The sequence below is a fragment of the Dipodomys merriami genome, unplaced genomic scaffold (assembly GCF_024711535.1).
Source record: "Dipodomys merriami isolate MVZ:Mamm:240054 unplaced genomic scaffold, mDipMer1.0.p SCAF_1, whole genome shotgun sequence".
Taxonomy (NCBI): Eukaryota; Metazoa; Chordata; class Mammalia; order Rodentia; family Heteromyidae; genus Dipodomys; species Dipodomys merriami.
This window is the reverse complement of record NW_027202270.1, coordinates 49,111,775-49,183,863: the sequence shown is the minus strand read 5'-3', so window position 1 is coordinate 49,183,863 and position 72,089 is coordinate 49,111,775. Positions and strand designations below refer to the sequence as shown.

The 72,089-nt window shown below is 37.6% G+C and overlaps 1 protein-coding gene and 1 pseudogene across 2 annotated transcripts; one reads left to right on the top strand and one right to left on the bottom strand.

Annotated features, from left to right (window-relative positions):
- The first annotated feature begins 3,615 nt into the window (after positions 1-3,615).
- LOC138826525 (ferritin light chain pseudogene) lies at positions 3,616-4,369 on the top strand (annotated as a pseudogene).
- A 20,856-nt stretch (positions 4,370-25,225) lies between these two features.
- Galnt3 (polypeptide N-acetylgalactosaminyltransferase 3) lies at positions 25,226-62,912 on the bottom strand. 2 transcript variants are annotated; one of them, XM_070021722.1, is made up of 12 exons: positions 62,692-62,912; positions 57,847-57,935; positions 49,169-49,792; positions 45,004-45,176; positions 39,434-39,583; positions 38,471-38,705; positions 37,880-37,997; positions 35,740-35,940; positions 31,543-31,674; positions 31,229-31,330; positions 28,171-28,323; positions 25,226-26,963 (listed from the first exon to the last, which is right to left on the bottom strand). In XM_070021722.1, the coding sequence occupies exons 3-12, from the start codon at positions 49,681-49,683 to the stop codon at positions 26,841-26,843; spliced, it is 1,902 nt and encodes a 633-aa protein (XP_069877823.1). In that variant the 5' UTR covers positions 49,684-49,792; positions 57,847-57,935; positions 62,692-62,912; the 3' UTR covers positions 25,226-26,840. The 2 variants fall into 2 exon arrangements, with proteins under 2 accessions (XP_069877823.1, XP_069877813.1); XM_070021712.1 differs by lacking the exon at positions 57,847-57,935.
- Between the last annotated feature and the right edge of the window lie 9,177 nt (positions 62,913-72,089).

Here is a 72,089-nt window from a genome sequence, read left to right as displayed (position 1 = left end):
TTTTGATACAAAGTCTATGCCGAATCTTGTATTTAAGTACAGAATAATTATAGACAATACTCAGTAGCCCCTAACACAGATTAATCTTCATTCATAAAAAAAACCTTGAAGAGATTTTTTTGAGTTATAATGGGTATGGCTTTTTGAAATGTGAAGTTGTCTATTAGGGCCTAAAATACTTAAATTTCTTTATAAATATTTGATATAGTCCCAATTTTTTTAAATGAGTACCACTTAAAATACAATGTCCCAAAACAATAACTCTCTGTTTTTGTGAATATATGAAGAAGGCTCATTCAAACTTTTATTTAAATTGTCCCCTCTCCCCCCCACACAATAACTTCATTAAACTAAGGAAAACAAGAAAACATAAACAAAAATAACAGAGATTCTAGCCTAGGGTGGTGGCACACATTAAAGGATCTTGAGTTGGAGGCCAACTTGAGCTATGTAGCCAAGGCTCTGTTTCAAAAACACAAAACAAAATAGCAACAAAACACAACACAAAACAACAAAAGGGCCTGGTAATGTGGCTTCAGGTTAGAGTGCTTGCCTAGCATGTATGAGGCCCTGGGTTCCATTCCTTAGTATCACATAAACAGAAAAAGCTGGAAGTGGCACTGTGGCTCAAGTGGTAGGGTGTTAGCCTTCAGCAAAAGAAACTCAGGGGGAACAGTGCCCAGGCTCTGAGTTCAAGCCCCAGGACTGGCAATAAATAAATAAATAAATAAAAAATAATCCAAACACAAATGAAGGTCCAAGGGCTGACATCAATCAAGATGCATTGTATTCATAAACCGATTTGTTGAATGGTAACTCTTTGTAAAACTACTTAAAGGTGAGTTTTTAAAAAGTGGAGTTCCACAGTTTTTTTTGCTGTTTTTAATTATAGATGTTTCTAACTAATGTTTCATTATTATATAATCTCAGGTTTATGTAAAATTTGCAAAAGTGATTTTATGAACTGAACATTTGTGCCTCCCCCAAATTCTTAACTTGACATTCTAATGCCTGATGTGATGGTATTCAAAGAAGAGGCTTGGACTGGGTAAGGTCATGAGACTAGGGCCCTCTTGACTGGGATTAGTGCCCTTTTTTTAAAATAAGTTTTTTTATTGTGAAATACAGAGGGGTTACAATCACATGAGCAAGGTAATGAGTACATTTCTTATCAAGTATTGTTGCCTCCTCCTTTGTTTCCACCATCCCTTCCCTCCCATCTCTACAACTACATTCCCTCCCCCACAACCTAAATTGCAAAGTTAATTTTTCGACATATATCTTGTATGTCGCAATGGGTCAACCTGTATAAAGGAGGTCTCCAGGAACTCTCAAGACCTCTTTCTACCATAGGAAGATAATATAAGAAGACAGTCTATGTCTGTAACACAGAGGAAAGCCCTCCCCACCACCCACGCTAGGACCTTGATCTAAAAAAGTGCAGCTTTTACAACTGTGAGAAATAAATTTCTAGCATTCATAGCTTTCCAGTCTATGATATTTTCTATAATGAGCCTGATGATTAAAGAAAATTAACATATTTCCTTCATCCAGATCCCTCGTATTTTATCATTTTTGCCTTATCTCTCGAGCATGACTTCCCTGACTCATATGTGCATAGATTGCAGAAAATTATGCCCTTTCACCACTAAGTCCCTTGATAATGCATAATGAATGGGATCCACTCTGGTAGCTGAGTCTCCAAACTCTAAAATATGAAAGTTTGTTAGCATGTCCCTTTGAACTTTCAAATAAGCATTAGATAGAATGAATGAAGTGTTCTCTGGAATTTAGAGCAGTTTCCAACTCCCCTGGAATTAAAAGCAAGAAAAGGGCAGTGATTATTTCAGATCTTTTTCTTCATAATGCTATTCAATATTCAAAACTGCTCTAGTATAAAAAATACAGTTCTCCTCCTATCTTAACTGCTGACCTAATTTAGCTGAACACAACCTATGAAATATTTATTAACATCAGTTCATGGAAGCACTGTCTCAAATGGGTACACAAGGGCAATGCCCACTGGGCAAATTTCCAGTTCATCAAAGAGCACAGCTCTGAATTAAGAAGGTGGTGGATACTCTGACAGGAATGAGTGGAGTGTGAGCCTGACTATATAGGAAAATATTCTACACAATAGCTGGAAATATAACAAGATGGGTTGAAAAGGAGACTCAGAAACATGAACACAGGATTAGAAGAGCTACATTTCCTCTAACTATGTATGTATGTGAGTAAGAGTCTTTCATTATTCATTCACCTGGTATGTTTACAACTACAATTGTTGTTTGCTGTTGTCATTGTTGTTGACAACCAAAGGCACATCAAGTGTTGTAAAAGCTAGAGCTTATCTAATCTGGGATTTCTTTTTTTTCAGTAAGAAAATAAAACTATAGAATTTTGAACAGGAAATCAAGAACAATTATAAGTGGTATAATTACTTAAATCTACTAAAAGAAATTTTGAAAAGTTAAAGATGCCATATCATAAAAATAATGTAAGTTTTCATTGATTCACTGACATATATCTATAATAATTCTTCCTACATATTTTAGCTGAGTGCTTGCTTCATATGACAATCACTTTTCTATATGGAGAATAGAAAGATCGTTTCACCCTACTAGCATAATCAGCTGAAATTTGGATGAGTTATAAAAAACTGATTCTTTTATCACGATAGATTTTAAACAAATGACAGTATAGGTAGTGATTTCCTGTGATGAACAGCAGAACAGAATGATAGATTATGTCAAGGAGAAATTTGTCAAAAGTCCTTTCAAACCTGAAACCTTTGCTAGAGCACAAGAGGATATAAGGAAAGAGGATGGACAATGAAAATGAATGAGAACACTGAGAATTAGAAAGAAAAAGAAAATTAAAAACAGAATAAATTGAGATGCTAATGAAGTCATCCTTACTGACCATTGACTCACAAAGCCTCTGGTTAATTTTTCTCTTTTTCCCTGATTGCAAAATATGTTTGAATGCCAAAGGGTAGGCCCACTTCCATGGTCAGAGAAACAGACCTAAAAATAAGTAAGGAGCAGACAGGAAGCGATGATAAAGGACAGCCCTGTGCTGTCCAGTTTTAGCTTAAGTATGGAAAGAGGCATGCCAGTTGGAGGACGTTAGTTTATCGTTGCTACTGCATTTAAAAAGCAAAGATGGGAAAATAGAGATGCCATCATAACATCGACTGTTCTCAACCAAAATGTTTGGTTTCATATTTAAGTCTGTGCCCATTTAGAACAAAAACACATTCATTTGGGTTTGGTGGTTTGGGAATAGAGTGGAAGTGGAAGCCACAGTGGAGCATTTCTAGACAATCCTTTGCAGGCTGGAGATCTCCCTGCTGGCCACTCCCACTCCCTGATAGCCAAAATAGCAATGTGACCACGAATAATTCACAGCCTGAAATGCTTTATTTCCATCAGTTCAAATTCTCCTGCTTCTGAGCAGAAGCGCGCGCCAGTCCCGCGGATCTGTGTCTTGCTTCAACAGTGTTTGGACGGAACAGACCCGGGGACTCCTCCTTTCCACCACCAACTGCCTCTCTACTCACCACCTCTGACCTTATCTTCTCGCCCATCGCCTGCTTCCAGGACCAACCAACGCCGGTTTATTATTTTTTTTCTGTGGTTAGCTCTGTATTGACGACCAGCCATGACCTCCCAGATTCGTCAGAATTATTCCACCGAGGTGGAGGCTGTCGTCAACCGCCTGGTCAACTTGCACCTGCGGGCCTCCTACACCTACCTCTCTCTGGGCTACTATTTCGATCGCGACGATGTGGCTCTGGAGGGCGTGGGCCATTTCTTCCGCGAGTTGGCGGAGGAGAAGCGTGAGGGCGCCCAGCGCCTCCTGAAGATGCAGAACCAGCGCGGCGGCCGCGCGCTGTTCCAGGATGTGCAGAAACCTTCTCAGGATGAGTGGGGTAAAACCGTGGAAGCCATGGAAGCTGCCCTGACCCTGGAGAAGAACCTGAACCAAGCCATTTTGGACCTTCATGCCTTGGGTTCTGCTCGCACAGACCCCCATCTCTGTGACTTCCTAGAGAACCACTTCCTGGATGAAGAGGTGAAGCTCATCAAGAAGATGGGCGACCACTTAACCAACCTTCGCAGGCTGGGGGCGGCCCCTCAGGCCCAGCGGGGCGAGTATCTTTTCGAACGCCTCACCCTCAAACACGACTAGGAAATTCCAGAGTCCAGCAGCCTTTGAGGGGCCATCTCTGCCTCACCAGATATCAGGGTTTCCGCCCGAGCTTCTGCCTCTGGCCATTGGGAAACTTCCTAACTAACCATCCTGGAGCCCTTCCCAAGCCTTGGACCAAATGAAAATAAAGCTTTTTGCAGAAAAAAAAAAAAAACCCAAATTCTCCTGCTTCTATCAGATGATTCTAGCCATCACACCTCCTCTACAAACCCTTTCCTCACTCCAACAGTGGCCACTCCCTTTGTACTAGGTAGAAACACCATTCTGAGGGTTCCTTTATCATGTCATTAAATGCACTTGCCCTCTGGTAGGAACATGATGCAAATCCATTTGCTCAATGCCTGTTGCTTTGGTGGTTCACTTTAAGATCCACTGGGCCCTTCTAACTTAGTACAAATTCCACATCTAATTCACAAAGCATATAGATATCAGCAGAACCTCTTACACTAAGAAACCAACATTTGTCATTAGTGCTTTAGGTTAAAGATTCAATAAAGGAACTTTACAGAAAACAAGAATAAACCAATGGTAAGATAGTCATCCTTGTGGTGTACATACCTACTTGCTTTTGGCCTTCACCTTTGCCTTGGCATTCCATTTCAGTCACACACCAGTCTTCCCAAGTGTTCCAGGAAAGACTTTTTCTTCTTTTGGGAAACACTTTTTCTGTCTTGTTCAGCTAAAATTTTCCTTTAAACCATGAAGTATACACAATAGACTATATAAAATATAGCTTCACTTTTGAGAATAAAAAACATACCTTTTCTCTCACTTTAAGAAACAGTGGCAGGGCAATAACAAAACGCTGAAACAAGGACACAGGATGACTCATTGCAACGTTGATACCCACAAGACACTATGTTGGAAATGAACTTTACAGCTTCAGGGAGGGAGATGTGAGGGAGGTGAGGGAGGGAAGGGGAAAAACAAAGGAGGGGGTAACAATGTTGGCAAGAAATGTACTTATTACCTTAATCATGTAACTGTAACCCCTCTGTACAGCATCTTTACAATAAAATAACATTAAAAAATAAAACAGCAACAGCAAAAAAAGAAAAGAAAAGAAACAGTTGTCAAGAGCTGGTGGCTCACACATGTAGTCCTAGTTACTTGGGAGGCTGAGATCTGAGGATTGTGGTTGGAAGCCAACCTGGGCAGAAAAGTCTGTGAGATTCTTTTTTTTTTTGGGTCCGGTCGTGGGACCTGAACTCTGGGCCTGGGCGCTGTCCCTCAGCTCTTCAGCTCAAGGCTAGCGCTCTACCACTTGAGCCACAGCGCCACTTCTGGCTTTTTTCTTTTTGTTTATGTGGTGCTGAGGAATCGAACCCAGGGCCTCATGCATGCAAGGCAAGCGCTCTACCACTGAGCCACCTTCCCAGCCCCAGTCTGTGAGATTCTTATCTCCAATTAACCACCAGGAAACAAACAAACCAAAAACCAAAAAGCAGGAGTAGTTGTGTGCCCCAGAATGGTAGAGGGCTAGCCCTGATCAAAAGAAGAAAATGCTCAGGGACAGCACCCAGGCCCTGAGTTCAAGCCCCATGACTAACTGAAGAAAGAAGAAGAAGAAGAATTCAAGCCTCATGACTAACTGAAGAAAAAAGAAGGAGGAGGAGGAGGAGGAGGAGGAGGAGGAGGAGGAGGAGGAGGAGGAGGAGGAGGAGGAGGAGGAGGAGGAGGAAGAGGAGGAGGAGGAAGAGAAGAAGAAGAAGAAGAAGAAGAAGAAGAAGAAGAAGAAGAAGAAGAAGAAGAAGAAGAAGAAGAAGAAGAAGAAGAAGAAGAAGAAGAAGAAGAAGGAGAAAAAGAAGAAGGAGAAAAAGAAGAAGAAGGAGAAAAAGAAGAAGAAGAAGAAGAAGAAGAAGAAGAAGAAGAAGAAGAAGAAGAAGAAGAAGAAGAAGAAGGAGAAAAAGAAGAAGGAGAAAAAGAAGAAGGAGAAAAAGAAGGAGAAGAAGAGGCATACCATTACACTCTCCTTAAATGTCATTTCTCAATGTCATCATGTCCTTCCACATTTCAAGATAACTATGATTGCTATTTTCATGATCCCTGTTTTCAGTCTTTTGTATTAATCTAAACGTTTGCTTTTCTTTAGAGTTAGTCTAACTGATTTCTAACAATGCATAGTTAAAAATGTTATTATAAAGGTTATGTACAGAGGGGTTACAGTTATAGGTCAGGTAAAGAGTACATTTCTTTTTTGGACAATGTCACCCCTTCTTTTACTCTCTCCCACATAGTTTGGTTTTTAAGAATCAGAATAATCACAAATGAGCTGACAGAGGTTTTTCAGCCTAACGAGGCTGCATTTTCCATGGGAGTTTAAGTGCTGGTCTCTTATGCCTGTAACCCTACACTCAGGAGGCTGAGATCTGAGAATCACAGCTAGGCAAGAAAAGTCCGTGAGACACTTACCGCCAATAAACAGCCAAAAAGCTATAACTCAAGTGGTAAAGTGCTAGCCCTGAGCAAAAATGCTCAAAGACAGTGCCCCAACTCTGAATTCAAGCCCCAGGACTGGCCACAAACATACACACACAGATACACAGACACACAGACACGCACACACACACACACACACACACACATAGACACATACAAACACACACATAGAACACAGGATTTTCCCTGACACCCACATATCCAATATTATGACCACAGTGACCTCTTGCCTTCCTTTGTGCTCTGTGCTTACCTCCTTACAGCTTCTCATCCTACTACATCATATCTTCAGCTGTCCCTCTTTCTTTATTGAGTGTTCTTGTTTAAAGCTAGCACTCTACCATTTGAGCCACAGCTCTACTTCTGGCTTCTTGGTAGTTAATTGGAGATAAGGATACTGGGCAAGACTTTCCTGCTCAGGCTGGCTTTGAGCCATGATCCTCAGATTTCAGCCTTCTGAATTGTTAGGATTACAGGTATGAGACACCAGAGCCTGGTAATATATCTTATTCATTGTAATAAGTCATCTAATACCTTTGAAATTCACATATATATAATTTCATATATGTATATATATGGCTCAGTATATGAAATTAATCACAAATTACAAAGTAAAATATGTCTTCTTAATAATTTGAATTAATATTAGGAAAGGATAAGTTGTTCTTTTAGTGTGTATTATTTGTACAAAGTGGTTTTATGATGTCATTTCCATACATGCATACAATGTACAGTGATCAAAGTCATCATCTCTAATGATCATACTTATATCCTTTCTTTTTTTCTGTTTTTGGCAGTCCAGGGGCTTGAACTCAGGGCATGGGAATGGTCCCTGAGCTTCTCTTGCTCAAGGCTAGCACTTTACCACTTGAGCCACATCTCCACTTCTGGCTTTTTCTGTTTATGTGGTACTGAGGAATCAAACCCAGGGCTTCACACAAACTAATAAAGCATTTTACCACTAAGTCACATTCCCAGCCCTACTTATACCCTTTCTAAAACAATTTTAATGGGTTTCATTATTCAATTGTATGGAACATATGTATGGAACACTTTGATCAGATTCATTCATCCCTCACCCCACTTTTTGTTCACTGCCTTTTAATTATTTCCAACCTCAAACAGGCTCCTATGTTATTTTTGTCTCATTCTTTGTATTTTTTTATAAGTTCTGATAGAAATTAGTAGTGAATCCATCTGCTTCTGGGCTTTTCTTTCAGAGACTCTTTAGGACTATTTTAATCTCATTACTTGTTATAGATCTCTGTAAGTAGATATGGCCTCTTGGGTCAATTTCTGTAAGTCTTTTTTTTTTTCCATCAGTCATAGGGCTTGAACTTGGGAGCTTGGTGCTATCCCTGAGCTCTTTTGCTCAAGGCTAACACCCTACCAATTTGAGCCCCAGCACCACTACCTGTAAGTCTAGCCATTTTTTCCTCTAGATTTTCCAGTTTTCAAATTATTCCCCAATGATTTTCTGGATTTCATTACTGTTGTGATATCTGATTTTTCATCTCTAATTTTATTGATATTGGTCTTTTCCCTCTCTCTTGTGATTTGGCTTAAAGTTTTGTCAATCTTTTCATCTTTTCAAGGATTCAACTTCTTGTTACATTGTTTCTTTGTATTGTTGCTTAGTCTCTATTTTACTTTTTTTTTTGGGGGGGGGGGGTCTGGTCGTGGGGCCTGAACTCTGGGCCTGGGTGCTGTCCCTCAGCTCTTCAGCTCAAGGCTAGCGCTCTACCACTTGAGCCACAGTGCCACTTCCAGCTTTTTTCTTTTTTCTTATGTGGTGCTGAGGAATCGAACCCTGGGCCTCAGGCATGCAAGGCAAGCGCTCTACCACTAAGCCACCTTCCCAGACCCTATTTTACTATATTTTTTTCCTATGATTTTTATTATTATTTTTTCCATTCATTGCTTTTGGGTTCAGCCAGTTTTTGTTTTTCTAAGGACTTGAGGTACATAATTATGTTATTTATTTGAGATCTGTAGAAGAAGATATTCGATCTCTTTTTGATTATAGCAATTCTGTTCTGCTGCCCTCCATTTAGTTTTTATCATATGTACTTTATATATACTTTTTTTAAAAGAAAGTCCTTTATTTATTTAATTTATTTTTGCACATTGTGGGGTCTGAACTCTGGATCTGGGCGCTGTCCCTCACCTCTTCAGCTCAAGCTAGTGCTCTAACACCTGAGCCACAGCGCTACTTCTGGCTTTTTTCTTTTTGCTTATGTGGTGCTGAGGAATCGAACCCAGGGCCTCAGGCATGCAAGGCAAGCGCTCTACCACTGAGCCACCTTCCCAGCCCCTTTATATATACTTTTTAATTTGAATGTAGTATCTTATAATTATAAAATATATTGAAGAGATCCATTTCAAGAACATTTTTACATTTTCCAATTTTTATCCAATCAAAATTCTCATAAAACGTCTTTAGAATGTTATTATAAGCTTTTTTTGATCATAGGATAAATTTCTATGAATAGAATTGCTGTGCCAGTTTGACAAACTTTTAAGCCATTACTATATTACTACACAGTGGTAAGCAGCAATTTGGAAATGTGATATTAACTTCTAATCCTATCATCATCACTCACATGTTCTTACCAACACTGAGCATAGTGAAGAAACCTTGCCAATTATTTTTAGTGGAAGCATCTTCTATATTTCCTATAGCTCAGATTTTTGTATTTAATTACTACATTGATTAACACTTCATGCTTTAGACATCATTTTCTTCCTCTTTCATTAATTGCTTGTGAATGTACTTGGTTCACTTTCCTGACAGAGTGTTATTAATCTTATTTATTTTAAACAGTTACTTCTATAATTAGATATGTCAGCCTTTAGGTTCTCCTAGATTATCATAGGCAGAGTAATAACTTTCCACAAATGCCCATATACCACGGCTCAGGAAACCTCTGAATATACTGTGTTTCTGGGCAAAGAGCATTAAAGTTGCTAATCATGTGACCTTTGAAGTAGGAAGATATGGTGAACCAATTACAATTTTAAGGTTGTTAGAAGTGAAAGTTAGAGAAGAAAGGATCACATTTAGAGGGATAAAAAGATGCTACAACCCTAGCTTTGACAACAGAGGAAGGAGCCACAAAACAAGGAATGCTGGTGGGTTCTGGAAGCTGGGAAAAGCAAGAAACAGATTTTCTTTTGAACTTCCAGAAGAAACACAGCTCTGCCAGTACTTCGATTTTGCCCAGTTGAATCTATTTCAGATTTCTGGTGTCTGAAAATGTAAAATAATAAATCTGTATTGTTTTAAACTACTAAATGGATAAAAATTTGTTATAGCTGTAACAGAAGGCTGAAAAATGTGTTGCAATGTTTTTCTAATTTTATTTTATTTCCATCCATCCATCCATTCATTTAAAGATAGGCCAGCCAAGAATTTACTATGTAGTCCAGGCTGACCTTGAACTTGAAATCCTTCTATCTTAGCCTCTCAGGAGCTGGGATTACAGGTGTGGAGTACTCCATTCAGTTTAGAAGTGCTCATTAATGGGGCTGGGAAGGTGGCTCAGTGGTAGAGTGCTTGCCTTGCATGCATGAGGTTCAATTCCTCAGCACCACATAAGCAGAAAAAGCCAGAAGTGGCGCTTTGGCTCAAGTGGTAAAGAACTAGCCTTGAGCTGAAAAGCTGAGAGACAGCGCCCAGGCCCAGAGTTCAGGCCCCATGACCGACCCCGCCCCCCCCCACCCAAAAAAAGAAGTGCTCATTAAAACAATGAACAAATAAAAAAATCTAAGGAAGTTGCTTTCCCCTGGACATGAGGTTTCTTTTCCTTTGTCTCTTGGTGACTGCACTGAGGTTAGACAGCACAGGGGTGAGTCACATGGCTAAGGCTGAGAAGAAGATGCTGCTACCAGGGTAGGAAGGCTGGTGTCACAGTCAGAAAACTGGGTATATATAGAAAGGTTAAGGAAATAAGCAAATAAATTAAAATTCAGAAACCAGATTTCTCATCATCAGAGAAGGCATATACAAATGAATATAGGAAGCTAATGTATTTGATTTGAAAGAGAGAGAAAGAGAGAGACTGAGACCTAGAGAGATGTATATAATCATAACATGCATTGTTGCTATGGCTATAAAATCACAGCTGTCTGATAAGGCCTAAAAGTACTGAGCACTCTGGGTATCTAGATACTGATTTTTAAACATCTCTATGGGGTCCATGGCGCATTGGATGATTCCAAGAGAGGAACAAAGAAGATCTTAGGGATGCAGAAAGTATGACAGTGTCCAAAGAAAGAAAATAAAAGGCCTTTGAAAATAAAATTTCTGGGAGTTAGCTTATAAGAGGACCTTTTGGCTTATCAGAACATCAGAACAAGCAATAATAATAAGCAGATTATAACACATTGAGTGAAGTGGAACTCCACCACTTCAGTGAATAAATGAATGATGAAAACATTTTCTTGGCAACATCAAGCCAACAAATCAATATAGATGGAATGACACATGTCAGAAAAGAAGGTGAATCAGGCAAGGAGGCATTAGTGGATGTCAACTCCAGGTGGCCAGAATGTGATAAAGAATTATATATTCATGTAGACCTAGAGTAACTCCCCAGAAAACACTTTTACCTACAAAGTAGGAAATAGTGAACTTATGTTGCAAGTACTATATTAAAAAGGATTTTAGGGCTGTTTCAATGAAGCATCCACGACATTGTAAAAATGTTATTACATTGCACAATAGTAGTTTTAGTATAGGAGACACTTTTATGCAAAATACATTATGGGATATTTAGTAATCATGTCACTGAATCTTAAGATGATTCAGATAGAGGTTAAGACAAAAATCATAATGTTCTTTTTTTTTGGTCAATTGTAGGGCTTGAACTCCAGGCCTGGGCACTGTCTCTGAGCTCTTTTGCCCAAGACTACTGCCCTACCAATTTGAGCCACTTGTTTTGAGTAGTTAATTTGAGATAAAAGTCTCATGGGAACTTTTCTGCCATGGCTGGCTTCAGTGTCCTGAGTAGCCAGGATTACAGGCATGAGCTTCTGGCACCCAACAGTGATGCTTTTAAAAAAATTACTATTATTTTACACTGGAATCTTTGAATATTAATTGATAAGAGCATGAAATTATTGTACTTCATAGGAAAGTGATATTTTTCAGGTCTGTGTGTTACTAATCAAAAGCAACTTAAGCATAGAAGCATGAGAAAACAAATACAGTTTAAGAAATAAACACCAGAACAGTTTATTTCTTAGCATTAAAAAAATCTATTATCTCTAATGTAAATGGATTAAAATGGACTCAATTAAAGAATCTGTTACTTTAGCCGGGCGCTGGTGGCTCACGCCTGTAATCCTAGCTACTCAGGAGGCTGAGATCTGAGGATCGCGGTTCAAAGCCAGCCCGGGCAGGAGAGACCGTGAGACTCCTATCTCCAATAAACCACCAGAAAACCGGAAGTGGCGCTGTAGCTCAAGTGGTAGAGCGCTCGCCTTGAGCTGAAGAGCTGAGGGACAGCGCCCAGGCCCAGAGTTCAAGCCCCACGACCGACAAAAAAAAAAAAAAAAAAAAGAATCTGTTACTTTAAAAAAGCTTATAAATATACAATGAGAGCCTCATACACAGCACCCAAAGATCACAGAGTAACAGCACTATAACACTGATGCAATTTGAAACTTCCAGTGTGTTCCTTAAAGTTTTAAAATCATTCATTGTACTTCTGATTGTGACAGAAAACATATATTCTTTTACTCAAATTGGAAATCTTTCTTTCTCCCAGGAGACACTGGCAGAGGAAAATAATTCTCAAGGTTAAGAAGTGAAGAATTGTGGCCATCAATGTGATTATGTATTAAAGCAATATCAGTACTTTAGATGGTAGACAACAGTCTAATGCTTTGTGTCCAAATAAGGAGCATGTTGGATCTCTGAAAAATAGACCTTCTGTTACATGGAACCCGGTGTTTCTCCAAGGGCTTCGCAGCAACTGATTACACAAGTTTGGAAGTTGAGTCCAAAGTGCCGAGTTGAGATACTCTGAAGCCTTCTTAAGTATCAGCACAGCATAGGGCAGGCAAAAGAAGAGATGACCTTTTGAGGTACCTTCCACCTTCACCAGCTCCCCACAGGAAAACTGGTATAAACCAAATACAAGTATCACAGGAGGTTCATGGAAAGGGAATGCATGATAGAGACAATCATATGATACCATGGTGACTTGAAGAGTTGGACAGACAGGCTATATCAGAAAGAGCCCTGCCATGGTACGTGACGTAGGTCCTCTATCACACAGCCTACAAAGATGTTTGAAAATGTACTAGTGACCAGACTTTATTTTCTGCTGAAAGGAAGACATTAATTCTTCCCTCAAAATATTTTCAAGAACCAGATCTTAATTAAAGTTGTCACAGCGCTCAGTATACAGCGCTCAGTATAAAAATTAGTAAGCAAGAAAAGCAACACTGTCAACCATAGTCAATAGAGGTAGACTTGGGATGTATATATTAAAAATAGTGGATATGACTTGGAAAGAGAAGAGCTACAATAAATGTAGCAGCACAATTGAGAAGTCCAGCAGAAGAATGGAAACCTTAATAAGATCAAAATGAAAATCTATAAATAAAAAAAATACTCTGTGTGTGTGTGTGTGTGTGTGTGTGTGTGTGTGTGAGAGAGAGAGAGAGAGAGAGAGAGAGAGAGAGAGAGAGAGAGAGAGAGAGAGAGAGAGAGAGAGAGAGAGAGAGAGAGAGAGAGGAGAGAGAGAGAATCTGTGTCCTGTTCCTGAGCTTGAACTCAAGGCGTGGGTACTGTCTTGAGGTTTTGTGCTTCATGTTAGTGCTCTACCACTGAAGCCATAGCTTTTTGGTTGTTAATTGGAAATAGGAGTCTCATGGATTTTTCTACCCAGGCTGATTCACTTTTGGCATTTTGGTGGTTAATTGGAGCTAAGAGTCTCCTGGAGTTTCCTGCCTGGGCTGGCTCAGAGCCATTATCTTTAGATCTCAGCCCTCCTGAGTAGCTAGGATTATAAGCTTAAGCCACCAGTGCTCAGCAAAACAAAACAAAACAAAACTAATAAATAAATAATCCTACTTTTGAAATGAAGAGCTCATTTGACTAGCAATAGATTGAGAGGGGGGAAAGTTAGATACAAACATATACCCTAAAACAACCCAGAGGTGCTACAGAAGATTTGAACAATATTAGCAATTGACACAGTTTTATAGAACTCTTCATTGATTCTACTTGAAACACTGCACACAACTGCCCACATGCTAAGCCATGAAATGTCTCAACAAATTTCATAAGGTAAAAATAACAAAGACTATGGTTTCTGCCCACAACAGAATTAAACTAAAATTCAATAATAAAATATGGATTATCCTTAAACTATTTAGACAACAATCAACAAACTTACAATGAACTTATAGGATGAAAGGAAAATTGGAGAATTATTTGAACTGGGTGATAAAGAAACCATAATACATCATAATTTGTGGAAAGGAGCTAAAACATTATAGGGGATTGGTAGTTTTAAACCAGATGAAAGAGCTTTGAAAAAGAGAAAGAAAGAGAGAGAGAAATAGTGCAAGAGTAAGAGAGACAGAAAGAGAATAAACCCCCAAATAAAGAAAAATTTATAAAACTTAGAGGAGAATGTTATGAAATAGAAAATGGACAAATAATTGGTTCTTTGAAAACAATAGTAACATTGCTGAACATGTAGCACCCATAATCAAAAACATTGATACAAATTATGCAGTGAATACTCTCATAATATCCAGTGAACATATGTGAAAATGAAATCAGGTGACTTGAGGGGAAGGGTGGAATTAGAAGAAAAAGAAGAAGAATGATAGAGAGGAGTGACATTGATCAAAATGCATTTTACTTATGATTGGACATGGGACATGTTGAATTGAAATCCCTTTGCACATGTACTTAATAAACACAAATTATTAACATGAAGCATAAAAGAGGTACTATTTATATGAGGCATATCAGGTACTTCACTAACAACCTTCCCAACAATAAGGGGATATTTTAGACAAATTTATGCAAATAAATTTATATCTTACATCAGATAAACAAATTCCTTGAAAATACAATTTACTAAAATTGATGAAAGAAAACTCATAATGATGAGGTAAGGTATTGCAAACTGTAATATCAGCACCTGAGAGGCTAAAGCAGGGGGATCAAGCATTTGAAGCGAGACTGTTTGTAGAAAAGGGAAAATAAAGAAAAGGAAGTAAATAGAAAAAGAGAATGCAAAAGGAAAAGTTGGAATAAAAAGCCCTAAATTAACTTTCTCATAAAAAATTCCAGACACAGATGGCTTCATGAGCAAATCATAAATCATAATACCTTTCAGCAGATGAAGGCAGTTGAAACAACTTCCCAAATAGCTTTATAAAACCATCATAACCTTGATAGTAAAACCTGACAAAAATACTACAAGAAAAGTTCCATATTGATACTGCTTATGATATAACATAAAAACATCTAACAAGGTATTGGCTAATAAAATCAATAAAGCTATAAAATGTATATTATAATGGATATTTTAACCAGGGAACCATTGCAAGAACAGAAAAAAACATTATGCAGAAAAAAACACCAAAGCCAGGCACTGGTGGCTCACGCCTGTAATCCTAGCTACTCAGGAGGCTGAGATCTGAGGATCTCAAAGCCAGCCTGGGAAGGAAAGTCCATGAAACTCTTATTTTTAATAAACCACCAGAAAACTGGAAGAGGCACTATGGCTCAAATTGTAGAGCACTTGCCTTGAGCTGAAGAGCTAAGGGACAGCCCCCAGGCCCAGAGTTCAAGCCCCAGGAATGAAAAAAAAATGTATTTTTATCCACAGGAAGAATGATTTTACATAATAAATAAGTAAATATACATTTATATGTATTACAAATATATATATATGTATATATGTTCTTAAAGAATCCATTAACAATTCCCACAAGTAAGTTCCACGAGATCACAAAATACGAGGTCAATATGTGAAAATTAATTGCATTTTTCTATGTATTTACAGTAAACAATCCAAAAATTAAACTAAAAACACTAAGAATGCTGTCACTATTTGTAATAGCAACAAAAAGCATTACAATTTAGAAAAAATTTTAACAGGATAAGTGAAAATTATGAACTCTACAAATCATTGCTGAATGTTATTGGTTATCTAGCTAAATAGAAAAACACCCATTTACATAGACCAAGAGCTCTCCTGTTGAACTATTGTAATTAAGATAGCATGCAAATGGATAATAATTGAAAGTATGCTAGCAAATAGGTGCTCAAAGCTCATGCATGTGCATGTGCATGCATGTGTGTGTGAGCATGTGGAAACAGACACACACACACACAAACACACACAGAGTACAGTGACTTCAAACAGCGGTGTCAAGACAATTCCTTTGAGAAAGAAAGCACCCAAATGCTGTTGGAACAATGAAAGAGTTTTATGGAATGAAATAAGTAAACAGTTACATCCTGCATCACTGCATATTTAAAGCAATTTTAAGATAAGAGTATTGAATTTGAAAGCTAGGACAAGAAAGCTTCTAGAAGCAAACTAGAAAAATTATTTTCACAAAGTGGGGGAAGACAAGCACTTACAAGAGACATATAACATACCAGTCATTAAAAGCCAAAACCTGACAAATTACACAGTCAAAAATAAGAGCTTCTATTTATAAGATTATTTCTTTGTTGCTTTGTATGTCCCTCCCCCACAGTATAACCCCTGCTTTCACTGTATTTGATGTCGGTATAATTTGTGGAGGGGAAGGGGAAAAACAAGTCGTTTAAATAAGGATACAGGTGGACCAGTTACAGCAATGAGAAGTACAAGTTGTCATGTCAAAAATGAACTTTACAACTTTGGTGGGGGGGGAAGGATTGGGTGGGGGGGGTGAGGGGAGGCTGGGAAGGGATGTGAAGGATAAACAAAGGAGGAGGTTACAATGCTTGATAAGAAATGTACTCATTAACTTGCCCATGTAATTGTAAGCCCTCTGTACAGTATGTTCACAATAAAAAAAAAAAAAAAAGAGCTTCTGAGGCTGGGTGCAGTAGTTCACACCTGCAATCTAAACTTCTTTGGAAGCACAGGTAGAGCATAGGTTTGAGGCCAGCCCATCCTCCCCCCCCCCACCAAAGAAAAAAAGAAGGAAAACAAAACAACAACAAAAAACCCAGTTAGTGAAATCTTATCTAGAAGAACTAGGTGGGTTTGGCAGTACACACCTATAATCCCAGTTAGGAAGAAGGTGGAAAGAGGAGGAACACCACCTGAGATCAGTCCAGAATAAAAGCAAAACTGAAAGATAAACTAAAGCAAAATATCTGAGGATATGGTGCAAACAAGACCCTGAGACCAAAACCACAGTACATCCTTTGGCAAGGATGTGAAAACACTGAGTACTCCAAATTCTCATGCATTACAACAGGAATATCACTGCCACAAACGAGCAAACAAAATCTCACCAGGGCAGTGAACTGGCTCAAGCAATAGAGTACAAAACTCTGAATTTAAACATAGTACCACCAAAAGACTGGCAGAGAGAGAGAGAGAGAGAGAGAGAGAGAGAGAGAGAGAGAGAGAGAGAGAGAGAGAGGGTGGGGGGAGAGAGAGAGAAAGAGAGAGAGAGAGAGGGAGGGAGAGAGGGAGAGAGAGGGAGAGAGAGAGAGAGAGAGAGAGAGAGAGAGGGGGAGAGAGAGAGAGAGAGAGAGAGAGAGAGAGAGAGAGAGAGAGAGAGAGAGAAACCCAAACACTTTAGCACTATTTTTAAAAGCTAAACATATATGAAGTCAATGAGTTTATTCCTAGGGGTTAACGTTAAAACAATGAAAATGTATTCACAAAATGATTTGCATACAAATGTTCATAGAAAACACATTCAAAATCAAATTGGAACAACTTATACATCAGTGGAAATTTGATTTTAAAAATGTGATATTTCAGAGCATGTACACAGGAAATATTACCTAGCATCTTATAAGAAAGTCTACAAGTAGACAAAATCTCATTTATTAATCATGAACGCATAATGAACAACCTAAACCAGACACTAAAATATAAAATATATAATTCCACTTTTAGAAAAACAAGATTAACAAGCATGAATAGATGCTGACAGAAATCATGAAGTGCTTGAAAAATTCCTGAGTTAAAATTCAACTGGCGGGCAACAAAAGGATACCATCTGGTATGACAGAAATTTATCTATTTAGATCTGGTGGACAGTTATAAGGACAACTATAAGTCAAATTCATCAGTTAGGATCTATGCATTTTACTATATATGAATTATACCATAATAAAAAATAGGTGCCAGCAGCTCATGTCTGTAATCCTAATTACTTGGGAGATTGAGAAGGGGAGGATTACAAATTGAGGCCAGCCCAGGAAGAAAACTTTGTAAGATCTCTTCTTAGCCCATAGTCAGCTCAGTGGCTATCATCATAGCTTTTTGCAAAGCTGAGATGGGGAGATTGGGACAGAAAAGTCCATGAGATTCTATTACAACAACAAAAAGTATGATGAATAGCTGTCATCTGAACTATAACAGGAAAATGAAAATAGGCAGCTCTTGATTCAGAGATACTCCCCAGCAGACAGTAAGAATAACCAGCACAGAATAAAAGGGGGCTGAGACATGGCTCAGCAATAGAGTCCCTGTCTAGCGATACTCTGAGTTCAAACCTCACTATAAATATAAATGAGTGAATGAACAGAAAAGAAGTTATTGCAGGGAGGAAGTAAGTTACGAATGTATCATTTCCTATGGTTCAGATGTAGCTTGTCCTCCAGAGATTCAGGAAATGGACTCATGACCTTATTCACGTAACTGTAATCCTTCTGTATAGAATTACAATAAAAAATACATACTAAAAACAAGACTAGTCCTCACTGTGGCAGAGTAGAGAGGTGATAGAACTTTTAGGAAGAGGTGCCTACTGGAAAACATTCAACAACTTAAGGAGTTAGAAAGGATTAATGCTGTTCTCAATAACCTGGTTCTCATGAAAGTAAATTATTACCTGCCCAATTCCTGAGTCCTTCCCAGGCTTCCTGTGTCATTGTAGGATCTCTTCTGCAATTTTGTGACCCAGCTATAAAGCCTCACTAGAGGAGGAACCCTTAGGGCCACTTGATCATGGGCTTTCAGCCACCAAAACTGTGAGCCAAACAAATCTCTTTTGTTTATAAAATACCTAGCCTCAGGTATTTTGTTACAGTGACAATAAACAGACTAATATAGTATCTAAATCTGAGGAATACAAAGTTTAAAAACATACAGACCTGGGACCTAATTGAGAAGCAAAAATAAGGTGAGGAAGTACCTACAATATGACTGTGTAAAAGGACAGGTATAGTCATTTAAATATTTACAAATTACACTCTATAAATTTTGGGGTTCATGATAAAATGATTTGTTAAAGATATCTCAACTTCCTGTCAATTTTACAGCCTGTGAAACACTCAACTTAAAATGTAGAAACTTCAAAGCCATGCACTTGCTTTCCTAGGCTCCACTGTCTCCTGGGTAGAGCACATGAGTAGGCTCAGTCAATCTGCTGGGAGAATGGTTATTCTCCTGGATATTCAACTGAAAGCTAGTGAGAAAAGAAGCAGGCAGTGGAAATTCATTATGGCAGCCATAGCAGCAGCAACTACAATGATCTGGTTACAGATGGCCCAGAGTGTTGGTGGTATGGCAAGGATTATGATCCAGTAGCCAATATCTACAGCTGGTGATGCCAATGTCAGGAGAATAAAGGCTGGCCATGCCAGTGTCAAGAGAAGGAGCAGGATTTGGTATTTGATGGCAGTCAAAACAGGATCCTGACCAGCGAAGTTTTACAGAATAATCTTAGCTTCAAAGCTTTGTACTTTGCTTTCCGTAATATTTTCCTTAATCCTTCCCCAAAGGGTCACAAAATATCCATGATCATTCAATATCCTGTCAACAAACTCCTTTCCACTTAAATCAACCAGAGTTAATTTCTGTTGCTGGAAGTAAGAACTGCAATGGGTGGAAAAATAAAATTACAAACGCATTCTAACACAGAGTCATAAAAACAATGCTTGCCCTAGTTAACAAGATGATAAAAAAAAGTTAGTCTCCTTTTATACAAAAGGTATCAAAAAGTATTTTATACTTAATGTTTTAAAGCATAAGACCCACTGGAAAACACTAGATTTCTCTCCTCATTCACACAGTGGTAGGCTGAAAACATCCAGCTTGTGGTGTATATGCAGCCCTCAAAATCATTTGGTATCTAACATATGCTTCTTATGTTCTACCTGTGGCCCATCTGCCTATGTTGAGAATTTTGTAGGGATCAAAAATGATGTTATGCAATGAGATGTACAAGTCGTTATGTCGAAAACGAACTTTATAACTTTGGTGGGGGGGTGGGGAGGAAGATTGGGTAGGGGCGAGGAGGAGGATAGGAAGGGATGGGAAGGGAAAACAAAGAAGGCTACAATGCTTGATAAGAAATGTACTCATTATCTTGCCCATGTAATTGTAACACCTCTGTACAGTATTTTCACAATAAAAACAAATGTTATGATAGCCAAATAGCCCTTGGCAGTATAAAGATTCTGGTCCCTTGTAGGGAATACCTTGTAGTCACAATAGGTTAGCTAGAAATAAATACTTTCATTACTAATATCAAATGAGCATGGTCTCCATGACTGATAGAGTAGTCAAGGAAATGCGGCATCTGTGGGCACTGCTCTGAAGTATGGAGATGAGGGAAACATCCCACTTGTCCTTATTGACTGAGGGTTCTCAGCCCTCAGATTTACAAGGTCTGCTTGATAGTAATGCAAGATTTCCTTCTCTATATGTCCTTTGGGTAATGAGTTGCATAAATTTATTTTGTGCTATGTGAACTTGTACTTTTTGGTTCTATTATTCTCACACTATAGAATTTTGTAAAGAAGCCTGGGGTCTCTGTCATATTGCACTTTGATGTAATAATGCATATATTGCAATAATTCTTTATCAAGATTTTGTTAAAGTTGATCATCTGTCAAGCTAAACCATTTTTATTTTTCTCAATTCCTCCCTCTCTTTCTGTCTTTCTCATTTCCCCTCTTCATTCTCTTTAATACTAGCATCCATACAAAAAATGTTCATATTCAGGGAACTAACCTATCATCCACAGTGTGAATGAGAAGAGAATTCTAATAGTTTCCAGTGGGTCTTAGGCTTTAAAGCATTAAGTATAAAATACTTTTTGATATCTTTTGTATTAAAGGAGACTAACTTCTTATACCATCTTGTTAACTAGGACAAGCATTGTTTCTGTGACTCTGTGGTAGAATGCATTTGCAATTTAATTTTTCCACCCATCACAGTTCTTATTTCCAGCAACAGAAATTAACTCTGGTTAAGTCTACCTGAATCATCATGTGACATGGGCTTCATTATCTTGCCTTCATTGAGATGTCTTTTGGGTGAGACAAAAGACACATAAAATTTGACAATCATTTCAGGTAGTAGTCAATGTAACAAAGGAATAAATCTGGTGATTTGGTTCCTCTATCAACAGCAGTCTCTTTTGAAGCTGTGTTACTGAGCTACATAAAAAATGGAAGGAGGAACGGATGCTTTTATTTAGGATTCGGAGTACAGGAGGGGAAGCAAGAAGCAAGGTAACATCTGACACAAATAAAGGTAGAAACTGCAGAGAAAATGTGGCCTGAGAGGAGACAAGGGGCAAGGCTGACAGGGCCATGTAGGTTACGAAGGCTACAGCGAGGCGTGTGAATGTTATTTGGAGAACAGCTGAAAGCCAGTACAAGATTAAAACAAGGAGCAATAAGATCTTGGTTTGAGAATTTAACTCATTACTATAGAAACAACAACCGGAGGAATTTGCTCAACAAGAGTGAAGAGATTATCTGAAGCTTGCATGGGCTACTATGATGAACTAGAGAGACACAGAAGTTTACCGCATCATAGATATGAGAGGAGAGCATTTCACAATTTTAAAGGCTTTCCAGTTGTTATGCTGCACTCAATGTGGATGGAAAGGGGTGGTGAAATGAATAGTAGATTCTACTCTGTGTTTCTTCTGTTCTGTTTCTAAATCCTATGAAATCACAGTGAACTTATAGGGTGAAAAAAATCCACAAATCCAAAGCAAGAAAGAACAGGGAGCTGGGTGCCAGTGTTTCATGCCTAGAGGCTAAGATCTGAGGATCATGGTTCAAAGCCAGACCAGGCAGAAAAGTCCATGGGGCTCTTATCTCCAATAAACCACTCAAAAAAGCCGAAAGTAGTGCTGTGGCTCAAGTGGAAGAGAGCTAGCCTTGAGAACAAAGAAGCTCAGGGAAAGAGCCCAGGCCCTGAGTTCAAGCCCCAGGACCAGAAAAAGAAATAGTAGAAACAAAAAGAAAGAAAAGGAGGTAACCTGTCATCATATTTCCCAAGGCCTCAATCAGAGCACCCTACAGAAAAGAACAGAGTCAACAAGTCCTTTCACACCACTGAGCTTTCCAGAAAGGACACGATGGATCATCAGATATTTGAGCAAAGCATTCATTATGAAATTTCGAGGGTAAAACCAATAGAAAAAAAAAGTCACAATGGAGAAAACAGAATTGAACATAGGTAGAAACTTTAAAACAATTAACAAGCCATTAATATTCTTGGAAAGATAAAAAAAAGTTACATTCATAAAATAATATAGTGGCTCACATTTAGAGAATGAGCCAAATGATAGAAAATAACAGGTCAAGGCTTAAAGTTTAAGTAGAGAATGCTCTGTTTTCTACTTCAAAATAGACAGTGGCAACAGTAAACTTCCCAAATGGATCCATATATCAGGGAGCTGATATAACAAGATTTCTTTAAAAAAATGCAAAAGAGATGCAATTAAGAAATATTTGAAATTGGCAACAAGGTCAACCACCCCCCCCAAAAAAAAAATCCCCAACCTGTTGTTTGCATGTACTGTATCTAGTTCTTTCTTAATTTATTTTTTTTCCATTGGTTTATCCCTGGAAATCACTTTGATTCTGGTACCCTGCGTCTTTTATATACATTTATCTGATTTGGGGAAGGAAAGGGGAATAACAAAATGCTGAAACAAGGATAAAGGATGACCCATTGCCACAATGATACTCACAAGACACTAGGTCAAAAATGAACTTTACAACTTGGGGGCAGGGAAGGAAGGGATAGTGGGAGAAAAACAAAAGAGTAGGTAACAATGTTGGACAAAATTGTACTACTCATTACCTTATTCATGTAACTGTAAACCCTCTGTAAAGCATCTTTACAATAAAATAAAAATTAAAAAAAAAAAAAAAGAATATTTGAAGCTGGACACCAGTGGCTCATGCCTGTAATCCTAGCTACTCAGGAGGCTGAGATCTAAGGATCATGGTCCAAAGCCAGCCCAGGCAGGAAAGTCCATGAGACGCTCCTCTCCAATTAGCCATTAGAAAACCAGAAGTGGCACTGTGGCTAAAAGTGGTAGAGTACTAGCCTTGAGTGAAGAAAGCTCAGGGACAGTGCCTAGGCCCTGACTGAGTTCAAGCCCCACGGCTGACAAAAATAAATAAATTATAAAATTTCTCAGAACTGAAACCCAGAGTAATATGAGACTTCTGAGAAAATTTCAAGGGTAAATAAAAATTCTTAAGTATTCTCAGAGGAAAATGTTAAGATTACAAGCCTGGGGTGTGTGGCTCAAATGATAGAATGCCAGATCAACACATTTGAAGTCCTGAGTTTAAATTCCAGTACCATAAAAATGCATTGACATTTTCAGTGGCTATTGCAATTTAAAAATAAAGATGATTTAAAATCTTTATTAAAAATGATTTCCAGCCTAGAAATCTATTCTCACCTAAACTCTTATATATAAGAATAGGATAAAGTTGTTTCAGATATAGCTCAAACAACGTACTCACCTGAGTCCTTCCACAGAAATGTACTGATATACTCCTCCAAAAAGAGAAAGTCAAAAAATTTGAAGACATAAAATCTAGGAAATAGGAAGAGCAAAAGCAGAGAGCAGAAGGCAGAAAAGAAAAGAGGAGACAAAAAAACGGAGAGACAAATGATGAGAGATGCAGAGAAACAGCAACACAGAGAAAAATAGCAAGGAGACAGAAACGGAGACAGAGAGATATAGAAACCAAGGTCAGGCAGGTACAGCCCCAGGACCTTCTTCCTCTAAGATCAGTCTCCTAAAGGTCTCTTTATCTTCCAATTTTGCCACAGGCCAGTGATTAAGCATTTTGGTGGACATTTCAGATCTAAACCATAAAAGGTTGTGTGTGCAGGAGATATCTCTTCACTATAGAAACTGGGTTGATGGTTGACAATATGAAGAAAGTAGTGAAAATGAAAATGCTCAAAAAAATCTCCATCAAATATTTTAAGTGAATATATGCACAGACATGCATACATATAAACACCTATACTTGTGTTCATATTTATTTTCACAGATACACTGTTAGGGCCAACTGGCCTTCTGAATATGCAAAGTTACTGAATATTCTGCAGCATGTTGCCTGAACAAGCCATGCTGAAGATTAAGATCTTAAATATTTTAAGATACTTTGTTTTGTAATCTTCAAAGTGAATTATGAACTTTGCAGGCAGAGTCGTTTTACATTGTTTTTGGTAATTTTACAGTTCTTATCCATCCATGACTTAGCATTGCTTTTAGGAATTTGCCTTTTTTCTTCTTTAACAGAAATAGTAGCTCTCTACCTTTTTGTTTTGTGTATCAATGGTCTGCATAGTGCTTACTTGTCTATGAAGAACCTTCTCTGGGACTTAAAGTTCACCATCACTGCATAGTAATTTTAATAATTTAGTTTGGCAATTTTAGGGTAGAGCTCATTTTTCCCTATGGCTCATTGTGTGGTTGTGTTTCAGTTTACAGTGTGCCTGTGCATTTGGGTAGAACCTAGTACGCTTGCAGGCAGAGTTCCGAAAACTTGGTCCTCTGGTATGAAGGCAGCATGCCAGGTCTTCTGGAGCTACTACATCATTTGCCCTGGCAACTTTCAATTGAGCAAGAGCACCACAATTTCACACTTGAGTACATGCAAATCACTCAGGTGGAAGACAGCCAGCTCACACAAATAGCTAACAGCATTGCGCCAAAACTCAGAGTTTAAAAAGGTACCACCCACCCCAAAAGGAACAATCCTTAATTAAATTATTGATACGACACTTGAGCAACAACCTAAGATTGCCAGTCAGGTAAGGAAGAATTTCCTGTGGATGCATTTAACTCAACAATAGTTAATCAATGGAATCTAAACAGATTTCACTTGGGTCATGATAAATATGATCTTATAAAGGGTACTAGAACTGGTTTTGTTTTATTAAACACACATTGCTTAAGTTCATTTAAGACATATATCTGATATATATACATATGCACATATATACATATACACATACATATATATACATATATGTCTCTATATACATATATATATCATGCTTTAAAAGAATCAGGTCCTCATAGATGTTTACGTCAATGTAACAAATTAAGAAACAAAAATTGCACATATAAGTGACTGCTTATATTTTTAATGATATATATTATTAGCTATAAAATAGAGAAATATTTTTACTTATTAATTGAAGTGTCATTGGCACTATAAAATATACATCTTTCTGGCATGCTCTATTTCAGCATTGTTGATCTATTTCATGAAACACAGCTCAAAGGCACTGACAAGTCTTATTGAGCTCAGCATAACTTAATACAAAGTCAGACACAAAATAAATGTTAGTTGAATGTAAACAAATGTTGGCAAAGTAATCAGTTGGGAATGCAGGATTCTTAATCAAATTTTAAAGTCGTATACAATTAGATGGAGGCAATAATCAAAACTGCGTTCTTTGTACAATTTAGAATTCAAGTTTAAAATAATGAAGTCCATTTTATTTTATTTCTGGAATAATTACACAAGGCATCTATATATAAAAGGACCAAAAAGAAAAAAATTGGTAAGCCTCCTAATAAAATATGATTTAAAAAAGTAATCTCTATCAGATACTTAAGGAAAGTTATCAGAAATTTGTTCAAGAATCTATGGCTCCACATGTAAGTGATTAGTAATCCAGTACATGAAATACATGTTTCCCCAACTACATTCAATTACAGAGTTTATCCTTAACAGGAAGAAAATTTAAACAAGTAGTTACAAGTTGTTTAGGGTTCTTTTATTGTGTTTTCCACAAATGTAAAATTAAGGCCTTTTTGATGAGGAAAATCCATGACAAAGATAATCAGTAACAAATAAAATTTAGAATCCAGTCAAGTATTCTGCATTTGTAAATTCAATATCACAAACACTCAAGATTAGTGAATTTTGGTAAGAAAAAAAGACTATTAGGAAAGAAAAGGACCCCTTATTAATAGGAAATAATTTATAAATCGTTTCTTTTTAATCACTCTGGGAAAACACACAGGATAGTCACTTAGAAAAAGCCATTCAGGGAAGACTGAAGGGCATCTAGTGAAGTGGGTTTCAGATGAAAAAGTATTTTCAAAATTGTCAATAAATTTAAGTGTTAAAAATACTCCTCCTCTTCTTCTTCAACTTCATGCTTCAAGAAAAATTTGACAGACAAGTAAACAGAAGACAAAGAAGAAGTTTACCTGCATTTAAAAATAATAAACTCTTAGTCTATAAAAATTTCCTGGTTTGTGCACAAAGGCCAATGTATGACCATTATTGATACACTTCTATGTCGTTAAAAAAATACAGTATCAAATCTTTCTCCGCCCTTTCCCCTTCCCCCCCAACCTAGGGAAGATATTTTAAATTATGAGCATGTAAATGTAGCTATGTATATCAATTGCATTACAAAAACACAGATATCACCTTACTAGGGAAATTATTTTCATAACTCTGTAAACATTTCTTCTCTTACATCTGGACATTTTAGAATCATCTTTGGTACACTAGTTATTGTGCTTCAAGACAGAAATGTCTATGATTTTTGCAGCAGTACCACATAGTGCTACATAGACATTTTTAGATATAAATAAGGAAAATGCACTTGGAATAAGTTACAATTAGCTGCTTTTGCATAATTTTGGAAACTACAGTGTATGCTTAGTCACAGTTTTATGAGAAACAATATCTCATTTTCAAACTCCTTAATTTTAAGAAACACTTAATCATTTTGGCTAAAAATCCATTTTTGGAGTAGGTCTGAAGGATTGCATGACACCAAGTTGGGATGTTCTCCAGTTGCTGAAAGGCACAGTTTTAAGGCTGGATTATACAGAAGTTGATCCTAGAATAAAAGAAGGCAAACAGTAAGCTTCAGGACTCTTGGTTAACAAATATGTATGGAAAAGGACCTTACAATCTCATTGAAGCAAAAGAGAAACATGCATAACAAGTATTTTTATCTTTTAATCTTCTTAAGATTAAAATGGGTAAAATGTCAGTAAACACCATCATTTACATGACCACTGTTCAATTACATAAAGAATTAGACAAAAAAAGAGGTATATAGAGTAAGATCAATCAAAGTTCTCAAGCAAGAAACATTCCCTTAACATATTTGACAATTTCTTTAAAAATAATCATAAATCATACAGGCTAGTCTTACAATATTTCAGTATTTCACAAAACAATTTATAGGGAAGAACTGACTAAACCTTAAACCATTTGCTTAAAACCAAGTGATTAGCTGAAACATGTTGCCAGGAAGTGGAGAGGTCACAGGGGAAGAGATCAGACAAATAGACAGAGAAAGGACAGATGGAAATCATCATGATATTAAACATACATATGTGAAAATGGAACCAAATAATTGCCAGTATGGGTGGGGGTGAAACAGATGTAGGAAAATGAAGGAACGGGTGACACTGATCAAGGTGGATTGTACTCACAAAATGATATACTGAATTGAAATTCTTTGTACAACTTCTTAAAGATAATAAAAGCATTATATATAATGTTTATATATTATAAAACATTACATATTATACATATAACCTACCATACACTATATATATAATAAAACATATATTATTGTTTTTACATATATACACACAAGTGATCTGTCATGTATTTTCTCAACTTTAGTTTCATGGGAAAAAAACAAAATAGAGGAAGAAGAATTAATGACTATGCAAAAACATACACTTTCTTCCCTCTGCAAGAAGAAAAATATGACTCTTTTTTTTTTTTGTAAGAGTCATATAAAAGCAATGTAAAAACCCCTGCATAGTTAAAAAGAGCAATTATTACTAATAATTCATAGACTTACTTGAGCTGCATAAATGGGCTCTAAAGAAGTAAATATGATTATATGATTCCTAGAGGTACTTAAATCATAAAGTCTCCTTTTATGTTGGTGATATATATATTTATATATTAATGAAGTTAATAATAAAGGCAGAGAAATCCTGGTGGAACATACTGAAATACTATTATTTCATGTATTTTTTTTTCAGTTAAGCATTTTGAGTAAATTAACTGCATTTAGTTACCTTCTGGATGTCCCATATCTGTTCTTCAGCAACAATTGTCTTTTGACCCTTATAGGCACATGGCTTCAGCTGGAGAGGACCTGGAGCAGCATGAAGACACAATTCTTTCTGGATATTATGCCGGATTTCACGGTGAGCAGAGTATTCAAAGTACTATGGAAAAAAAAGGTTATTAATGACAAAAGCACCTGCATATTCAGTTACAAAATAAGTCAACCACTCATTGAGAAATAAACATGTTTATTTTTGCCAAATAATACAATAGCTGGACCAATGGCTCATGTCTATAATCCTAGCCACTTAAAAGGCTGAGATCTGAGAATCTCAATTCAGAGACAGCCCAGGCAGATAAATCTTGAGATAAAAATCTCAAGTTCTAGGTATAGGCAATTACTTTTTGAGGAGAACTCTAATTGCCCAAGATAATACCAAGAATTGACCAATGGGATTACATCAGATTAAAAGCTGCATATCAAAGAAAACCAGAGTGAAGGGATCACCCATGGAGGGGAAGCCAATTTCCAGCAACTGACAGAATAAAGGATGATATCCAGCATATACAAAGAGCTTGGAAAATTGAACATTAAGAAGGTAAAGAATACAATTAATAAAGAGACAAATACATAGCTCAGCTAGTTCTCAGAAGTGCAAACAGCTAATAATTACATAGAGAAATATTCAACATCCTTACTCACAAAATAAATACAAACCAAAATTAATGCTGAGATGCTATCTCACCCCAGTCAGAATAACAATCATCAAGAAAACAAATAACAAATGCTGGAGAGGATGTGGGGAAGAGAAACCTTGATATATTCCCTGGAAATGTAAAATGGTGCAACCACTAACGAATCAGTAAGGAGGTTCTGTCTTATGACCCTATCTGAAGGAAAGTAAATTAGTATAGCAGCTTTGCTCACAATAACCAAGTTGTGCAATCAGCCCGGTGCTCAACAACCAATTCATGAATAAAGAAAATTATATATGTGTACTAATTTATCTATAAAGGATAATGAAATTATATCATTTTCAGAAAAATGGATGGAACAGTAGATTTTCACTTTGAGCAAGATAAACCAATATCAAAAAGTGACATATCAAATGTTACCTCTTACGTGTGGAATATAGATTAAAAATGATGGTGGTGATGATGATGATGACAACAACAATGATGATGATGATGAATCATGAGTTTAAGAAGAAAACTGTTTGAAGAAGATTAGTAGAAGGGAGAAACAGGATCCTCAGGGGGAATTTAAAAAATGAAGTTATAATGTATACATGTATAGAGTATGCATGAATGTGTAGCATATGGGATATATATAGTATATGTATGAGTATAGATGTATATATATATATATATATACACACACACACACACACACATACACACATACATAAATATAGTGTAATAAAGCTCATTAAACACTGTCAAAAAAGGGAAAAATTTGAGGAGGAATTGTAATAGAGGAGTGAATTTCTTTGAAGTACAGAATTATATTTCTATGGAATGATTACAATGAAACTGTCTTGAATTATTAATGTGTGCTAATAAAAAGTCATTAAAATGGACCTTAGAAGAAATGGAAAATAGCTGAAAACATTTTAGGAACAGATTTTTTGTAATAATCCAGCTCAGCAGAATGCTGGACCAACTGTAACTCAAAACCAGGACAAATACCTTGGCAAAGAGTAAAAGAAGCTAAGCATTGTTATAATGGCTTAAGGTTTATTGTATCAGAATATCATCCAATTTAACCACATAACCCAAATAATTGTTATTTTGCAAACACAAAACTGCTATAATTGAGTTACATGCTATGAAATTATAGTTTCATGATCAAAACAGAAGAGAGCATGAGAAAATGTTCAAATTACATGCAACCTCAACATTTTGGCACTCAAGGAATTAAAATTTACAAAGAAGTTGAAATGTGGCATTTGTTTGAAAATTTAAAGGATATAAACCAAAATGGCATGTTAAGGTGACAGAAGCCAGATTCAGTTTCAAATATAAACCAGACTACATTATTCTCCTGATCAAAATCTTCAGATGGCTTCTGTCAAACTCAGAATTAAATCCAAGTACCTTAATGAGGCCTGCACAGCCCTCCATGACTAGGTCCCTTATCACAGTCTGTGACTCATTTCCTACCCCTCCTTGCCTGACCACTCTTCCTGGACTACCCTGGCTTTCTGTTCTCTGCATGAATCTGTCCCTAGGCACCTGGTTAGATTTCCCTGTCCCTGCTCTCCCAGCCCTCCCCCCCCCCCCCCCCCCCCGGGCCACTTAAGATATTCTTTTCCGGGAGTTCTGCTCCCGCTCTCTCATTTAGACCTCTACTCTAAGATAATCTTTCAGAAATGTCCTCTTGAATCTTGGAAAATAATCCCTTACCCCCTACCACTAATAGAATATCCTGATATGCTTTGTTTTTCTTTATAATCAGTATTACTATTTTTTTCTTGTGAACGGAAGGAGAAAGGAAGGGAATACCCTGAAACGTAATATTGATTACATTGTCCACCCAGATTGGGCTAGATAATAACATTGGGCATTTGAGCCTTAACTGGTAAAATAGTGTCCACAAGTCAGACACCACCAGTGAAGAATCAAGAACATATACTGTTGGGGGACAGGAAGGATACTTATGTAATATCTTGGCCCACAAAAGGAAGTAAAAATGGCAGCTCTGTTTGTGTTAACAGGAGATGCAATTTGCTATTAAATTCAATTCAATATGGCCATCAGATATAATCTTATAAAGTTACCATGCCAATAGTAACATGCAAACATCCATGAAATACAGAAGAGATCCTTTTTGAAAGTTGTCTCATTTTCCTTTCTATTGAATGGGTAAGCAGCATTATTTTTAGAGCCAGAATATAAACCTTACGACTTGGACAGTGATTGCCAAGCTCTGTGTAAACATGATTCACACACCAGAATAGCTGGGCATAGAGCTGAGTTGGGGTTTCAGGGAAACATGAACTATTTTACTTGTGTCAGTCACCTGCTAAGGAGAAGGGAGGGTTTCTATGTAGTGTGCACACTCACCTGGTTTCCCCCAAGCCCATGGCACGTGTACAAAATCAGTGGTTTACCTCCTTGATTGTTTTCTCCAACATCCAGACAGAGAGGCTGACCAACACTTTTTATCTACATTAAAAGAAAAGTCCAATTATGAAACCATATTAAACTATGTAGTTTATATTCAATTAATACCAGTAAAGTAATAAATGTTAAGACTAATAATGTAAGAATCTCAAAAGCAACAAAGCAAAAAATATTCCAGCAATTTTTCCTGAACCACACAAAATGTTGGTGGCAAGGCATATATCAAGTGAAGAAAAGGAACAGGAAATACTCACAAATCCAGAAATAACAGGATTCAGGTCTGGCACGTACACTTCTGGGTAAACAGTGTGCAGATACCACGTAAAGTTTTTACATTGAAGGCGCTTTTTTATTTCAAATCTTTTTGAAAGGTCACCAAATGATTTCTAGAGGAAGAGGAGAAAGGAAGGGATCCTTAATCAAAACAGAAAATAGTTCAAAGACTAATACTTGTATTTGGATCTTGAAAAATAAATTCTAGGTCAAAATGCACAATGCAGTTCAGCGCTATCAACCACCCATTCAGAAATACCTGTTCATTTCTGGGTTCAGAGAATCAAGTAATAAGGTAGCGCTGACCAGATACTATTTTATTTGTTATTTGTGCCTCAACCCTTCTCCCACAGGACAAAGCTCCCTATAGAAACCTGAACACAGAATGGATCTTCACTTTGTACTTTAAGGTAGTCTGAAATTGCCAACAACTTCGCAATTTATGTTTCTTCTTAGTCTAGACTGCAAAACCAACCACTGCAAGTCAGCACAGCTGACATGGTGATTCATATCTGTAACCCAAAGTACTTGGGAGGTGGAGACTGGGAGAATTGGTTTAAGGAGAGCCTGGAAATAAAGTTAAAAGACACATCACCTCAATCAACAAGCAGGATGAGATGGTATGCACCTGGCATCTCAATTATGGAGGACCAGAGTGTGAAGCCACCTGGGCAAAAAAATGCAAGACTGAAAAAATGACCAAATAATGACTAGGGACATTGCTCAAATAATACAGCATCAGTATAGCAAGCAGAAGGCCCTGACTTTAAACTTCAGTACTGTCAAAAACAGAAGAAAAAATCCCAGCACAGTTAAGAATAATTCTTTTGCAATTTAGAAACCTCCTTGTAACAAGATTCCCAACTACAACTTGAGTAGAAAGAGGAAATCTCAAGTGAATTGCATTTTCTTTTCTTTTCTTTTAAAGGACAAGGTAAATGATTCTTAAATGATTAAACTAGAAAGATGCTTTGTTTACAGGTAAACTTTTAGGGACAAATTATATTTGATAGGCAAATGTATGAAAAAAAAACTTGTGAGTTCAACCAAGGAAAATATTTTTTATGTCAGCTCCAATGCTTTCAGCTCAGGTTTGTTTGTTTGTTTGTTTGTTTTGAATGACTCTTAAGGATTTCTGGTCATATAATGCATTTTTAAGTGCACTGTGTCCTATGGTAAGAACCAAGACTGGCTGGATGGAACACTTGTCTCTGTGGGTCAGAAATAGAGTGGTAGGTCCATTTAGAACATTCTTGCCTGTCTAGCCAAGTGCTCTTGTGCAGTACCATATCTGCCCAAATTGTCTTAGTGGTTTTGGGCACACAGATAGTAATCTAACCCAAAGTAATGCTTTCTATTTGTATCTTACTGACCTATTACAGGAAGACACTAGAGACCAAAGAAAATATGGAGATCGGTAAGCAGATATTTCTTCACTGTGCAAGTCAAAATGCTGGTGCTCTGGACTGCCAGTATCATTCCTTCCTACCCGCCTGAATTAGCATTATTTTGTAAATAACTTGGCCACATTAAATGAATCCCATTCTTTTTTATTTTATTTCATTTTACTTATTGTTATTATAAAGGAGATGTACTGAGGGATTACAGTTACATAAGTCAGATGATGAGTACATTTCTTTTATATGCTATCTTCCCTTCCCTTACTCTCTCCCAGTCCCTCCTTCCCATCGCCACCATAGAGTTGCATAGTACAATTTAAACACTATCCAGTGATGCACTTTTTCACCTTTTTTCCCCTCAAGTTCTGTACCCCACACCTGCCAAAGGTAGACATACACATAAACCATACAGACAGAAAACTGAAACAACAATAATAAAAAGAGATCTCTTGTTTCTATATCTTAGAGTTCTCTCTCTCTCTCTCTCTTTCTCTTTCTCTCTCTCTCTCTCTCTCACAAACACACATACACACACACACAATTTTATACAAATGAGGCACATATGCATTGTGCCTTTGTGAAACCCATTCTTAAGCTGTTATTTTGTTAGTTTTCCACATACAACACAACTCACTTGTAATACGTTGTCAGGATAATATGGTGTAAAGGTGTAGAGGCTATCTAGGAGAGGTTAGTAATAACATCATGCTTTTGTTAACACTTATTACTTCCTCACTTTACAGCTATTCCAGTGACAGATAGGACATATACTTCTCAAGGCACAGAGGGAGAAAGGAAAGCCACGTATAGCACACTCCACACCCAGCTACCTGGTAGCTATTGTACAAAGATAGTGTTGTTCAATTTTATTCCTAAAGGGGCTTTGCCAAAGCAGTATCTCCAATGATTAGTGGAACTAGGACTTAGAGAAAAGAAAGAAAAAGGAAATGAAAAGAAAGGGAAAAAAGCAAAAGAAAGGAAAGGAAATGTTAATACTGCTGGCTCATTCTCATGCACATCAAGCCCTTGTCTCTACATCCAGTTCAAAAAGCTACTTGGAACCTACATTGAAAAAAAGCAGTTATTTCTGAGAAAAAAGTGTTGATGTGTTCTGATTGGTGATATAGGCTCTGATTGCTTGATCAAGAGAATGTGGTATATATACGCAATGGAACTTTACTCATCCATTGGAAAGAATGATATTGCACATTTTTAGAGAAATGGAAAGGCCTGGGAAAAATTATATTAAATGAAGTAAGTCAGGCTCAGAAAGACAACAGATGCATGTATTTCCTTATATGTGGAAGCTAGATTTAGCTTATAAACTTGTAAGTAAATCCATTAGGTGGTATGTATGTATATATAAATATATGAACTGGAATAAGGTAGATTCAAGGGCGAACTCAAATAGCATAATTCTTTTTGTTTTTTGTTGTAAAAATGCTGTGCAGAGGGGTTACAATTATATGAGCAAGGTAATGAGTGCATTTCCTTCCCTCCAAATAGCATAATTCTTTAGCAAGACAAAGTTAATAAAAAAACCAGGAAACAGATTTTTGAAAGTACTGGGGTGGGGTCAAGGGGAAAGCAGCAAACAAATGAAGAGAAGGGAAGAAAGCGATTAATCAAGAATTGCGTGTATTTTTTTTGGGGGGGGGGGTCCGGTCACGTGGCCTGAACTCTGGGCCTGGGCGCTGTCCCTCAGCTCTTCAGCTCAAGGCTAGCGCTCTACCACTTGAGCTACAGCACCACTTCCGGCTTTTTTTTTTGCATATGGAGTGCTGAGGAATTGAACCCAGGGCCTCAGGCATGCAAGGCAAGCGCTCTACCACTGAGCCACCTTCCCAGCCCCGCATGTATTATTTATAAGATGATTTCTTTGTTGCTTTGTATGTCCCTCCCCCATGGTATAACCCCTGTTTTCACAGTATTTGATGTTAGTATAATTTTGGGAGGGGAAGGGAAAAAAATAAATTGTTTAAATAGGGATCCAGGTGGACCCATTGCAACAATAAGATGTACAAAAACGAACTTATGTTATGTCGAAAAACGAACTTACAACTTTGGTGGAGGGGGGAGCAGAGGGGAGATGGTAGGGCAGGGATGGTAAGGGGAAACAAAGGAGGAGGCAGCAATGCTTGATAAGAAATGTACTCATTACCTTGCTCATGGAATTGTAACCCCTCTGTATGGTATTTTTCACAATTAAAAAACTTATTAATAAAAATAGAATTTCACATATATCTTACAAAATTAGGGGGATGGGGAAGAATGGATGAGAATGTTGAAAGGGGTGACATTGATCAAGATGCATTATACTCATTAACTGCTTTGTTAATTGGTAACTCCTTCATGTAACTACTTAAAGATAATAAGATGTGTGTGTGTGTGTGTGTGTGTGTGTGTGTGTGTATCTATATCTATCTATCTATCTATCTATCTATCTCTATATATATATATGAGCAGTTCTACTTCATTTTATCTTGAGTAAAAAAAAAAACATTTTTTTAAAGCAGTCATACAAAGTATCTTTCATATGGAAAGGGACAAGATCAAATGGAAAGCCTGAATGCTTAAAATGCTGTTTAGTTAATTTTTCCTCTCAAGAGAGAGACCTGGCATCCATTAAGTTACACATTTTAAGAACTAAGAAACAACAGCAACCTTTGCTTTAAAAGTAAATATTTGAATGCTCTGTATTTTAGGTGACTCAAGAATAAGGAGATGTGAACTTGGTACATCTTTTAATAGTAAATTAATAATTTAGCTCTAACTTACTTGTTTAACAATTTTTGCTGCATCTGTGTTTCTCCTATAAAATATTTCCTTGTAGTCGTCCATCCAGACTTCTGCAAGGCGAACTTGGTTGCGAGCGATCACCTGAGTGCCTTTTGGAAAGGTATGAGGGCTTTTGCTGCGAAAAACATGTCCAACAACAGAGCAAGGCATAATCTCCAACTGCCCACCACACTGCCAAACCTGACAATTAATGATATTTGTTTAAATTTACAGTATTTGTGGGAAATCAAAGTGCTGCTTTTAAGTTCACCTTTAAGATATTAATCAAACAAAATACAAAGAAGAGATTTATTGTATCAATGTATTCATAAAGAGTCCCTTGTTCCCTGCCAGTTCAACTTCAGTTCCATAGACTTAAAGCATGACTTCTTCTGAGGTTATAAACATTCATTTAGAGCAAACCTGTAGAAAGTAAGTTAACAAAGTATATTGGATCTTTCAGAAAAATGAATTCCAAGATTTTTTCTTTTGCAAACAACTATGTAAATCTTCCATACACAGACACCAAAGGCTCTAGTGCATTTATTTCCATTTTATGCAACTTACATGGTCACTTCAATTAATCCATATGATTCTCTTTTAAAGAGTATATAAGCATTCTAGATATAAGTGAACCTAGACTCTCTGTGCTCAACTTGGTATATAAGAAAAAAATTCTAGATAGCCATTATTACAAATCTACAATCTATTAAAAGTTTGAATAGTTGATCATTACTAAAAAAAATGCATGCCTCTTTAGAAAGTTTAAATACTCATTCAATCTAATTGTAAGTAAAATGCTAAATTGTGAACTGATACCTTCTTACTTAAATGTGTTAATAAGTGGTTCTGACATAAATAATAACTAAGCAAAAGTCTGAAAGGAAGTCATAATTAATAGTATATGCTAGTAATCAGATAAGTGATCAATCAACTTTTTTATTCTTTAAATAAATGAGAAATATTAATGGTATGTTCTATTTAACAAACTACTGCAGCTCCTCCTCCTACTACTTAACAAAGTACTATTGAAGTGAATAAATCAAGATCCTGCCCTTAAGTAGTTCAAACCTGGTTAAGATAATTGTTGTCAAAGTTTAATGGAGCCAGAGTTGAAATTTTAAATCTTCTAACTTAGTTTATTTTTCTACTACAATTTATGGTAAGGGATAAAAACTCTAAGGCATAAATATATGACCAGATAAGATGATGTTAAATGAAATGAACCCCAAGATAGGGACACAAGTGGTTTTGTTCTTTCTTGCTATTGTTTCTAACGTATTTATAATGTACCATGTGATTTTTTTTTTTGTTTCTTTGTATATTCCTCCCCCACGGTATAACCCGTTTTCACTGTATTTGATGTCAGTGCCCTGCATCTTGTATATACACTTCTCTAGCTTGGAAAAGGGAAGGGAAAAAACAAAATGCTTAAATAGGGATATAGGTTGACCCACTGTAACACGGAGATGTACAAGACACTATGTTGAAAAATGAACTTTACAATTTAGGCAGGGAGGGGGGAGAGTGTAGTTGTGGAGGTGGGAGGGAAGGGATGGTCGGGGGAAAACAGAAGAGGCGGTAACAATGCTTGATAGGAAATGTACTCATTACCTTGCTCATGTAACTGTAACCCCTCTGTACATTACTTTTACAATAAAAAACGTATTAAAAAATAAACTCATGAAATACAAAATGGATAGAAATTATCTAGAGCCTTTGTTTACATAATAGCTTTTATTATGTATAGATTTAAAAAACTGGAACCACTCATTTCATCCAATCAGTTAAGTCCAATGTCCTTTGAAATTTTTTTCCATTACGGACTGCCTTGATAATCAACTTATTTCCTGAAGTACCAGGTTTAATGATATTTATCTTGGCTGGAATTCAGTAGCTACAGTCTATTAATTGGTGTTACTGCCTGAACACAGGAGTTTAATTCCTTCTGTTACTTTGCCAATGATGAACAAATATATCGTTACAATGTGAAAGGAACTATTCTTATTTCCAGATTTTCAGCAATTAAATTTTAGGCAGCACCAAAAAACTCCACAGATCTATAATGATCGATACCAGCCAATTTGAACACTACAATTCACTGTTTAACAAGTGTGCTATATTTATCACCACAACTTACTCTGAATGACATTTCTATGTTTTCACCTCCCCAGATTTCCATTTCTTCATCATAACTTCCAATATGTTCAAAATATTCTTTTGATATGGAAAAAAGTCCTCCTGCAAAAGTAGGAGTTCTGAAAAATAATCCATTGTAAAATGGTTATAATAGCTATACAAGGTAAAATAGCTGAAAGAAACACATAAACTCTCCATGCTAAGAAGATACCATAACTTAAAATTTTTAAAGATTAAGTTAAAAACCTTTAAAATGTCATCTTTGAAGCCAAGCTTTGGGGGGTAAATAAATAAGTTATGTGTCCTCTTTCAGATTATTTTTAACCATGCCTTAGGATTCTTAAATAATGATTTAAGAAGATGTACGAACCCACCTAATTTTACTCTATAGCCTACCATAGCATATGCAGGTGCCTAATTACTTTCCTATTCTTTCTTTTTAGGATATGTATTTGCTCTCCTTGTTTTCACTGTAAGAATTACATAAGAGAGAACCACTGCAAAAACAAAATGCAAAAAAAAAAAAAAAGCACGCACATATTCAGCACACAATGTTGTGGTATGAATTAAGACTAAGAGCCATTTGTCTTACTTGATTGGATAGGTTTCATCTTTCCTTCTGTGCTTCTCGTGATCAGGAAGCGCTTCCCAGCCAAAAGAAAGGCTCCAGTCAAAGTTCCCACGATTGTGGTTACTTCCATATGGAGAAGGCTTGTTGAATTCAAATGTGTTCAGATCTATGGATGCAATATCTGGACTTACAACAGCTGTGTAGTTCTCAGCTATTCTGGCCAGCAAAGGTTCTAACCAACCATAGAAACACTCGCCTGTGAAAACCAGAATTGCATTAATTCACTGAAAAAAATATATGTGCATATAAACATTAGCGCACTGAGAGCTCTTTTTAGTTACTTGGGTAGCTAGCAGATCTCAGAAAAATGGTAATTAACTTGTTTTCTGTTGAATGGATATATAGCTGTGATTTTTTTTAACGTTATTGAGTTATGGTAGACAAAAATCTCTCTATATATCATTATGCTATACATTGTAATGTTCTGATAGATGTATGCATCTGAAATGATTTCCCACAATTAAATTAATTCCTATATATATCATTTCATATGTGTGCGAACATTTAAAATCTACTCTTAGCAATTTTTAAGCGTGTTATAAATTATTAACCACAGTTGCAATGTTGTACAATGGAACTTGAAAAGGGAGGATTTCCTCAAGGTTCCTTGTGACAAGTGTAGTTTCAAAAACTAAAGCAAGAATGTTCAAAGGGGATGCACTGATCAAGAAGTATTGTACTGATAAACTGCTTTGTTGAATGGTAACTCCTTTGTACAACTATTTAAAATAATAACAATAAAAGATAAAGCAAGATTAAGCAGAGTTAGGAAAAAATTTTCTATGAAGATAAACTCTGCTCCAAGAAGAAGTGAAGCAATTCTAAAATTCAGGTGATGTTTTTTCCTTTAAAATGGACTATGGATCAATTTTAAATTAAAGGGGTAGGGAGGGAACATTAGACTACTTACTGTTGCGTACTTACAGTGGGCATCTAAGAATGTGAGCGTTTCAGCTGTTGCTACCGCTGCTCCTAGCAACCGTGCAGTGATCAGACCTTTCCTTTCTTTTTGTCTGACTATTTTGACTATGGCAAATTGTTTTATATATTCCTCAAGTTTTTCATGTAAGTACTCTGTAAGGAAAGAAAATCAGGATTAACTCTTCCTAAACTTATCTTGATTCATAGGAGTCAATGAAACCATACAATGTGTGACCCCTCCAAAGTGTTCAGTGGTTAACATATTTTCCCACAGTGATATGAAAATGCTTATTTTAAATCATTATTGGGAAAAGAGCTACATATCCAAGTTGTAATTGCTACAACACATAAACATTATAACACACACTAATCTTAGATGCTTCCTGTCAATAAACATATGTGTTTGGGGGTGAGAGATTGAAGTAGAGAGGAACCCAGGAGTTAAGAAAGTATCTTGTCAGGTCTGTGTACTATGGGAGTAAAAGAAATGGAATTTGGCCCACATAGCTATTCAACAATTTTCAAGATGGTATTTAAGATAGATATCTTAATGACAAAATGCCAATTATCATCAAAAGGATTGTCTGATATTTAAGTAGTGGTCAAAATAACTTAAGACCAAAATGTCAAGAAAAAGGCAAGTAGGAGAGGTGCAAAGAAAGCACTTTGGGTCCATTGTTACAATGTTAACAGAAAATTGCTTAATCCTTTGGAGTCTACAGACAGACTATGTCCACTAAAAATATGGAAGCAAAAGAAAGCATGTGAATCAGGAGGTTAAAATAACTAAAACCGTAGCAATGGGTATATGCTTTCATATATACAACATTCTAATTTGGATTAGCTGCATAATAAACAAAAATTGAGGTGGAAATAAAAAGAAAAATCCGTTTATCAAATAAGGTTCTATTCATATTTTAAAACAATTTCTTAAGTCTATGTCTTGCTTTTTTCTGTTTTAAACAAACATGGTCTTGCTGTGTAGCCCTGGCTATCCTGGTTACCATGAAGTATACCAGGCTGGCTTTGACAACTTGCCATCCTACTGCTGTAACATGCTGAGTGCTGGGATTACAGATGTGTACCATCATCCACACTCACTGTTGAATTCTCCAATTCTTGCTGAGTATATAGGTGAAATTTAAGTGACTTTCTTGGGCCCAGAGCCTCAAGTAAATTTGGAAATATGGAGAAAATTAGTAAGGCCCTGCAGTAGATTGCTTCTATCACATTTCAGAACCAAGAGGAGCTGAGTTGTGGCTCTGTCTGGCATTGTGTGGGTGGGTTTGTTTGTTTTGATTTGTTCACCAGTAATTCACACTGAAGAATTAATTATTTAAAGCACTCATAGAGGAGATAAGGTGCCAGGAACAAACTGTACTGAAAAATAAATCTGTCTGAAAACTATTGTCTCTGAGAAGTACTCTTAACTTTTCAGACTCTTCTAAGTACATTCAGAAATGATTCTCTTAAAGACATGCAATATTATCATTCAATAGATAATCGTAAAATCTTCTGCTTTAAGATGTAAAGTTTCAAAAGTCTTACTGGATTTTTTAAAAAATGAAGTTACTTTGAGTCCTGTCAATACAACTTCTCATTGCTTTAATTTATTAAAACATGTTTTACATAAGATGTTTGATATAGGCTACACATTCTTGTCTTCCCTCCAAATTTGTTTCCATTTCCACTGTTCTTTTGGAAGCACACAAAGCCACAGGAGATGGGATATACAGGGCTCCATTGATGCAACATTATTGTTAGTGTTACTTCAGCCAGGTGCTTACCTGTGCTGCTCTTCTTATCTGTAAGATGGAGATAGTAAAACATACTGTTGTGCAAGAATACTAACACCAGGTTGTAACCGTTTTGTAGCAATATGACTACCTATTTAAGCTGCATTATCCCTAAACAGATTGGAGTTGGGGATTACATCTACCTCACAGTTTCCTTTATAGCAAAGAGCACTGTGGCTACTCCCTGGATAGCTCTTCAATTGATTCAATTCAGTAGGTTACAACAGTATGAAAGGACGGCTTTCACTAAGAAAACAGCTCCAATGGCCAGGCAATCCCAAAATGTGGACATTTGAGACTGGAGGAGAACCAGTCAAAGGCCAGCTTGGGCTAAAATGTGAGAATCTGTCACAAAAGAAAACTAAAGGCTCTAAGTTTACTGTCAAGTGATGTAAAGAGTTAGAAGAAAATACTCATATCCTTAGAGAAGTTCTAATGCTCTTTTGCTATTGAAAGTATAATGTGATTTAAGTACAAGATAAATGTTTAAGTAAAATGTGTCTAATCCACCATTAAAAATAATGCTTTGAGCGGGTGCCAGTGGCTCACTTCTATAATCCTAGGTACTTAGGAATCTGAGATCTGAGGAGCAAGATTTGAGGTCAACCACTACAGAAAAGTCCAAGAGACTCTTATCCTCAATTAACCACGGAAAAGCCAGAAGTGGAGCTTTGGCTCAAGTGATAAGAGCACTAGCTTGAGCAAAAAATTCTAAAGGGACAGTGCCCAAGCCCAGAGTTCAAGCCCTGATACTAACACACACTCACACACATACTCTCCCTCCCAGCTTCCTCTCTCTTTGTAACTGTCTGTCTGTCTTTGAAAGTATAATACATGGACTAATAACAGTAAGATGTGTAAAGGTCAGCACTTAAAATGGGATGTCTTTGACATAATTAAACATATTTGAACAGTGGTTATGGAAGGAAATGAACAAAATAAAAGTGGTTAAACAGGAAGATTGTGAATATGTGAATAAGTACCTCTTTCCATTCTGATTTTCATTGATGTGTGTGTGTGTGTGTGTGTGTGTGTGTGTGTGTGTGTGTGTGTGTGTGTGTGTGTGTGTGTGTGTGTGTGTGTGTGTGTGTGTGTGTGTGTGTGTGTGTGTGTGTGTGTGTGTGTGTGTGTGTGTGTGTGTGTGTGTGTGTGTGGTGTATCCACTGGTGGTTCTAGAATGCTGTCCTTGAGCTGAAGGCTAGTAGTCTACCACTTGAGACACAGCTCCACTTTCACTTTTTGCCCAGCACTGGTGGATGGTGCCTGTAATTCTAGCTACTCAAGAGGCTTAGACTGAGGATCATGGTTCAAAGCCAGCCTGGGCAGGAAAGTCCATGTGACTCTTTTCTCCAATTAACCAAAAAAGGCTGCTGCTCAAGTGGTAGAACACTAGCCTTGGGCAGTATCAGCTCAGGGTAAGTGCTCAGGCCCAGACTTCAAGCCCTAGGACCAATGCACACATTAAGTTTCACCGACAAAAATATTGAAAAAAAACCAACAACCAAACTTTTAAAATGTCATAATCTATATATGACCACATATAAATTTCATGTGTATTGTACATATATGCCCAAAGTATCTATGTTTGTCTTGATAAAACTTTTGTAAAGAAAGAAAAAGTCACTGTCTTTCCTGTCCAAGCTGTTTTCAAACTGCAATACTCAGATCTCAGCCTCCTGAGTATCTATGATTACAAGTATGAGTCACTGGCACCCGCTTCCTTTAGTTCTTTAATTTTGTCTGTGTTCTTATAAATAAAAATCGCATCATCAACTGAAGGCCATCTGGGAATACATTTACCATGTCCCTATTATCTCCCCTATTATCTTTCCTACTTGGAAGACCAAACCACATAAAAAATCTTCTGAGAGAAAGCATTCAAAATGAAAGGAGAAGAAAAGATCTGTGAGGTACAGTGGTTTGTTGTTGTTGTTAAGGTAAAACACATAGTGGAGTGTAGAACTTAGCCAGACATCCCTTAAAATCCAAGTGCGTCCAACTAGATAGAAAGAATAAGAACAAACTGGGGCACATTAACAGTAAATTAGCTAATTACAATTAAATGGAAATACCCTGCATAGGTGTATTACAGATGTAAATCAGGGATCTACAGTCTGTGACCTTTTCTTTTTGAGGTAGTCCAGCATCCCCAGTGATAGAATTAGAGAGGTCCTCTAGGGCTATCTGCTTATCACATATGACCTGAATCCAGAAGACTTAAGTTATAAAATTTTCTCCCTTTATATTCAGGTCAAAAATCTATGGAGTTAAGCAACTTTATTCTACCTGAATGTTCCTTGATTTTGAGAACCCATTGTTCACTTTACTCAGAATATCTGTGAAACCATGGAAATATTTTTACTCTCATGTACCAATATCACATATATCAGGTTAAAATCTTCATTTTACATTATTACTGTGTCTAGAATCTAGATACATCCTACAATGGATGGATGATCACCTAACAGGCATGATTCCTCTTTGCTCATATACATAAGGGAATACTGTATACAACAACAAATATTGCTTTGGATTTGGTCAAAAGATGTTCTTTCCATTTTATTTATGAAGTGATAGCTAATCAGTGCTGGGGCTGTGATCGGGCTTTGGGGAATCTGGTTCCAATTTTGCGTTCATTCATTTGGGAATATATTCTGTAATGATTGAAGGTCATCTGTTTGGTACCTGTAATTTAGAAAATTAGAGTACTTGTAGAGTAGCCTTATGATTCAAGTTTAAAAGGTACAACTTGGTATCTGATATAGACTTTTACGTTTAAATGCATTAAGGAATTCTGCTAATTTTGAAAACAATGCTGGAATGTTTAAAAAATATTAGTACAATATTTTTCTGTCCATCATGGTACATTAATACAATAGTGATATGATGCTTGCCTAGCATGCACAAGGCCCTGGGCTCAATCCTTACATGGCAATAAAAAGAAAAAAAAATCAAAGTCAAAATAAAACAACATAGGGATTCTTTTCTGATCTTCACTAGTTATCTACATGATTTAGTAAGAAATTGATGTCATTTATCTTAGGTCATTGGTTGTTCTAAGCCACCCTGCGAGTTGTGTACTATTTCAATATTTGCTCAATTCTGAGCTACACAATTGGATGTTTTTTAATAATCAATGACACACTGGTTTAATTGCTTGCGGGATGTTCTTAATTATAGTGATTGATAAAATAATGATATATCTTAAAATAGATTTGATTAAATGTAAAATTATCCTCCATTTTACCAATACAGCTTACAAGACAAAGAGGCAAAAGAACTTGACCAGGAGAGGAAAGGGATGATAGGGGAAAAACAAAGGAGGGTGTAACAATGCTCAGTAGGAAATGGACTCATTACCTTGCTCATGTAACTGTAACCCCTCTGTACAGTATCTTTACAATAAAAATAAATTTAAAAAAAAGAACAACTTGACCAAATTCTTGACCAGGATTCAAGCTAAGGCAGTTTGTCTCCAGGCTAGAAGCCAGGCTGTTAACCACTGTATCTCAGAATAAGAAGTGAGAACTGCAGAGTTATAAGCAATGGCATTTCATAGCTTTTTATGGTACAAAATATTTGCATATGGATATCTTTGGATTTTACTTTCACTCATTATATATCAACCATACTATTTCTAGCAATACAGCATCTTGCTATGTAGCTGAGGCGATACTCCCATTTGATGATCATCCTGCCTCCACATCCTCCTCAAGTTGCATCCTCCCCAGTTGCATCCAAACTATTCAAAATCTGACAAGGCATGTGCTTTCTTACCATCTACACTAGCATCATCCACCAAAATGATTTCCTTCAGCAGTATTGCAGGTGAAGAATAGAGTACGCTGTGAACAGTTCTAAGCAGGGTGGACCATGCTTCATTGTGAAAAACGATTATGACACTGGTGGTAGGCAGGGGAGGGCAGCGCTTAAATTTTTGCTCAATACATCTAGGAAAGGCCAAAAAAGCAGAAGAGTTATCACTTTTCTTATTTTATTGCACAGTATGCCATTGCTAAAATTTTCATGGTTTATCTTTATCTCCAAAAATTACAATAAATAGGTTTCTTTCTACATGAGATACTCTTAATGGTGTATAAGCATAAATACATCAGAGTAAGTTTTTACAAGATTGTTCACCTAGAGACTATGCCCACTGGTATGGATTACAATACGTTAGTGTAAGTTTCTTCAACAGTGTGATTTCAGAAACAAATAACATTTAAAACGAAAAAAAGTCACCTCTGTCAGTCAACATGTAAGAATGGAAAATCTTGGTCACTGCTAGAATACAAAATATTCTTTTTTCTTGCTTTATTTGCAATTTAAATTATACTGTTAATTACTTTCAAAGAAATTACTTTAAATACCTTTCTAAGTATTTACATTTCCTATTACCTAATATTATTTAGACATTTAATCTAGATAAAGAATCAAATGGGATGCTTAACATAATTTAAATTATTATGCTATCATCTGGCAAATATTTATCAGTTTTATGTATGTTTAAGATGTTTTGTTCAATAATGTATTCTACTGTCTTATTAAGACCTAGTATTTTTTTAAAAATTCTATTTAACAAGAAATATTTACAAGTTTAAAATATAGATTGAAGTCCATGTTAAAAGTCCTGTGTATCTGTCACCAGATATAACAAGGCAAATGGGACACAGGGAGATAATTCTTAGCTGATTAGTGGTATGTGCATGCATTAGCTAGACTCATTTGTTATCTGATTTTGAAGTCATTGTTACAACAATGTCTTCTTCTAAGAAAACTATCTGGCTCAGTAGAATCAGAGTAGCCTGCTGGATTGAGGTATGATTAAGAGAGAAATCTGAAACACTTGGACAAAAAAAAATGTGGTCTATGGAAAAGATAGACAAATAAAACAACTGTATATCTATATCTTCAAAGTCACTTGCATACCATAAATGGCTATACAATTTTGACTAACAAACTATGAGTTTTTTCCCCATCAAGTCAGATCCTCCCACACTATAAATAGTGTGTGAACAATGAAACATTGTTTCACAAATGCAAGGATAGGGAAGTAAATCATTCACCCATAGAGATAAAAGTCCAACACACTTGAGTTGCTTTCCAGGATCAACAGACCAGTGGACAGGGGACTGAAAGATGGTAGCCCGCAGTGTGACGGTGGGGACCTGGGAAAGCCATGCTAGAAAGGATCGCACATTCTCTCATTAATTATTTTTATAACAATATTTTAATGGAAATATTGGTATCCTTTACTAAGAGAGGGTCTTTAGGGAGGAATATTTATAGTAATTAAAAAGGAATTTGGGGCTTAAGGATGAAAATAATGTGTCAATATCATGGAGGGAGCAGAGAGAAGGGTGAGTCTAGTGAAAGTGATTTTGCTCTCTGGTCTTTATAATTTCAAAGCACAGTATCAATGCATGGTCAGAAGCAAGTCATTACATTCTTCCTCATTTTTTAGAGTAAAAGCAAATTGTTTATTCTAAATTGAATTTTAGAGAAACTACTAAGGTAAAACTAAAGCTCAAACACAAGATGTTTATCTATACCCTTGAATCATTAACAAAAAAGAAATATAAATATAAGTTCATATTTCCAATATAGAAAGGTTTATAAATCAACATAAACTATATATAAAAACTGCTGAAAAACTCAATAGTGTAATTCCTTCTTTAAAAAAAAAAGGAGGAAAAAGTGGATTCAGCAGCAAAGAGGGAGAGAAATGATAGAAGAGTAGGGAGAGGAGAAATACCACCGCCACTGTGGTAAGACTTCTGTCTTACCTCTTAGGGAAGAGAATTTTGATATTTAAATAAAAATTAACTAATTTTCAATGTAATTAATGCAATACTAGACAAGAGTTAGAAAAAAATTTTAATGCAGAAATAACACTAATAACATTAATAAAATGTTATCACGTGCATTGTGCAAGGATATCCCTCTATTTAAGCTAGGCTTTATTTGCTTCACTGATCTAGTGATACTAGTTACTAATTAATCCTGACAAAGTGAGGGTTAAAGGGACAAAATTTCACACTATGATTTCATAAACTCCATCTTGAAACCATGAACTTGTTGAAGTTATGTTATAAAATCATTTTATGTCACCCAAAGCAGTGCAATTAAAATAATTTGCTACAGTGACTGGTGATTTCTAATCAAACCATTCACAAAATTTGAAATGCAGACGCTTGCTCAAACCATCAGTCACATGGTCACTTGTCTCTATAGAAACTAGATCCTTGTGTCTAATAAACATGGGAACAGACTAGCAATTTTTCAGAAACTGTTGTTGATATAGGTTATACTCAAAATAAAAAACAATCCTTCAATACAGTCTTCACAAACACTACTTAGAAATAAGTAAATACATACAATTTTAATTCTAAACAGAAAATGTTGTTAATACACTTAGCTGTAACTGTAGCCAAAAAATGTTGTGACCAAAAATGTTGTTAATATACTTAGCTGATCTTCACTTAATAATTTACAATACTGAAAAATATTACAGCTCATTATGAGCTGAAAGAAATTGTTACTTCAAAGAATAAAAATGATGACTGCTGGTGAATTAGTTATATGCAGCATTGCATTTGAATCTATTGAGGTAATAAAGAAATTATACTGTGCCCTGATAAAACAACTAGAATATATATTATATATTATATATACATTATTTTAGCTGAAAGGTTAATATATATATTCAATCATTTGCTTTTATTATACATTCACTTAATAATGATGAATAATTTTAATCTTGGAGCACAGAGATTAAAGTTACAGAATTTTAATCTATACAACTTCCACACTGACTACATACTGAAGCAGGTATTCACAATCATAAATCAAGGAAACCCTGAGTAAAGCAGTAAATCAGTTCACAAAAATTCTTATTTGCAGGTTCACAACCAAATTAATCAGCTGTAATCAGATAAATGTTTTGGCATTGCTTGCTTACTGTGTGCCTATCCTGATGGCTAGAGTGTGCTAGAATTAATTTTACCCTTTGCAATTCAAATGCAGCATTTAAACAATACTTTACAGATAACAAAATGATTAAAGACACAGAAAAGGTATCAGCAAACCCGAAGGAAAGAATTAATCAAATATTGTAGATTTGATACAAACGTGAAAGAAAGTGACTCAAAAATAAGGAATATTAGCCTCTTGATAGCTAAAGGAAGCCAATTCTATAGACATGAGAATTTGATCAGCAAAACTCTGGGGAGTAATAGTGGAAACACTAATGTCAACATTCCAACAATATTCCCCCTTAAAAGAAAGGTTACAGAACATAGGGCATTCTGAAAGATAATTATGCATTGACAAAATCACAAAGTCTGTGAAGTAGTTTATAAACCCATAAATTACCTAGTAGTTCCAAAGTCTTGTCACTTTTTTTTTAACATTTCTATTATATAGCAATACAAAGGAATAAAAATAACTTCCACCTCCTACATTTTCCATAAAGACTGTCTAGTATTTCCTCCTAAATAGATGAGGAAATTATAGCATTTATGAATAAAGGATTTTCTTGTGTGTACACACCACATCTAGAAATTCAGATAACTTTAAATGTCTGTACTGCTTCTCCAAGCAGAGATATGGGCATTTAGCCTCAAAATATAGGAAGTAAACAGGACAGATTACAGACTGAACAGTATTGCTGAAGGGTGTGTGTGTGTGTGTGTGTGTGTGTGTGTGTGTGTGTGTGTGTGTGTGTGTGTGTGTGTGTGTGTGTGTGTGTGTGTGTGTGTGTGTGTGTGTGTGTGTGTGTGTGTGTGTGTGTGTGTGTGTGTGTGTGTGTGTGTGTGTGTGTGTGTGTGTGTGTGTGTGTTGCCTTCGAGTGGCTAAAGAACAAGCCATTTGCTTAATTAATGACTCTTCCCTGAAAAAATCCTACTGATAAACCGTAAACAAGGAATATTCTTCAACATACTCAGGAGGTCGAGTGTCAGGTCCAAGATCTCGGTGTAAAGAAATCCTATCACTTGCAAAAGCATTAAAGCAGTGTTTTCTTTCCCCGCGTTCTTTCTCCTTTTGCTCTTCAGCACTTAAATTAGTTGTCTTGTATGGTTTGCCAGAAGCACCAGGGGCATTAGGATCCTGAGGTGGGCGGTCAAGAGCTGGTTTCAATTCTGCTGCTGTGTAATATCCTTGCAGACAGGGTCTCTCGCCGACATCAATGTTTTGCCTGACAGGTGCTCCTATTTGCATTTTTGGCATGGCATCTTTAATATTGTTTACAGCTTCTAGCATTAAGTCAAACATCTTGTTTTTGTTTTTTATGTTTCTTTCCATCTTTGATTCCTCCTGGGAATATTGTACACTTACTTCTCTTTGCATTAAAATTAAGACTATTATAAAGAAGAAAATTACTGCACCAAGCCTCCAGAACTTTTTATGGTAATGTCTTTTAATATGCAATTTTACTAATCGCCTTAGGTGAGCCATTCTGACATTAAATCCTTGTTATTTGATAAATAACAGTTATGATTTCCTCTGTTATTTATATATTTTATCATAGATTGGCTGGCAAGAAGTTTTCTTTAAATAGCAATACCTACAAATAGAAATGATAAATGGTATTAGTAGCTATTCTTTTCTGCAGGCACTGTAAAATACATTCATTTAACCAACAACTGAATAGAAGGCATCAACAATGCAGTCTTACACTTAACTCTTGCTTCCTTCAAGGAAATTATAATTCTGGAAGAAAATAATTGTTATAATTAGCTACAATCTATTGGGATTACAAAACATTAAGGATTTCTCTCCAGTAAAATAATATTTTTGTTATCTCTGGTAATACATAGTATATGATATGCATAAAATACATTTTAACATATATTTCAAGTTTTATAAAAGAGTATCTTAATGTGATAACTGGAGAGTCAAAGAACTTTATTCAGTGGGTTATAAAAAGGAGGGATTCCTAGGAAGCAAAGATGTACTAATATGCATTGCCAACCATCCATATGTAGTGACCTTTTTAGGTAGTTTGCCCTTAACTTGTAGACTCCAGCTAACCAAAGTGAGATAACAAAGTAACTTTGCCCAGTGAATGTTCAGTATTCTCTCAGATATGCTCACATGGTAGTTAGTACCTGTGAATCCTGACGAAACCTACTTACTCAGTAAGAAAATCAAGAATATTGAATTCACTGTCACCTATCAACTCTTTTCAACTGCACACACAAATACAAAATCTAATAGCAAAAGGAAAATGCATCAGCTTTACTTGAAGTATCTCTAGGTTGAAATCCAAATATGAACTACCACAAACAAAAGAACAGAAAAGAAAAAAAAATACTGACATTAATGACAACTCAAATCAAAGAGAGGCTGATTTTTTCATGATGCTTAAGAAAATATAATGTGAAAGAGTCTCACATAATCACAAACCATAGCCAAATAATTTGCAAGGAGAAAGGAAGAGAAATGCCTGTTGCCCTTGATTCTTTTTTTTAAATAAGTTTTTTTTTATTGTGAAAATACCGTACAGAGGGGTTATAATGACATGAGCAAGGTAATAAACACATTTCTTATCAAGCATTGTTGCCTCCTCCTTTGTTTTTCCCCTACCATCCCTGCCCTCCCATCTCCACGACTACACTCTCCCTCCTCTCCCCCCCCCCGTCTTCCCTCCACCCCAGACAAAGTTGTAAAGTTCATTTTTCAACATAGCATTTTGTACATCTCATTGTTGCAATGGGTCCACCTGTATCCCTATTTCAACAATTTGCTTTTTTTTCCCTTCCCCTCCCCAAATTATACCAACACCGAATACAGTGAAAACAGGGATTATACTGTGGGAGAGGGACATACAAAGCAACAAAACAGTCACCTTATAAATATGTTAGAAACAGTATCAAGAAAGAAAAAAACCACTTGTTTCTTAAACTTTAAAGGACATGTCATATCAGTGAAAATTAGCTTTGGCATTTTATTCAGCTTCTCTTCCAAAGTTATCATTAAATTAAAAGTAAGAAACTCTCAAGATCTAGAATGGACTCTCTGGCATTTGGAGGGAAGTCTGAAGTTGAATGAACAGGCAGAACTTAGCTCTTATACTATTTCAAATTGGATCGTTCTGCATTCTTCCATGGACACCATGACTCCAAAAAATGCCTCATGAGGAAGACAGGGACTCCGAGAGATAAAACAAACTGCTTTTGGTGGTACTTGTAAACTAGCACAGAGGAAAAGGCATTCGCCAAGTAGCTACATAGCAACTGCCAGGGGCTGTGTACTTTGGTTAAAAAACAATTATTAGCTGGCTCACACCTGTAATCCAAGCTACTCAGGAGGCTGCGATCTGAGGATCACAGTTCAAAGCCAGCCAGGGCAGGAAAGTCCATGAGACTCTTATCTCCAATAAACCACCAGAAAACCGGAAGTGGCACTGTGGCTCAAGTGGTAGCGCACTCAACTTGAGCAGAAGATCTGAGGGGCAGTGCCCAGGCCCAGAGTTCAAGCCCCATGACCGACCAAAACAACAACAACAAAAAAAAACAATTATCTCTAGCACAGCAACTACATTTGAAATCCCTCAATGATTAAGTTTATGATAGTCCATAGTCATTTTCTAAGATGTACCTAACTTCTGCGCAGGTCAAAAAGGTGAATTAAATGGGGATCTTATGAATAGAACAAGCTTTATTTCAAAAGACTGCCAGTATTACCTCTGACTTAACAGTTTCGAGGGAAGGAAAGGGCCTAATGCCTTCCCATTCACAGGATCCTCACTTGAGAGACATTGCAGAGATTTTTTTTTTCCAGTTGTCTACCCTTTTCAATTGTACATTAAGAAAGTGGAGACATAAATACAGAGTTGATTTGCAGATCACCTGGGCCCACAGTGAGTGTAGCTCCATTACTTGAACACTATAAATTGCCACTGTGATATCTGGGAATCCTGGGAAAGCATATGAGTACTTCTTTTTCTGCAAAGTGCAGTCTCTAGCAAATGGCTGGCTCGTTTGGGGGAAGTGCTGTGGATCTGCAAACTCACACAAGTCTGAAAACTCAGTGAGACTGTGACTTGTCTGTAACAAGTAAAATCTTTTTTTCTTTTTTTTGTTTGCTAATAGAGCTAGAATTTTTGCTCTTATATAAGTAAGTAATACTGTAGTACTGCCTATATCATTCATTAAGTGCCATGAGGAGAAGAGTCTCTCAAAGACATTATCTCATACCAGAAACATCTGTAGGCCAATGATTTCTGATAGCTCTGTGTCTCTCCTTTCCATTATGGAGGAAGTACCTATGTTTTGTTTAGTGGTTAAGTGCTTACTTCTACTTGGCCTCTGCTACTACGGGATCCCATTATCTCCTCTGAAATCAGGAAGCCAATCTCAATGACCTACAACACGTCTTCACAGAAGCAAGGGTGCCTTTCACTAATGCATTTTCCAATACCTTAGAGAAAGGAATGTTGGCTGGGCCTTTCTTACAAACTGCTGTTAGGGGATGGGCATGAAGATACCCTCAATATATAAACTCAGATTCATAAGTAGAAGTCCATTTCAGTTCATTCATGCTCTCATCTAGGTTCCAAGAAGATTAACAAATGGGGAAGTAAGGAAACTAAGGAGTGAGATTATTTGCTCAGAGACTATTAGTTTTCATTCACCTATCTACAACTCTATTGCACCCCTCACTTCAACTGCCCTGTAGAAAAAGTCCGCAAACTCTCAGAAAAGAGGCAATCTGCAATTCTTTTCCCCTATGCTAGCTATATGGTTTTTATTGTAATGACTTAATTCTATAGCTATTCTACATATGACACTGATAATATATAAGTGAATTAATATAGGTGTATTCTAATTGAACTTTGTTTATAAAAATAGCCACTTACAGGTGCTGGTGACTCATGCCTACAATCCTAGCTACTCAGGAGGTTTTGATCTGAATACTGAGGTTAGAAGCCAGCCCAGGCAGACAAATGTGAAAGACTCTTATCTTCAGTTAACCATAAAAATGCCAGAAGCAGAGGCATTAGAAAAAGTGCTAATGCTCTAAGTAAGAAATGACACCCTGAGTTCAAGCCCCAGTCCACCATTTTAACAACCAGCATAAGGAAATCCATTGAAACTGTAAAAGTGTGGGTATATGGGCAAGGGTGGATAAGAAAGAGTAGTAGAAGGGATAAATTTGATGGATGGACATTACGTGGACATACATATATATCACAATGAAACAGCTTTGTCCAATTAATATATGCTAATACTTTTTTTTTTTTCGTTTTAGGAAATAGCCCATGAGCTGTATATGTTTCCAACACCAACTCTAGAAATTCTAAAAGGCAGCCAGGCACCAGTGGCTCATGTCTGTAATCCTAGCTACTCAGGAGGCTAAAATTCAGAGGGATCAAGGTTTGAAGCCAGCCCAAGTAGAAAAGTTCAAGAGACTCTATGTCCATAATAACTAGCAAAAAGCTGAGCTGAAGGCATAGATCATGTAGTAGAGTAGCAGCTGAGCAAGTGAGCAAAACAGAGCATAAGATCCTGGGTTCAAAATCCCAGTACCAGAAAATAACAGAAAGCTTACAGACTTCAGTTTTAACAGTAAAAATTTCCCTATATTTACACCTTCTCTACTACCTCTTTAGAAGTAAAAGAATAAAACTGAGTATATCACAAATAAGTTATAACATAAAATTACTTTTGTCATACACAGCAACTGTATCTAAAATGGTTAATTTGAAACACTAAATATCCTCTGGCTTCTCCAACTACTTCTGTATTCCTGCATTACCCACTTTTTATGGCTAAGGAATGAAGAGCTTATTCCTTCATTACATAAGTTTAAGATGGAAATGAACCTTTAGTTTTTTTCCACATCCAACTTTTAGTAGGGCAATTTTCATCAGGAACCTGCAGTCAGTTTCCACATACATAGAAGCCTATTAGAGATATGCTGAATGCCAAGCTTCAAATAGGGCAGGGAGGGATATCTAATTCTGTGGGAGTTATAAGTAATTCTTCTAGCAAAAGGGAGAGGCTTGATGGATTTTAAGCAAGGTGACGACCTAACTAAAACTAAAAGTTAGAATGATAATCCTTGAAAGCTGTGCTGAATAGGGAGTTAGAGGATGGAGAGAAGGATTGATAGCAGGCTGGAGGTAATGCAGAGACTATGAAGGCAAGAAATAAGTAAAAGGGAGATGGAAGCTTACAAAAGAGATTTGTGAGCAGAGTTAGCTGAACTTAGCACATAATTGACTTGGAGTAGGGGAGGTTGCTAGGATATAACGTGTATTAAGGATTCTGAACTTGTTGAAAAGGACTAGCTCATGAAGCACTCTCTGTCCTGGAAGTGAAACTGGGCATCAGGGCTCAACCCACAAAGAAAAGACCCATCATTTACTCCTCTTCACTTTCAGGAATGTGAGCCCCAAGAATAATTATTAGAATGCACCAGAAAAAAATGTTTATCGATAAAGATTTTCCTACATTCAATAACACAAATTTCATAATTCCATAAGCCATTTCTCAGGATGCATCACATACAAATGCAGGAGTAAATAAACACAAGAAAGTCATATAATGGGAAGAACAGAAACTCAATCAGAGGTAACAACAAAGGAAAATCCCCAGCATAAGCCACGGAGCAGAGCGACAATCCAAACTGGAGCCCAAAACATCTGATAGATTATAGGAGGTAAAAACAAGATGTTAGAGAACATGGATATTATACTCTCAGGCAAGCTGTTTCTCTTGAATGAATTATTAACTTTAACATCAAAAAATGTCTAACCCTGGCATGGTGATAGATGACTGCAGTCTCAGCTATTTGGGAAGATCACTTGAACCCAAGCATTGCAGACCACTAAAGACAAGTGTTAAAATCACATATAAATATTGTCTACAATAATGTGATTGTTTGGCTATTTAATGAACAATATTTATGTAACCATAGCAAATACCACAATGCAAAAAGAAGAATATTAGCATTATATTGGCATGTTAAGTCTGAAAAAAGAAAGGGCTATGTATGAGAGAGATTAATATTGGTCTATCATCATGGGAGGTCAATAGACATGCCAAATGTTGATAGATTAAGACACAGCAGTACAGCATATTATGTCAAAAAGTAAACAGTAGAAGCAACAGATTAAAGTTGTCTCTTGTAGCCAGCAATACTGGGGAGATAACAGAAAGGGATCAAGTGCGATGAATTGTCGTTGTTGTTGAAAATCTATTTAATTTTATCTATATGTAAGTGGGACAGAAGCACAGTATTATTAATCAGACTTCCTTGGATTTGAACCTAGGCTCTGTGATTTCATTAACCTTGCAGATGAAATCAAATTACTTAATCACTCAATTTTCTTATCTCTAAAACAAAAACAATAGTACCTTGTCTGAATTAACATATGCAAAATGCTCAAAATACACCTGACACACCAAACATAAAAGAGGATAGCTTTTACTTAAAGAATATAATTTGGTTAAACTGAACTAAAAGCAAAAAGGGTAAAATAATAACGACCAATACTTATTTGGACAATAAATATGTACTATAACTCAATAAAATACCTCCAAATAACCAAACCCTATATAAATAACAAAAACCTATTATCTATATATTGAAGGCTGCTTCCCTTAAAGGAAACTTTAATTTTAAAGGGTGATGCATATAAGTACTTATATCTTCAGGCTATAATTTTCACTCACATCCATGGCTGAGCCTGGAAACCGTGGGGAGAGACTGATGATGAATTTCAATTATTATAACACTAAATATATGGTAGCTGAGATTGGGACCAGAAGGTTTAATGTGAACTAAAAGGGAAGGCAGAGCATATTACAGGTAGGGAGAATGATGGCACTTGGCAAAGACCTAGAGGCAAGAAGAACATAGCCATAAAAATTAAAAAGACTGGTAAAGCCACCACCCAGTAATGATCAGGTTGGTTTACTTGGGTAGCTGACTCATGCCAAGCTCTTAGGCCATGTGAAGAGGTGAGCCTTATCCGAAGGGTGTGACAGGCTTTCAGCAAGGATTATCATGACCTTTAATATTTTGAAAAATAATCACTCCAGGTGTAATGCAAGGGGCCCACAGAAAGAAATCAGAAATAATTCAGATAGATAGAGGTCATTACGAAAGTCGAAGCAAAAAGTTGGGCCTAGGAGGTTCACATCCATCATCTCAGCTATTCAGGAAGCTGAGACAAGGAGGTTCACAGCTCAAAATCAGCCTGTCCAGAAAAGTATAGGAGACTCCATCTCCAATTAACCAACAAAATGTTGGAATGAAGGGGTAGAACAGAAAAGCTGAGAGAGAATAGCACGCCCTGAGTTCAAGTCCTGGTAACACACACTCACATATACATCAAGGTAATCCAATAGAGAAAATATATGGATTTCAAAAAGATTTATTTAGGAGGCAAAATTCAAACAGCTTGGCCAATGACTGGCCACAAATTTGAAAAAAAAATAAAACACCATTTGCCTTATTTTCTTTTTTATTTGTTTTATTATCAAATTATAACTAAAGATTGCTCTCCTTCAGCTCCTCAGTGTCCTCACTGGTGGCAACAAAAGCTGGGTGACCTTTTGATCACAAAGTTAACTTGGTCACTTCTAGACCCAGACCTTGAAAATGAACCAAAAGGCCTCCAAATAGCATGAGATTCAAAAGCAATGAGGTAGAAACAATAGCAATCCACATTAAATAGGCTTAAATACTGTAAAACGAAGTTTCTTAGGTCATTTCCAAAACCCTTTCCCTCATGTGGAACTTTTATTTATTCATTATTTACTTTTGGCTCTGGTGATCAAGTCCAAGGCTTGTTGCATGATAGGCAAGTGCTCTGTAACTCTTCTAATTTCTATCCCACATTAGACTTGAAGAAAATTATTGTATGCCTTGCAAATAATCTATCAAATATGTATGTATGTATACATATATATATATATATATGTGTGTGTGTGTGTGCACATGTATACCCAGATAGGTGCTGAAGCAGACTATATTTACATGACACATATAAAATGCTTGACAGAAACATACGCAAGATATCTTGCCTATCTGGGGAGAATGTGGAGGTACATAGGGGGTCCAATTTCCTACATGAAGGAAATTGAGTCTTAAGTACTATGGAGAAAAAAAGAGAAAAGGAAGGCCCTCTCAGCAGTGGGAGGAGAGCAAGAGCAAAGCTCACAGGAAAAGCAATGAAATGCATTGTTGGGATATACATTTTTGGCTTATAAACTATAAATATAGAATTAGGCAGTGGTGGAAAACTTTTAAAGGCTGTGGGTTCTGTACTGTGAGCAAGGAGTGATTTTATGCGGACAGGAGGGTAATTCCAGTGTAGATGTCTTACAAAAGTCATCACTTTGGGGTTCTGCATGGAACTAGGGAAGACAAGACATCAATGAAATATCAAATAGAAGGCAATGGTGGTGGCTCTCAAGGGCTTATTAGACCTTGAATTAGGGGAGCATAAGTGGTAGAGGAATTTGTGGTGGTGGTGGTAGGTTGGGGAAAAAGGTGTAAAATGTTAAGCAGATTCAGTGTTCTGAGAGTTGCCATGTTAGTCTGCTTGGGCTGGTTATACCAAAACACTTCGGGCTGAGTAATTCATAAACAGAAATTACTTACTGTTCACAGTCTGGAGGCTGGGAAGTCCTGGGTCAAGGCATTGTTTGACTCAATGCCTTGTGCAGGCCATTCCTCAGAACCAGCACCTCCTACAAATGGTGGTAGAAGGGACAAAAAAAAAAAAAAAAAAAAGCCTAATAAATCCTCTTAGGCTTCCTAAGGGCAGAAGCTTCATGATAACCTCATACATAGCTCCCAAAAGCTGTCACCTCTTAGGACCAACACCGTGGGCACTAGATTTCAACATGTGAATTTTGTAGGGCCAGAAATGTTCAGATCAGAGTTATTGTGGAGGCTGTTAAAATGACCTCTGACTTTCTGGCATTACACTGGGTAGCGGTTCTATTCCTCTGTTATTGGAGCAGACTATATAAAAATTCGGAACATTTTAGATTTTAACCAAGATGACATGGTTCATATACCCAATATAACACTGTTACCTCCATAGGGCCTGGGGCGGCATTATGTAATCACACTCAGTACTATTTCTGCAGTGTGAGACATGCCATCAATATGATAGCCTCCTGACAGTTCATTCATGTTTTCCTAACAAATGAGTCATGTGTTTTTGGATTTCAGAAGCTGATTTTGGAATTGTGGATAAGATATGGTAAATGCGCTAATATCTATAGACATAATAGAGAAAGTAGAGGTTTGTGAGGCAATCAAGGTCCTGGTTTATACACATATTAATCTTCAGTGATTATGACAACTGAAAGATGCCCAGCAGGCAGTCAAACAGATAAGCAAATTAGTGTGGACAGCTTGAAATTGAAACAAGAACAGGAAAAAGATATGCTCAGGGAAATGCTCTAATGCCAGACACACAAGTCCAATTCAGAGAATGACTCAAGGAAGTTTCATCTAATTGTCAATAGTCATTAATGAGCTGGAACTTAGTCCTATTTCTCTTTGCTTCACCATATGTTAGTGCACTTTTTTTTTTAGGGGGAGGGGTCTGGTCGTGGGGCCTGAACTTTGGGCCTGGGCGCTGTCCCTCAGCTTTACAGCTCAAGGCTAGTGCTGTACCACTTGAGCCACAGCGTGATTTCCGGCTTTTTTCTTTTTGCTTATGTGGTGCTGAGGAATTGAACCCAGGGCCTCATGCCTGCAAAAGCGCTCTACCACTGAGCCACCTTCCCAGCCATATCAGTGCACTTTTGTCTCTTGCATTGCTAGAGCTGATCTGAATTCAATGTTGCCATTGGCAGTACATTAATTATGTTAAAATTACTCAACTTATATAACACTAATTATTATGATACCAACCAGATGCACAATTGGACAGGTAATTGAGAATAGCAGTTTTATTTTTGTTCAGCTTTTAGACAGTCATAAAAGATAAGAAATTTTGTGCTCTACATTTCAGAGGACTAAATTTATCTGAAGATGATTCAGTTATTAATCAGTTGGGAATATTAAATATGTAATATTTTCTTTAGGAGAAAAATTCCTTCCACTGCAAATGTCAAAGCAGGTTGAAACTTACAACTTCTATGGAAAGCTTAATTATCCAATCAGGGCTTCCAAGATTAAATTTCTACAAGTTATTCAGGGATCTAATATCATTTCTTAATCTAAGGGCTTTTTTTAGGGGAATGATCCCTATAATTCATATCTTTTACATATTTCACAGTAAAGATTAAAATATAAAATTTAATAGACTATAAACAAAATAATGAAGTTATGTATTCTCTAAATTGTTTCAGTCTTCACTCAGAATGATAAGTCAGCCATAAAACAGAATAAAAATAGGTATGGGTGTGATAATTATTTCTCTCTTTCAAACCTTCATTGCCATAAAAATTCCTCTCACAAAACATTTCTAGACTTTTCTGTCCCATTATGCACTAGAGCATGCTGAGAGCCCATTTAAAATACAATAATGTACAATGAGATTTCATGTGGTTCCTAATGTTTAGAGGTTTAATCTAGGACCAAGTTCTTAGAGCCTCAAACCTTCCAACAAATGCTTAATTGGGATTCCAATATGATTTTGTGAAAAACTATTTTTTGTGTGTATATAAGCACATATGGAAGAGGCAATGAGCTAATTATAGAAAAATGGGTACCATTCTACATTCTAGAATCTAGCTTATGAGTTGTCATCAAGTCAAACTAATTCATTGAGATCAATTAAAAAAAACATCATGTATTAATGTTAAATATTATTTTGTGAAACTTGTTTCATATGTATACACATACACTTTAGTCCAAAGTGTTGAGGCATAGAATGCATTTTTTTTTGACTGTGGATTTCAGGGTAAAAATTCTTTTGAAAAACCTAGTTTTTAAAACATTTTTTGAAACCCAAAATCTAGACTATTACAAATGGACGGGAGACATTGGGGCAATGCCTCATAAAATATATTTTAAGCCAATATAATAAAAGATGAGAAAACTAAATAATGCTGCCCCAATTGGCTCAAAAAATAATTGTGGCTCTGAAATACCCATAAAGGATTTAAAATCTTAAGGCATGTGGCAGGTTCTTAAATATCCATGTGATCCACCATCCCAGGAAGAATATGATGGCCTAGTTGCGTCTCTACAGAGCCAGGCATCCCTTGGACAAGTAGGAATTAGGGTAAATCAGAGCTGGACAGAGAACAACGGACCATTCTATAATTACAAAGGCCTTACAAGCTACATGAAAGGATAAAGATAAACATCTTGATAAGTGTGAATGTGGGTGGTGAAATATAATGATACAGGAGTCCTGAAACAAGGCACTAGAATAATGATGCTATCTTTCACACTAACTTGTAGGGTGCACTGAAGGCAGGGGACCGCTCTCAGCCTCCTTGTGTTATAACCTGGGATGGACTGGCTGGGCATACACAGCAGGAGGGAGCAGAAAATGCTGGGGTTAGGAGACAATCTAATTTTTTAAGTCCTCATTATCATACTGCAGGGAATCATGTTTCTCCCTATTTTATAGATAGAAATTGAAGCCCATTGCTAATTAGTCAATTAGAACATCTTACAATTCTCCCTGAAAGTAAGGGTAAAGATAATCTGACAACACGTGTCCAATAACAAATGAAGATTAATATTCAAAATTACGGGAACGACACTGACTGTAATTTTAAGACAGCATTTAATGATGAATTGGGCTGGTAAGGCTGGGTAAGACTCTTTTGAGAAAAGCAGAAAAGTCCTGGTTGAATTTAATTATGTCCTGTTACACTGTGGCTGTTTTGAATTTTTTAAATTTTAGTTACACTTTCTTAAAAGCATATTATTGCTTAAGCCATTGATGCCATTTTAAGTTAAATGTACAATTTAAAATATGTTTTAGAAATTAGGAAAGAGAACTCAACACAGGGAGTGGAATTCGTATTTATTATTAGAATGTTGATGTAAAACGTTGCTTAAAATAATATCAATAGGAAGAGTCTTGGTACAAATAAACTGCTGAAAGTGTTTAATATGCGTGGTAGATTTCTGTTATTAATAGCAAAAGTTAAATTTAAAGAAAATTGTAGGGTGAGGACTGAATCTCATGTATGTTAGCCACAAACTGGAAGAAAAATTACATAATAAAAGCGCAGATGTCATACCCCCTCCCTCATAGCCAGAAGTTTTCAAATTCAACCGTAGCAGTTGTGTGACTTTCAACAATCGAATCTGATTTTAAATGCTCTCATGGCGTAGTGTAACTCCAGTAGCAATGTATGTTGATTTAACATGTTAAGTTACATTAACATGTCTTTAAAAATCAGAAGGAAAAAAAAAAAAGAACAACGGGTAACTTGATGGGGTTCCCAAACCAGAAAATAGTTCTTTGATGATTTTGAAAAAAAAAAAAAAAAAAAAAAAGGAACTAGAAGTGTAAGGCCAGCGCCAATCCTCTAGCCTCAATGCTCAGGCTTTAGAAAAGTCTAATTAGGCAGGAGAGGAATTTGGGCCTGGCACGCCCAGGTTCAGACGTGGCAGGATCCTGAAAAAAAAAAAAGTATTTTTTTTCTTTCTTTTGAACCTTTGAGTCATCTGCCACAGGCAAACCATAGGCGCGGTGGACTGGTCCTTAAGTCAACAGGTCCAAGGAGGCGCCGCGCGGTTGGTGCGTGGCAGCCGGACTTCCTCCAGCCAGGAGGAGCCCAAGTCTTCCCAATCGAACTGGAAAGCGGGCGCTGCTGTGGCTGGGGAGGGGTGGGCGTGCACCCGGAAAAAAAAGGCGTCCAGAGTCAAAAGAGAGAGAGAAAGTGGGGTGTCCGCCTCCCGACCACAGAGCCCCTCTCCAAACCAGTCGGAAACCATTTCAGTGGCTCCGGACGCCGCGGTTTCCAGCCTAGGACTGTCTGGGGGTCCGGCTGGGAAAGTTGCCTGGCAGAGCTTTTGGCCCTTCCCAGTCGCGGCTTTGGCCCCCGTCGGGCACCGGGCAGGGAGGAGACGAGCCACCTGCAAAGCCCAAGCGCCAAGGCGGCCGCCGCCCCCCCCCCCGCCCCGACCCCGGCCGCCCCGTCCCGCCCCGACCCCGGCCGCCCCGTCCGGCTGCCCCACACCGACACCACCACCCTCCGCCAGCGCCCCGAGACGTGCCCGGGCCGCCAGCGCTGGGGCCCCAGTCCGGATCTTCTGTCTGGAGCCACTCCGCAGAGCCATGAGGGGACCCCCTCCCCGGAGAGAGGGGAGACCTGTGTGCCCACCTCCTGCCCCCCACACCCGGCCCCGGGCGCCCCTTTCGCCCTCCACCGACGAGGGCAACTGAAACCCCCTCTCTCGAGACCTTCTCCAACCGGTCGCCGGACCGCAGCGCGGTGCCCACCACGTGAAGCCCGGCGGCCGTCCCGCCGCCCCCTCGGACGAGTCCCCGGCCGCGGCGCTGGCCCGTCGACTTACCGGGCAGGTGGGCAGGGCAGGGCGGCCGGACGCTTGGACGTGGGCCGGGCGCCAGGTGCAGGTGGCGGCGGGCGACTCCGGTTGCTGTCGCTACAGTTGCGGGCTCAGTCGAGCTCCTCCTCCGCCACCGCCTCCTGCCTTCCCGCTGGGCCTCCTGCGTTGCCAGGAGAGGCCGAACTGAGGCTCCGCTTCCTCTGCGAGTCTCCCAGGTGAGCTGCTGCCGGCGACGTCGGCAGGGGCGAGGCCCCCGTCCCGCGCCTGCGCGCCAGCCTCCGGCCCCGCCCAAGTCCTACCTGAGCGCTCCAGGTGAGCCGCGGAGACCCCGCGCGCGCGCGCGCACACACACAACACACGGGGCCGGCCGAGCGCCGTCCCGGCCGAGCGCTGCGGCCGCGCGGCCCTGCGCTCCGCGGTGCGCGGCGCTGCCGGGTCCCGCGCGACTCCTGCCTACCAGCCCGAGTGCGCGTGAGGAAGCCCGCCCTGACCTGGCGGCGGTGATCACCCACCTAGTACCCGGAACACAGTCTGGGTCCTTGGGGAAACCGACCTCGATCTTCCCCCCCTAGCACTAATTTCCTTTCTCTTGGGTTTGTCAGAATGAAAGAGTGCCCTGTCCCCAGGACCGCTTCGTGGGGACAGCAACTGTCGGCTTGTGTGGTTTCCTCGGCAGGGCTCTGCAGCTTCTGTCGCTAGTTCGGCTGGTGGCTTCCTCCCCTGGTAGTCTTGATTTCATCACTTGACTCACTCCGGCAAGGCTAGTGGTTTCCGTTTCTGTAAGAGCCAGCTCTGGCAGGGGCGCCTCACGTCCAAAGGAGGAGCTTCTCCCTTCCAAAGTAGGGCTGGTGCTTGACGGTGCACCCCCAAATTGGGGAGCGCCTCCTCTTTCCTGGATTACTATCCCAAAAGCTGCCACCCCAGGGAGAACCCCCGCTGTCCTTGTTTGGAACGAGGCTGCGGTTTCCTGGAGAGGGCTTGTTTGTACTGTCGATTTGTTTAAAAGCTGAGCCTCTATTCTGGAAAGGTGAGAACACAAGACTCTTAAGAAGATGATGGGTTTCGCCACTGTATTTAAGATAATTTTAAACATCGCTCCCTCTATGATATTTACAGTTTCCTGTTTCGGCCTTCCTTCTACAGCTGTGACACTGGCCCACCCCAAATCCGGACTCAAAATTGTCTTTATACATTTCTATGAACTCGGTGATTGGGTTTTTTTTAAATCTCAAAAGTGCATAGGGATGCAAATGACAAATCAGTTAAAAAGACTTTGGGGAGGTAGCATGTTTAATGACACGGTGACAGGTTTTGTCTGCAAAGATTATCTGTGGCTTTTCTCCTACATTTTGACGGTGAGGGTGCTTGTTTACTGATTTACCAGTTTTATGTGTCACCTAAAAGAAAGGCATAAATACTCATTAGCGAAAGAACAACAGGTGTTTCAGTAGTACATTTCTTGTAGAGTCTACAACACCTTGGTTTTAGCATCCACAGAGCTATTTTACGTGTCAACATATACAATTATGTTATGCTTCTTTCTAGTGTATCAGAAACCTTTGTGACATTTTAATATTAGCACCTAAAAGCAATTTTTAAGCTCATTCTTCCTGCCCAGCCCTACTCTCCGAGAACAGTCCAGAAAGCAGCCATATCTGTGTGTCTGTATGAATACACACATTTGTAAACGTTATACATGTTTACATTACACATTCATACTCATTAATATTGTTTAACTTTACAACCAGGACTGAGAACGTTTTCTTTCTTTTTTTTTTTTTTTTAGTTTGCAACTTTTTTTTTCTTTTACTGTTTGCCTTTAGTGGAATTTATTACTGAACTTTAAGGAATTTGGGAGAAATCCTAACTGTACAATGAAGTCTGCATCCTTTAGTCGTGTGCCACCCATTCCTGAATGAGACAGGAGCCAAAGATTGTCAGAATTTTGAAGTTGCTCACAGGTGAAGGGCAACAGTTTATCCTGACAACCAGGACAAAGCAGATAGAAATTGAGCACCAATCTGGAATCCAGGAACTGAGATGCAGTGACAGCAGTGACATCAAATACCAACAGAGAAGGAAAGCTGGAGCAGACCTACAAAAAGGCTGAGAGTGAACAAGTAGGACCAAAGTGCTGCTTGGGGAGGGAACAGAACAAAAACATCAAGATGGCCAGCCAGGAGTTACTAACAAATTGGCTGTCAGCATTACAATGGGGTCAGATAATTTAACTAAGGAGCACAGTATTTCTGAATCTGGTGTTACATGTACTGTTTCACCCATGACTTGTACTATTATTTCATACCATTCTGAAAGAAAAATTAAAAATAACGAGTTCTTTGACTTCACAATAAGATTAAAATGCTGCAGGCCCAACAAATCGAGTTTTGAAATTACCACTGTATTCACAACTATAAAATATACAATTTGCTTTTTAGAAGTAAAATTAGCATTTCATCACAAAAGAAAATTTAGGGGTCTGTCGGGCGCCAGTGGCTCACGCCTGTAATCCTAGCTAATCAGGAGGCTGAGATCTGAGGATTGCAGTTCAAAGCCAGCCTGGGGAGGAAAAAGTCCAAGAGACTCTTACCTCCAGTAAAAACCCACTAGAAAATCGGAAGTGGTGCTGTAGCTCAAGCGGTAGAGCGTTCACCTTGAGCTGAAGAGCACAGGGACAGCACACAAGCCCAGAGTTCAAGCCCCACGACTGACAAATAAATAAATAAATAAAGGTCAAATAAATAAATAAATAAATAAGGGTCTTAGTGTATTTATGGTTCTTGAAATAAGCCCATCTTAATGCTAAGTGGTTGGCATATAATGGCAGTGAAGTTAAAAAAATTGGGCAGATTTTATGGCAGGAAGGAAGGGTCTCTCCCACCCCTCATACTTGTGTATTCAAACACACACAATTAGCTACACAATGCTCATTTGTATTGATCTGAAACAATAATAATTGTGTAGTCACCTCTGTTACCCCCAGCATTTAGTAGGTATTCAATAAATACATCAACTATCATACCCACTAACTATCACAAAAAAAAATGAACAAACATAGTCTTGAGTAAATTAAAAGTGACACATTGCATGGAGAAATAATCTATAGCAAGTATAAGTAATGGATTGAGAATTTCAGAGATATGATTTTATAGCTACCAAAATTGACCTATCTGTTTCACAGGTTACTGTGCAAAGCAAAGTAACTTACACTGCTCCAAGTTTCTTCACTTTGGACTTAAATCCTCCCCCCCTCCCCCTCTACACACATACGAAAGAATAAGCAAAATTGTGAAGATTGAGTAAATCTGACTTAAGGTATTTTGTTTGTCTGTTAATTATTTAATTGCTGCTTAAGCAGGGCTTAGCAACTTTTATTGAAAACATATGCCCAGATTTAGACTTTTATAAACAATTTTGCTTCATGAGATCCTAGCTAGGATGTCTCAAACAGAGATTTTGGCTCAAAGGCCAAACAGATTGAAACATTTTCACCAAAGGAAATTTTTAAAAATTGAAAGGTGAATGATTCAAAAGACCAATAGTGCTACTGGGTGCTGATGGCTCAGGCCTGTAATCCTAGTTACTCAGTAAACTGAGATCTGAGGATCATGGTTCAAAGCCAGCCTGGGAAAAAAGTCTGTGAGAATCTTATCTCTAGTAAACTACCAGAAAACTGGAAGTGGTGCTGTGGCTCAAGCAGCAGAGCGCTAGCCTTGAGCTGATGAGCTGAGGGACAGTGCCCAGGCCCAGAGTTTTAAGCCTTACAACTGACAAAGGAGGAGCGGGGGGGAATAGTGTGATGCCTTACTGAAGTACCACATATATGCATGCTTTTATTTTTATTTTTTTATTTTTTTGGGTCCGGTCGTGGGGCCTGAACTCTGGGCCTGGGTGCTGTCCCTCAGCTCTTCAGCTCAAGGCTAACACTCTACCACTTGAGCCACAGCGTCACTTCAGGCTTTTTTCTTTTTGCTTATGTGGTGCTGAGGAATCGAACCCAGGGCCTCAGGCATTCAAGGCAAGCACTCTACCACTAAGCCACCTTCCCAGCCCCTATATGCATGCTTTTAAAGATAATAACATAGCAAAATCCTGGTTTGTGTTTGTTAAAACAGTATGAACATAAGTAGATTACTGAGATTTGAGGGCACTGTTTTGTGTATAGTTTTCTTTTTGTCATTACCTGAAGAGCCACCCCAGATTTTCAAAGTGACTGACATTCCTTTGAGGATATTTATTGACTTAAATTGACACAGAATTGCATCTTGTTAATTTTGTATCCTTGATGCTTGGTACATAGTAGGTGCTCAATAAATATTTGATGAAATGTATTGAATAGAGTGCAGAGTTTCAAGCTTTTAAGCATTAGCATAAAAGCAAAAAGAAATGCCATGCTGAGTCAGACTAATATTTTATCTATTGAGCTCTAAATTCTTACAGAAGGATATTTTTGGGAAAATATGGTAATGGCCTTACATGATGGAGACCTCTGAGACCTGTTCCAGGTACTCTTGACTCATACTTGTTCCTAGATTAATTGCCTTTTCTATAAAAATTATTTAATTATTACAAAACAATTCATAATCATTACAGAAAACATTTTGGAAAAAAAGATAAGCCAGCTTTGGAATACTCAAAAGTTACTCATATCAATATGGATCGATACTACCAGACTCTTCTAAACAATTAGTTCCCTCCCTTTCTTCCCCACTGTGTGTGTGTGTGTGTGTGTGTGTGTGTGTGTGTGTGTGTGTGTGTGTGTGTGTGTGTGTGTGTGTGTGTGTGTTTGTTTCTTGGGATAAAATTCAGGGCTGCTTACCTATAACTCCCATCCCCATACTTTGTGTTGGTATATGATTTAACCAGGTCCTTTCACCTACCAGGCAGTCATTCTAACCATTGAGCCATACTTCCAGTCCTTCTGACTCTTCCTGTTAAATATACTGCCTTGAAAAATTGGGGAGGTAAAATAGTAAATACAAAAAGAAACAGAAGCAGGTTTGTAAAAAGAAGATATCATTAAGGGCACATGTGTTGTAGCAAATTTTCTACTCAATATTTCTTTCCATGACAATAAATCCTTTTACAACATTAGTTTAACTGGCTGTAGTTGCATTTAACCTCATCGTTATTGTTGGACAGTGCAGATCACTTCCAAAGTTTGCTAATGAAAACAGTTTTGTGACAGACTTTATCTCAAAATACTTATAACAATTTTCTTTATTTCTAAGAGTGTTGGTGGATGATATAAAAGTGGCATGCATGTGGACAGTAGGAAAGGAGGTAAAGAGCTTAGAACTTGTTAAAGATGAAGAAGAATACAGACAAGGGAATCATCCACAAGCAATATGTTTTCCAGGCCTGGGGAAATCTTTGGGACACATTTTCCCTCACCCAAAGTTGAAGCAATGTGATTTCATTCCAGGGTATATACCAAAAGTAGAGGAATTATGCCTGGAGAAACATCTAATTTTTGCAAATTCTGGGCAGATTTTTAGCCTATATCACAATACCATGTGTACTTGATTCACAAAAAGATGATGTCCAGACAGACCTTTTAAGTCTGTCTAGGGGTTTGTATAAATTAAAAAATGTCACCATTAGGCAAAGACAGCCTATTGGTCCATGGTTTAACCAATTCATGACTCTTTCCTCCTACCTAAAGCAAATTCCCTCCAGGGCATACGAATAGCTAACTAGAAGTTAGGTTATTTTCCAGTCCCATTTTCTCTTTTGTTAAATCCTCTTATGTAGGGCACAACCTAACTATCCCATGTTCAGTAAGGTATCAACCCCATCCACTAGTAGTCAGCTATCTTCAGATAGCTGTGGGACAGAAAGAGTGATAAAAAGAAGAAGGAAGGAAGGAAGGAAGGCAGGCAGGCAATAAGGAAGGAAGGAAGGAAGGAAGGAAGGAAGGAAGGAAGGAAGGAAGGAAGGAAGGAAGGAAGGATCAAACAAGAGAGAAGGAGTAAGGGAGAGGAGGGACTAAGGGAGAGAGGGATAGGGAGGGAGCATGGGAAAGAAGGAAGGAATGAAAGGAAAGAAAAAAGAGACACAAGAGAGAGACTGGCAAACAAAATTGCCCTCTAGTTCCCCTCACTTGTGTAAGCATGTACTTCTGCAGTGTGATTTTTGCTGGTCCCTTATACCTGGAGGCACCGTTGCTTATTTTTTTACTTTTCAACTCTTGTGTTTGTGAAATTTGCTTTGACCTACCCAGTATCATAGCTATGGTACTATGTGAATTCTAAACCTCAGAGATGATTTTTCACATGTTACTGTCCCGCCCCTGCAGTGGAGATGGTCATCCTTGAGCATGAAAGGACTTATGGAGAGAGACAGATGATGTGTGGAGCTCAGAGCAGTCAACTGCCAGCTGAGTGCAACCTGGAGAAAAATCTAGGCATATACATGAGCTACCTGAGCAATCCACAAAATCAAGAGAAAGAGCAATTTGTTATGATAGTAAGTTTCTAAGTGTTGAGGGGACTTTTAAACTATTACATTTAATTGCTGCATCTCACAAACATTAGCACTTGTGTACTTGTTACATTTGTGTACCCCATGTTCCTTTCTAGTTGATATAGTGGAAACTTTTGAGATGAAAAATATGGATTTATTGGAATTTTAAAGGTCTAATCCTTATAGCACTGTGCATAAAACATACACAAAACATGATATTCTTGGAAAAATATTATATTTTTAATTAGAACTAGGTTTCAATTCCTATCTCAAAAATGTTGATTACAGTTTACAGAATGGAGAAAGAGAAGAGAGTTAGAGTTAAGCCTGGTGGTAAGAGAAGAATCATGTAATCTCTCACAATTTTGGAATCATATTACATAGTCACTATTCATAAACACCAAATGTGGAGTAAAGCGATTTTGACCCTTAACCTCAAACTGTACGGGTTCACCTAGATCCAAACAGAATTTAGTCATATATTCCCTACTCTGGCAAGAAGTAGAACTCTTTGCCCAGTGCTAAGAATATTTCTAAATGGGATCTCGAGGCAGATAGATCTTGAATAATCCAGCAGCAGCCAGAGTAAACTCCAAATACATGGTTAGACCATGCAGGGGAAATAGTTTAGATTCACATTTTTGTAAACTAAGTTTTGTTCGAAGAGATTCACATCCTTTCATTAACCTATTGACTATGACTACTTTGATATGACAGTGACAGTGAAGAGTAGTGGTGACAGAGACTTCTTACTCTATAAAGCCTAAGATATTTATTGGGTGGCTCTTCACAGAAAAAAAGACAATGGTGTTCCAGATAAAGCAGAGAGAATTGAGAAAATTTACACTTGTGTGATACACAAAATTGAAATAAATTAGGCAGGTTAGAATAGAGCTCATTATTATCTTCAACTCTTTGCTAGCATATACAAGGCCCTGAGTTTCATCACTGGTCCCCGCCCCTCCAGCCTGCCCCGTTTTCTCTTTATCTCTGTCTCTCTCTCTGTCTCTCTCTGTCTCTCGTCTTTCTCTGTCTGTCTGTCTCTGTCTCTGTCTCTCTGTCTCTCTGTCTCTGTCTCTGTCTCTCTGTCTCTTTCTTCTCTCTCTCTCTCTCTCTCTCTCTCTCTCTCTCTCTCTCTCTCTCTCTCTCTCTCTCTCTCTCTCTGCCTCTCTCTCTCTCTCTCACACACACACACACAGACATGCTCACCAAACAACAAAAACTATCTAGGCTGTGATCAGAAGGCATACCATTAGAACCAGAATGCAGTATGGTCCCAATTGCCACCAGTGAATTTATGAAATATATCCCATCAATCTCATTGCATACTTTGCTCTAGGGAGGATCTTTGGAGTGTAGTTACATCCTAAGTGATAGAACAAGTCCCTGATTTTTACCAAGATTTAATTATTTCCAATTGCTGCAATAGAATTAGATAAATTGATCATCGGTATAAGCATAGAAAGTAATAACACATTAAGATTTTTATATGCAGCTTTGCCTTCAGAAACTAGTACCCACCCTGAGGCCTCCCTTAGTGATAAATGGAAAATCAGTGCCAAAGAAATACATGTTGAACATTTGGCCTCAATACTGGGTTTTCCTCTGTTATCTTGGAAACTTCATGATGGCATTGTCATTTCCACTCATGTCTCATATAAACTTTGTGATGATGATGATGGTGATGATAGTGATGCATTCTTGATACTTCCATCTCCCTCTTCCATGTGCCCTTTTATATTCTCTAAATATGTTGTTTTTCTCTCTTGTTCTAAACTCTGAAGATAAAAAAGACAAGTGGATAAAACAAATCTAAAAGTGGGGGAAACCACAGGGAAAATATCCCGAGGTCTTCAGTGTGTCTCTTTAAAGAGAGTTAGACAATAAGGAAGAGGCTTGTAATACTTTTCCATGAGCTCATATTCTGAGAAAAAAATCATTTCCTACTTAGATCTGTGATGTGAGGCAAGAATATTCACTGAGCACTAACGCTGTGCCAGGAATGATTCTTACATCACCTCATTTAGTCTCCACAACATGTCTGTGTGATTCTTCAAGTGAGGAAACTCAGTGACAAGCTCCAAGATGCACAGCTAGCAGAGCTGGAATGTGAAAACAGATGTGTCCAGCTAAAATATCATACACTACAAGCTGTATGACAGAAGTTGTAATTTTCCCTCGAATCCATGAGTAGATGAATTGTCATCTGTACTTCATTCTTAGATATTCATTGACAATTTCTCTTTTCATACTTGCTATGTCATTTATATTTTATGGACAATTAAAAGGTTTTGATTTTGCATATAAATTTTGCAATGCATTTAACATAGTAAATGAAAATTGCTAATTGTGTTCCATATAGAAAGTCCTTTAATTATAAGATGCTATGAAACAGATCCTATGTAAAACCACTGATTTCTACAACAAAAACTTTGAAAAACATATTAATGTCTAGACAACTCAGAGAAATTAAAAGGGAGTAAAAAAACTATATGAGTACAATGTTCCATTTAACAATGGGATCATGTTCATTCATTTCAGTACCCAAATGTAACTTACGGGCAGGGGATATAACTCAGTAAGAGAGCACTTGTCTGGAATGTGCAAGGCCTTGGATTTTATCCTCAACACCAAAAAAATATTATGTATTACATTTTGTAGTGTTGTAAATAGTATAAATAAAGGATAACGAGGATTGTAAACATGATTGTATCTTTTTTCTTTTTCTTTCTTTCTTTCTTTCTTTTTTTTTTTTTTTTTTTTGGTGGAACATGGGGCTTGGACTTGGCCTGGGTTCTGTCCTTCAGCTCTTCAGCTCAAGGCAAGCACTCTAGCACTTGGAGTGATAGTGCCACTCCCAGTTTTCTGAGTGGTTTATTGGAGATAAGAAATCTCAGGGCTTTTCCTGCCTGGGCTGACTTTGAACCAAGATCCTCAGA

Bases quoted from the DNA above. Each gene is read 5' to 3' on its own strand.
- Galnt3 (XM_070021722.1), bottom strand. From the start codon at position 49,683: ATGGCTCACCTAAGGCGATTAGTAAAATTGCATATTAAAAGACATTAC. The intron at 37,998-38,470 runs GTAAGACAAATG...ATTATTTTTCAG, and splicing joins GATGAAACCTATCCAATCAA to AACTCCTACTTTTGCAGGAG. The intron at 35,941-37,879 runs GTAAGTTGTGGT...ATTAATTGTCAG, and splicing joins ACATAGAAATGTCATTCAGA to GTTTGGCAGTGTGGTGGGCA.